Below are 64,426 nucleotides of genomic sequence, written 5' to 3' on the forward strand. Positions count from 1 at the left end.
CAGGCTGGCCTCAAACTCACTAGGTAGGCAGAAATGACCTTGAACCCATGATCCCCCTGCCTCCATATCCCAAATCCTGGGATTATAGACAGGGCCCAAGACACCTGTCACCATTGTCAAGTTCTCATTTTTCTATTTTTTTTAAAGATTAAAAAATGTTATTTTTATTTTATGTGTATGAATGTATTACCTGCATGTATGTAAGTGCACCCATGTTGTTCAGTGCCTGTGAAGGTCAGAAGAGGGCGCCAGATCCCCTGGAACTAGAATTGGGATGGTTGTTAGCTGCCATATGGGTGCTGGGAACTGAGCCCAGGTCCTTTGTAAGAGCAGACAGTGCCCTTAACTGCTGAGCCATCTCTCCAGCCCGTTACTTTATATGTATGTGTGTGTGGTGAGTGTATATATGTGTATCACATGCATGCAGTGCCCACAGAGGCCAGAAAGGGATATCAGATCCCCTGTAGCTGGAGTTACAAATTGTTGTCAGGCTCCTGACATGGGTGTTGCTTGGAACTGAACCTGGTTCCTCCAAAAGTGTGCTTAACCACTGAGCCACCTCTTTAGTCTCTGTTCTTTATTTTTATTATACTTATTGTGTATCACAGTGCACATTGGAGGTCAGAGGACAGCTTGCAGGAATAGGTTCTCTCCTTCCACCATGTGGGTTCTGGGGTTGAACCTAGGTTGTCAGATTTGGCGGCAAGTTCCTTTTCTTGCTGAGCCATCTTGCAGACACAAGACTACATTTTTATTAAATAAAAACATTCAAACTGAGTGTGGTGGCACATGCTTATAATCCCAGTGCTTGGGAGATGGCGTAGGAGGATCAAGAGTTCAAAGTCATCCTCAGCAACGTATGTTGTGAGTTTGAGGCCATCCTGGACGACATGAGACCCTGGCTCAAAAAAAGAAGATTCACACACAGACAAGCTCCACAAAAAGTATAAAGCAACACACATTGTGAAACACAAAAACATATGCAACATGTACTGAACAGAGCTAAGTGTTCAAGTCCTGATGAGCTGAGTTCAAATCCTGACTCTCTGATACACTGGCTGTGTCCCTCAGTATCCTCATTTGCAATGTGGAACATTAGACTGTAGTAATGCTCACTGGGAACTGCTTATCCAGCACTGACATGCAGCCACTTTGCCATAAACATTAGCTATTGCTATGGATCACATGTGTCCAAACTCACATGTGCTCTTCTGCCCCTGCGCACTGTCCTCCCAGTCCTCCTCTGGCCTAGCTCAGTTGGAAATGCCCTCATGGCTGATAGTCCTAGCCAGAGCCAGCAGGAAAAATCAGCTGCTTCCCTGCATCCCCTGAGCTAATCTCGGCTAGGCTGTGTGGTAAGGGGGCTCTTCAAGTTCCATCAGAGGCTTCCTGGAGGAGGCCTCCACCCAAGCTGGGTAAGAGAGCCAGGTACAAGCAAGAGGGCTCTGCCCGGTGTCTTGGCTCCCTCCAAGGCTCCTTACAACACCTCCACCCCTCTGCTGCAGCATCCCCCCTCCCTTCCCCACAGTAGAAACTTTCCTCTCCTCCTGCCAGAGTGTAAATTGCCCCCAGGAATGTGCTGTATCCCACCAGTCCCCTAGCAGTGGCCAGCAACTGCCCTGGGGTCAGGCCTGGCCCTACATCAAAGACTCAGGAGCCATAACAGCGGTAACAGCATGTCTCCGTGTCTCCGTGCCTGCTGCCACCCTCCCCTCCCACTAGTGTTGACTTCCAAGGAACGGCACATGGTAGCACTTAAGACACAGGATGCTTTCCCTACACCCCCACCTCCCACCAGCCACAATGAACTACTTGTTAGGAGACTATTTTAATTTTACTTAATGCGATTTCAACTCCTAAGGCCCCAGCTGCGACCACTTCTTGGACCTGGATGCCCAACACTAACGCAGGGGAGGCCAACCTCCCAGGAGAAGGTCCAGCTTGTATATGAAAACCACTGATGCTGGGGGTCTGGGTCAGGAAGGAGACTGTTACATTAGGGCATGGGGCTGGGGCCCTGGACTCTACTCAGGAAGTAAGGGGGGCTGGTTAGGAAAGGGCTCTGAGCTAGCTTGTACGACTCAGGAGGCCAGCCTGGTTTGGACTGTGTACTGGAAGACATCCTTGGCCAATGGCTTCTTCATCCAATGCCTTGACAGGCAGGTGCTAAGCCCAGTGGCCATGTAAGCTTTGCTTTCAAGTCTCGTGGGGTAACTAGAGGAGAGGGCTACTTCCTGGCTCTGGCTAGCCTCTAAGATTTGCTCCATCAGGTGCATCATCTAGCACATTCTGAAAACCAAGAGTCCAACAGTCACTTCCTAAGGTAGTGATCTGGAGACCCCTGGTGGCTAAATGCTGCAGAGTAAGCCTTTTCCAGCACTGCCCAGAGAGCCCTGGGCCCAAAGGCCATCAGCATGGATTTCTTTAGCCCCAGAACTCAGCCTCAAGCTAGGCTCTGGGAACCCCTCCAGGCTAGTCAGAATTTCTCATGTGAACCCTACAATACTGCCTCATCTTGCTGGAAGAAAATGTACAGTCCCCTCAGGGAGGGTGGTGATTGGCTGAGCGGTACACCCCATTAACTACAGGGGTGAGCACAGAGTATGGGGGTGCAGGAAGTCAGATCGGTAGGGCAGCCCCTTTTCTTCCTTTAGCACCCCTGGAATGCACATCACACAATTGTGGGGCTATAGATGGGAGAAACTACTAAGGAGGCCTTGTTTCCACAGCTTACCAACCCCAAAATGTTGTTCAAGTTATTTCTGAGAAAGGAGATATCCAAAACCTCATGTCATAAAAATGGCAGCTAGAAAGTAGGTGGAGGAGAGAGAGGTTCCCCTTTCAAGAACGTCCACACACTGCATAAAGTTCCAACACTGCATAAAGTCCCTAGCTCAGTTCCAACATTCAGTCCATTTCTTTCATTCATCCATTCAAAGCTTGTGTGACTCACCCAGCCTTATGCTGAATTCTAGCAATCCAATTTACTAAAACAAAGGCCTGCCATGAAGCCCCAGATTATATCTGAAAAGAGAGGGAGAGGCTCCAAAAAGGATAGGATCCTAGGATAAGTCTCCCTCTACTTGGGAATATAAAGGTGACATTCCTCCTCACTGGCCTAACCCAGCTGAGACAAGTCTCGTGCAAACAGCCTCCCTACTGGGGCCTCAGAACCCAGGTTCTATCCTCCTACAAACAAGGCACACTTCCAGCACAACACACTTGTAATTGGGTCCTCTTCTCAGGTCTGTCAGTCAACTTAGGAAAGTTCTATAGCCCAGTTTCCCAACAACCTGACCAAATTGAAGGCCCTAGGCTGTCCCAAAGGGCTGTGCTACCAATATGGCCTGAAATAACCTCTTCTTCCTCCCTTAAAATCTACCAGGGGGTGGGGGGCGGGAGGTGGAGGGGTGGCTGGAGAGATGGCTCAGTGGTTAAGAGCACTGGATGCTCTTGCAGAGGACCTGAGTTAGGTTCCCAGCACCCACATAGCAGCTAACAACTACCCATAACTCCAGTTTCAGGGGACTTGATACCTTCTTCTGGCTTCCTCAGGCATTGCATGCCTGTGGTACACTTACACAGATACAGGCAAAACATTCATACATACAAAATTTAAATAAATAAATTTTAAGCTATGTGGGGCTGGTAAGATGGCTCAGAGGCTAGATAACTGATGTCATGTCTGACAACCTGAGTTTGATGCCTGGGACTCTCATGGTAGGAGAGACTGACTCTCCATTTGTCCTGCTCCACACTTGGGCCATAACATGCACATATACACAATACACACTTACATGTGCACACACACACACAAAATAAATAGTAGGCCTGGTGAGGCAGGCCTATATCCAGCTACTCAGGAGATTGAAGCAGGAGGATCACAAGTTCAATGCCTGTGCAAGCTTCCAAGCAAGTGCAAAGCCAGCTTGAGTAACTTAAACGTCTCAAATAAGGTTTTTATTTTTTAATTAGCATTGCTTTAAAAAATAGTAATAGCCAGGTGTGGTGGCGCACACCTTTAATCCCAGCACTTGGGAGGCAGAGGCAGGCGGATGTCTGTGAGTTCAAGGCCAGCCTGGTCTACATAGTGAGTTCCAGGACAGCTGAGGCTACAGGGAGAACCTGTCTCAAAAAGACCAATAATAACAATAATAATAGTAACATGGGCTGGAGAGATGGCTCAGCAGTTAAGAGCACTGAATGCTTTTGCAGAGGACCCAGGTTCACTTCCCAGCCCTCAAATGGCAACTAACAACCATCTGTTAACTCCAGTTCCAGGGATTTCAATGCTGTCTTCTGAGCTCCTCGGGCATTGCACAACACAGGAGTACTTACGTACATGTAGCAATACACTCATATACATAAAATAAAAATAATATAAAAAATAAAGTATATATTTTTAAAATAACATGATTACACTGAAAAACTTTGTACAGGTTGGAGATTTGAAAGGAGAATGAACGTCTCACTCACATTACAGCCACAGTGAGAAGTTTCACATTATTGTTGAAGCTTGGTAGTACAGCTTTGTCGGTACGTAATACTCGAAAACTACACTAGACATATAGAATTGCGAATTTACATTCTAAAATACTTTAGTTTGAGAGATTCATCAGTTTAGTATTAAAGTACTTTAAAAAAAATTTTTTTAACTTCCCAGACTGATTTTTTATCTTCAACAGCTCAATTTGGAGCTTTCCATTTTCTGTAGGGCACAGGTGAAGGTGCGCTGGGGCTGTAGGAGAGTAATAGAGAAATGATGGACAACCTCTTGGTGCCTGGGAATGGGAAAGGTCCAACATCAAGGCCTAGATGCCAGGACCATGTGTGCAGTCAAGTGCATCAAGGGAGGTGGGCAGTCCATTCTAGAGAATCAGTTCTCCCAAGACTAGACCCTGCAAACGACAGAAGCCTCCCTGAGATAAGCCCAACACAGAGGCAAAGCCATTGCCACGCACAACCTGGGACCTCCAGGGCGGGGGCTGTGTCGAGTGCAGCCACATACTGACACACAGCACCAAAAGAAAAGCTATTCCAAGCCACAGGCTGGGAGAGGGAACGGCAGGCCTGCTCCCTTCTCTAAGTACTAACCAGGCTTCAGAATATCCCAATCAAGAACACGGGCTCAGGGGCTGGAGAAGTGGCTCAGCTGTTATGAGCACTGGCTTCTCTTGCAAAGGACCTGGGTTTGGTTCCAGGGGATTCAACGTCCTCTTCTGGCCTCTGCAGGCACCGCATAACACAGGTACACTTATGTACATGTAGGCAAAACTCATACCACCTACAGAGTTGAATACAGCATCTGCCATGTGTGCTCAGTTAAGCCCCAGCACCAGGGCTTCCAGTCTTTGCCAGTCAAACTTGCCATCCATGCTGAGCAGAAAGAAAACATGACATGATTGGGATTTCACCAAGAATGTGTCTTTATTGAAGAATCTGTAAGAAAAAAGGATGGACCTTTTGTAAAAAGAGGAGACATTGCCCAGGACATCCCAGGGAGGAATGAGACCTGAGTGGCTTCCCAGAAGTCAGTGTTTCTGGCACGACCAGCTCCCGTGTCCTGGCAAGCACTCCAGTGTGTCACACTTCAGCCGGCAATTCCTACCCACCCCTTCCCAACCCCCTCCTCCCCTCCACAACCCTAGACTCCCTATAGCCATTTGCCAATGGCTTTATGAAGGCTCAGGAATAGATGTGCCAGGCTTGTCTCTTAATGGGGTCAAAGTGGATTTTGTTTTGGAAAATTCACAGGAATGTAAAATAGTTTGAGCTCTTTTAGTCCAACCAAGGGCAAGTACATCCAGCCCCTCTGAAGGGAAAGGGAGGAAAGAATTTCCCATCTGAAGTGCACACTTGTAGGGTAAATGGACTCTACAGTCTGCTCTTTATTAGCATGGAGAATGGAAATAAGGTTAGAAGAATATATAACATCGGTGTGAAGAGTCACTGAGTTCCAGAGCTGGGGCACTCGTTCCAGCAGGAGCCCCTCCTGGCTACCCAACAGTCCTGGGATGGTCATTCTTCTCCAGCTGGGAGATTGTCTTCAATCCGCCTAATGAACCTCATCCGGATTTCTGTCACTCCATCTCCTTTCAGAGTGTCCTGGACAAATTTGGCCTCCACAGCCATCTGGACCTGGGAAACAGAAAGGGTAGATGTCTAAGCACAGCCTCTGGGAACCACCCAGGGTGGGGGCTAGATCAGACAGCCATAACAGTCAAAACGGAAGGACGGGGGGACGGGGGGGATGTGAAAATGACTAAAATTCACTATATATTCACTATAAAAATTATGTGACTGTATGAAACTACCAAAAAAAATTTTAAAAAAGGAACTGGATTCCCATAGGGACAGGACTACCAGCTCCAAAGTTCTAATGCAGAAGACAGTGGCCTCAAGCTGGGAACATGGCATCCCACACCTGTAATCTTAGCACTTGAGTGGCAAAGGCTGAAGGCAAGTTCAGAGCCAACCTGGTCTACATAGTGAGTTCCAAGCTGTCATCAAGTAAACGGATCCGGGAACAGGTTGCTCTCTACTGCTGAGAGCAGTACTCCTCAGCTTTCACTGGGTGGAGACATCTGACTTGGCTCCTATCTCAGCAGCACTATCATCTCAGACAGGTAAGTAAGCCAAAACCCCTTTTCACTTCTTTATTAAGTTAAGCATTAACTAAAGCCCTACAGGGTTCAGATGCTCCAGAGGGTAAAGAGCTGTACTCACCATCTCCAAGGCTCCCCGTAACACCCCACACAAGAGATTGGAATAAATAAGGGATGAGTGGTTGTCAGGAAGCTCCACAAAGTCCACCAAGGGGTTGTTTTCCAAGATGAGGGAGAACTCATCACCAGCTGGGCTCCAATTTGTGATGCTTGGAGTAATGCCCAAGTACATCTTGAATGCCACCTGTCAGGGAACACACAGCAGCACTATGGGAAAGGTTGATGGGGACTGTAGAATTGGGAAGGTGACAGGAAAAAGAAGTTGCTCAGGATAAAACTGTAGCCTCCAAAAGCTTCAGAGATTCAGGGGGAAAGGGGAGTACCTATGCAGGATTCCATATGCCTCTCTTTCAAGGTATTATACAATTACCCTAACTCTATATGCCTATATTTCTCAATGGAAAGGCAGTTGCCGTGACCTGGAATCTAAATAGAGGCTGTAACCCTTGTCTCTGCCCTTGGGCTGTGGTATCTGAACCCATCTTCTTGAAAGTGAATACAGGTCACTGGGTAGAATTACCCTCAAGATGCCATTCCAAATCCCAACAAAGTTCTCTCCACTCTCAACCTTTTTAGGATTTGGGCATGGCTAGCATGCTTACAACTGAAAGAACAATCTTTTAGGTAACTAATATCAGAGCTATAGGTGTCACACCACTTATTAACACTAATATACAGCACAAATGTCAACACTAGTAAACACATGCACAATGCTATGTATTACGTAAGTGTGTTTATCTGCATGCTCATGTCTGTTGTTCTTTTACCCTGTGAGCTAGCTCTCTTTTATTTAAGGTTTATTGAAATTTTATCATTATCATTTTATAATTATATTGTAATTATGTGTGTATGTTTGTGTGTGGGTATGTACATGGTATATACACGTGAGTGCAGGTGCTCACAGAGGCCAGAGATGTCAGATCCCCTGAAACTGGAATTACAAGCAGTTGTGAATAGCCTGATGTGGGTGCTGGGAACCAAAACCAGGTCCTTTTTAAGTGCTGAGCTGATGGCTCTTAACTGCTGAGTCATCTCTTCAGGCCCCATTTTGTGTTTTGTTTTTTTGTTTTTTGGGTTTTGGGGGGGTTTTTTGGTCTTTTTGAGACAGGGTCTCCCCTGGATCCCCAGCTGGCCTGGAACTCGTTATGTAGACCAGGCTGGCCTTGGACTCACAGAGATCCACCTGCTTCTGCCTCCTGAGTGCTGGGATTAAAGGCATGTACCCCCATTCCCAGCTTTTTTTTTAAAAAAATATTTTTTTTTTTTTGTTTAATTTTTTTTTTTTTTTTTTTGTCTTTTTGAGACAGGGTCTCCCTATAGCCCAGCTGTCCTGAAACTCACTATGCAGACCAGGCTGGCTTTGAACTCACAGAGATCCGCCTGCCTCTGCCTCCCAAGTACTGGGATCAAAGGCATGCACTACCAAGCCCGGCTTATTTTTATTTTATGTGTATGAGTATTATGCCTATATATAGGTAAGGTAGGTGCACCTGTGTCGTGCAGTGCCTGCAGAGGTCAGAAGAGGGCATCAGCTCCCTAGAACTGGAGTTACAGGTGGTTGTTAGCCACCATGTGGGTGCTGGGAATTAAACCTGGGTCATCTATAAGAACAGTCAGTGCTCTTAACTGCTGAGACATCTCTCCAGCCCATTTTGGTTTTGGTTTTAGTTTTTTGGGGGTCTTTTTTAAGCAGGGCTTCCTGGAGCCCCAGCTGGCCTGGAACTCACAGAGATCCACCTGCCTCTGCCTCCCAAGTGTTGGACTACAGGCATGCATCACTACACCTGGCTATGTTTTGGGGTTTTTTTTTTTTTTTTTGAGACAAGCTCTTACTGTATCGCCCTGACTGGCCTGGAGTTTGCTACGTAGACCAGGCTGGCCTTGAACTTATTGCCTCTACTTTCAAGTGCTGGGTTTAAAGATGTGCACTACCACATCCAGCTAAAATGTGTACCCTTTCTAAAATTATTTTTAATTTTTATTTTTTGAATATGAGCATTTTGCCTGCATGGATGTAAGTGCACCATACAGGTAATGCCTGCAGAGCCCCCAGAACTGGAGTTATGGACAGTTGTTAGCCACCATGTGAGTACTGAGGACTGAACTTGGATCCTCTGCAAAAGCAGGCAGTGCTCTTAACTGCTAAGCCATCTCTCCAGCCCCTAAAATGTCTACTCTTAAATCCATGCATTATTCTTACATCTTCCCAGTGGAGGAAATGGAATTTTAATTTCAGTGAAACTGACTGACTGACTGACTTTGTTTGAGATAAGATCTCACTATGTAGCCCTGGCCTGGAACTCACTATAGAGACCAGGTTGGCCTCAAATTTTCTCTGATTCTACGCCAGCAGCCCAAGTGCTGAGACTTCAGGCTTGTGTCAACACACTCAGCTACAAAGGGGCTTTAATGCATAAGGATGACCCCAACCACTCCTTTTACAACATATTATTCCCAAACTACCAGAAAGGTTTCTTTGGCCCAAACAGCTGCCTAATCAGTCTTTTGGAAGATTAAGGGAGACAGAAAGAGAATAGGCAGTGCCTCTCAAAGGCAAACCTACAGCAGGGCCAAGTGGCCCAGGCAACAACCTTAGCAATGACATCTGCAGTTTCCCGAAAATCATGACATCTTCCAACATTTGAGCGTGCCAAAAAATCTTCAATCAGTCGGACTCCAATGTTATAGCCCCTGGGAAAGAAATTAGAGAACAGTCCATTAAGTGGTCAAATGTGTTATATCTGAACATAAGGCTAGTGTCGGAAAGGAAAAAATTAAAACATCCCCATAAACAAGTTCAGTGTGCTGGCTGGGCACACCTTTAATCCCAGCATTCAGGAGGCAGAGGCAGGTGGATCTCTGTGAGTTCAAGGCCAGCTGATCTACATAGTGAGTTCCAGGGCAGCTGGGGCTACAGGGAGACCCTGTCTCAAAAAGACAAAAAAAAGATAACATGTACAACAAGATACCTAATACAGCTGGATGTGATTGTGCATGCCTTTAAGCCCAGGACCTAGGAGGCAGAGACAGGCAGATCTCTGTGTGTTGAAGGCTAGCCTGGTCTACACAGTGAGTTCCAGGGCAGCTGGGACTACAGGGAGACCCTGTCTCAAAAGACCAAAAAAAAGACAGAAGATCCACTGGGCATGGTAGTACAAGCCTGTAATCCCAGCATTCACACTGAAGAGGGGGAGAGGGAGATCTTTGGGAGTTAAGGCAAGCCAGGGTAACATAAGCAGTCCTGTTTCAGACAGAGAGAGGGGGAAAGAAGAAAGAGAAGGGATAAAGAGGGAGTGGGGAGGGGCGAGGGGAAAAGAGAGAAAGGAAGAGACAGACAGACAGACAGACAGACAACTTATTCAAGGCTTCACAAGTCGACAGAGACTCAGAGTGCTGGGGAGCACGTTCCTTCTGCCTGCAAGGGTACGCACTTACATTTTGTCCAGTTGTTTATTTACATCTTCATCATTTTCATAGTCCTTACACAGCTGGGTGACAAGCGCTCCGTAGGTCAGGGTGAAGAGTTCAGAGCTCTACAAGAGATTCAAAAGGCAATCAGGACCAAGCAGCACAAAAGGAAAGGTTCAATGAGTTTGGATCAGCCTTGCCGCAACCGTTGGGATTCAAGGAAAGGCCATGTAGCTCCCTGTGCTGGAGACCAGCCCTGGACTGGCTGGATAATGTGGCACTCTAAAGTCAGCACGACAGGTTTACAACCACACTCACTGCAAACTGGCTGTAAAGGTTTCTTATGCACTGGGCAGTCATTATTCTAACACACCAAAGGAGGCTTTTGCCAACCCAGTCTCTACCATAGCTGCCAAGCCTATGCTTAGGTCATATGAATCTTCTGTGGGAGATTCACTAGAATTTGTGAAAGGCAGACCCAAGATAGAGATTTCTAAACCAGCCTCTGCATGTTGGCAGATGTGAACACTGGCTTCCACACACCTTAGAGTGATGCAGAGTTAAGCTGTACTCCCAAGGCTCACCAAAATGGGGGCGGGGGGGATGGTCCTTTTGACACACAACTAAAATGTTTCTAGAAAAGTGGGTAAAAAATAAAAAGATTAAAAATTTTTATTACATTTGTGTGCACACTTGTGGAAGTCAGAGGACAACTTGCAGGAGTAAGTTCTTTCCTTCTACCTTTACCCACTGAGCCATCTCATTGATCTAGAATGCAATTTTGTATATACTTGGCACACAAGACTGACCTAAAATGGTTTCTATTACAACCTCAGTTAAAATCACAGAAATCGTTTCAGATAAAGAATCCTACTTAGAGAAACACTGCCAGACAAGGGAAACCTTCCTTTGAGTTGTTGGCCAGGGTAGTCCAAGAGACTCCCAAAATTACACAGGCTATTGCCACAGCCCTTGATTGCCTCCCAAAACTTGATAAGACCCTATTGCTGAAGACAGATCATACTTTGGACATAGGATCTGGAGCAATGGAGCGGGAACTGACCTGGAAGCCCCTTCCCCTGAAGGCTAGCTCTCATAGCTTTGGAGAGTACTACGCAAACTGGTAAGGGAGAATATCAACCAATGGCCCAACCTGTTTCAAGGCCTAAAATCCACATCAATGACCAGCACAGCAAACAACATTGGTGCAGTAGTGGCACTTTTATCTTGGGGGTAATCCACAGCTGCCTAATTGGACTTAAAGCCAATCCTCAATGGGAGGAAACTCATGTCTGGTACTATAAACCTAGCCAAATACACATATCTGGAGAGGTCATAGATCTTAGAGAAAACCCCAAGGCTCTCATATCCCTAGACAAATGTAATTTCTTACTGTGTGCAAAATATGGATCCTTAAATTTACAGACAAGTATCCCAGTCACCACCCATCAAATAACTTGTTTTCAACAGGCAGATTATTACAAAGTTACACCACTGGTCACACAGAGGATTCTCTGTCAATTGCCCAAGCCTAAGTGGCACATTTAGGATGCAACCTCTACACAGAACATAGAACAAGGGATGAAGAGAACACTAGTGCATCTTTCAAGTCTCCTCAATGAAGCTCCCTCATGCAACAGGGGGTAAGAAACACAAAAGGACACAAATGGCCAAAATGTAGCGAATAAGAGTCAGCAGAGTGTGGGTCTTTGGACAAGACTCCTATATTGAGGTCTACCTACCCAGGGCTCAAGGACCAACTTGGAAGAGGGGGCAAAACATTGTAAGTGCCAGGGAGGAGGTGCATGACCATACAGAAACAGTCCTACAGGTGCCTGGGACCACCCTTCTCATACAAACCTACAGCAATGGTGTCAGCATGCACAAGACCCGTGCAAACTTAGGCAGACAAAACCCAGCACAGAACTGTGGAAGTGAACACTAAGCCCAATCTTAGTTGAAGAATTTTTGGCAGCTGCTTACTGCTGGGTGAGGAAGAGCTGATCTTCTTGAAGGGAGAGACCAGATAGGTGACTAAACCCCAGTGGATGAACTTGCACTAAGGGACATCTTGGGACACTAACTTTACATGACAGGCCTTAATACAAATGACAGAATGTATGAACTCCCATGGGAGGCTATGGGAGGTGCCAAAGGGGAAGGGGAAAAGGGATATAAACATGATTTTATGTATGAAATACACAAAAATTGAATAAAAAGTTTATACAGAAAAGAATCCTGCTTAGGCCAGTTGTGGTGGCTCGATCTAGTAGGATATGCTGAAGAGATAGAGGCAGGAGGATCACAAGGTTCCTGCTTGGCAGGACAAGGTGCTGGAGAGATGGCTTAACTGTTAAAAGCATGTACTCTTCTTGCAGAGGACCCAAATTCAGCTCCCAGAACTCACCTCAGACAGTTCACAACTGCCTGCAATTCCAAAGAGTCACCATCTCAGGCTTTCACAGGCATCTACACTGATGTGCATGTACCCACACGCACAGAGACACACAGACACATAATTTAAAATAATAAAAATAAACCTTTGATGGTTTAGTGGGTAAAGACACTTGCTGATAAGCATGATGACCTGAGTTTGATCCCCAGGATCTACTTGGAAGGAGAGAACTGAATCCTGCAAGCAGTCCTCTGACCAACCCATACATGCCATGGTACTCTCATGCACACATTAAATAAATACACGTAAAAACTTTTCTTTTCTTTCTTTTTTTTTTTTTTTTTTTGGTCTTTTTGAGACAGGGTCTCCCTATAGCCCTAGCTGTCCTGGATTCACTATGGAGACCAGGCTGGCCTTGAACTTACAGAGATCCGCCTGCCTCTGCCTCCCCTCTGCTGGGATTAAAGTCGTTCACCACCACGCCAAAAACTTTTCTTTAAAAGAAAAACACGGGGCTGGAGAGACGGCTCAATGGTTAAGAACACTGGTTGTTCTTGCAGAAGACCCGGGTTCGAATCCCAGAACCCACATGGCAGCTAACAACTGTCCGTAACTCCAGTTCCAGGGGGTCCGACAGCCTCTTCTGACCTCCTCAGGCATTGCACGACATGGGTGCACTTACTTACATGCAGGCAATACATGCATACACATAACATAATAATAATATTTTTTTAATTAAAAAAAAACAAAACACATATGATTTCAGTGTGGCTAGTGAGGTCTACCTAGCTTGACTTTAAGTTCAGACTGGGCTGATGATGCAGAGTTCAGTGGCACAGTGCTTGCCTAGCATGCACAAGGCCTTCAGTTTTGATCTCTAGGACCACACACACACACATACACAAAGAATCCTGTTCGCTACCTACCAAGAAATGAGAGCAGTTTGGGAGAATGGCAAACACAGGACTGCAGGCAGTGGACAAGACATTATCAGAGTTAAAGTGAGAACCATGTTGGTGTTTTTGTGGGGATGGGGATTGAACCCAGGGCTTTGTATATGCCAGGCAAGTGCTCTGCTACTGAGCTACATCCCTAGCCCTGAAAAACATGTTAACAGATGCTGGGCCTGGCGGCCCATGCCTTTAATCCCAGGAGGCAGAGGCAGGTGGATCTCTATGAGTTCAAGGTCAGCCTGGTCTACATAGTGAGATCCAAAAAAACAAAAAAACAAAAAAACAAAAAAAAAAACAAAAAAGAAATACGTTAACAGCAGCACATTTAGACCAATGGATTCAATGGATTCCTTTCCTTTAGAAATGGGGATGGAAAGAAAAAAAATTCCACCAACCATTCCCTTCTGAATGGAGGCTTGTCAAACCTGGAGGAGAGCACTCTGTGACTTCAAGTCTTCTGGGAAAGAAAGTCCAAGATGCATTAAAAGCCCAGGATCTTACAATTCAGTGCTCCTCACATCACATACTGGGTGTTGGGGTCACTGCAAGAATAACTCTAATACTTTCTCCTTAGATACAACTTTCTTGGGGCTACTGAAATGGTTCAGTGGTTAAGAGCACTCACTGCTCTTGCAGAGGACCCGGGTTCAACTCCTAGCACCTAGCACCTAGTTCCTAGTTCTCACATGGCAGCTAACAACCGTCTATAACTCTAGTTCTGGGGGATGCCCTCTTCTGATCTCCATGAGCATTACACGACATGGGTGCACTTACATACATGTAGGCAATACACTCATACACAAAAAATAAATACTTCTAAAAAATTCTACTTTTGTCATCTCATTTTGCATCCCATAAAACTCAGCAAAGCAGGAGCCGGGTGTGGTGGCGCATGCCTGCAGTCCCAGCACTTGGGAGGCAGAGGCAGGCGGATCTCTGTGAGTTCAAGGCCAGCCTGGTCTACATAGTGAGTTCCAGGACAGCTGGGGCTACAGGGAGACCCTGCTTCAAAAAGACAAAAAAAAAAAAACAAAAAAAACAAAACAAACAAACAAACAAACAAAAAAAACCCTCAGCAAAGCAGAAAGGTCCTCATTAGACGACAAAGACTATGGAGATTAAATAATCTGCTAAGGTTAAACAGCTAATTACTGGTGAAAGTAATTTGGGGGGACAAAACCAAATGTTTCCTAGTCAATGTTCAGTCTATCCTCTTTCCCACAATTGCAATATTAATAACATCCTCCCTCAAAAAAAAATCAATTTCTTTATCAGAAAGCTCTTTGAAGTCAACTAAAACAGTCAGCTCAGGGCATCTCCAAGAGACCTTTTACCAAGCATGGCAATTGCAGAGAAGCTATTACAGAGGCGAATGAGTTTTTAGTAAAGTCAAGGGCTTGGCACAAGAATGGCTTGGGCATGAATGGATGGAGACAATCCAGCAGTTACCAGTCCGGAGAGTTGGCACCACTGCATTAAATCAGGAGAGTTTTCCTTCCATTATTAATGAGCCCTTGGATAGAGACTCCAAGAACCTCTGCCCACCATGTGCCAAGTAACATGCAAATCACAACATCATCAAGTCTCTTACATATGCAGCTCCCCCAGTTCACCAGTGAAAAAGTTAGGGTCCTAGACAGATCTGCTCCTGGCCAGTCAATACACTTGGAATCTGGAGATTAGCATGCAGTCTGTCCATGAACCAGGTTATTTAGGACAATAGGCAGCACAAACCTCTAATTCAAAGGTCTTCTAGTTTTTAAATAGAAGTGGGGCTATGATAAAGCAAAATAAAAATCATTCACTCAACATTTACTGTGTACTAGAGACTATCAAATAGGACAGAGACAGATAATACAGTCAAATAAATAAAATACACATGGTTTTCCACATGGCGAAAGTGCTCTGGAGAAAAAGAACTAAAGGAAACTGAGGGCATTTCTGTTCATGCATGTATGCGTACTTGGAGTGCTAATGTAAAATAGGGCAGTCAGGGAAGGCCTCACTAAGGGATACTCGTGTGAAGACCTGAATGTACATGAAGACTAGGAACCCCACCAATAAGGCCAGCTGACAGTGCCACCTGTGTTCTAGGCCACTGTCATATTGCTAGCTTTGCATGCGTTTTCAAATAATCCTCAGAACAGCCCTATAATATTAATATGTGTACTATTACTACATTCTTTATTAAAAAAAAAAAAAAAAAAAAAAAAGGAAGATGAGCCAGGCGTAGTGGCACACACCTTTGATCCCAGTAGTTGGGAGGTAGAGGCAAGCGGATCTCTGTGAGTTCAAAGCCAGCCTAGTCTACATAGTGAGTTCCAGGACAGCTGGGGCTACAGGGAAACCCTGTCTCAAAAAGACCAAAAAAAAAAAAAAAATTAAAATAAAAAAATATTTAAGAAGAAAGATGATGGATGATGAAACTGGTGCTCAAAACCATCAAGAAATTTGCGAAGCTGAGGATGTAGCTCATGGCAGGGCATTGCCTAGCATGTATCTAGGCCCTGAGTTTGATCCCCAGCACCAGGAAGGAAGGGAGGAAGGGAGTAGGGTGAGGCAAATATCCAAGGTCACATAGCAAATAAGCAATATAATCAGGATTGAGTGCCAAGCCAGTCAGTACAATACCGTTTGGGTACATTTTTGTCTCACACAGAGTACATGCTTATTAAGGTCAGGAGCTAGGACTTCATTCCTGAATCTTCCACAGCCCCTAAAAGAACTTTGTACATTGGGGCTGAGGTAAAGTGTGCTGGATAGATGGAATGTTTCTGTTAGCAGACTAAAACCAGAGACTTGATTACCTGAGCATGTTAATCATTCAGGTCTTAAAAGGCTTACATGAGGGGCTGGAGACATGGCTCAGCTGTTAAGAACACTGACTGTTCTTTCAGAAGACCCAGGTTCAAATCCCAGCACCCACATGGCAGCTAACAACTGTCCATAACTCCAGTTCCAGGGGATCCAACAGCCTCTTCTGTCCTCCACGGGCATTGCCCGACACGGGTGCACTTACCTACATGCAAGCATAACACTCATACACATAAAATAAAAATAATATTATTTTTTTAGAAAAAAAAAAGGCTTACAGGAAACACAGTAATTACCTGCACAAGGCTAGACTGGCTGGAAAGAGAGCCACTGAAGGAGAAGACTCCCCAAAGGGGGCGGGGAGGAATGGGGGATGTCAGAACCAACTACTGAGACCAGATGGCTCAGCCTGTAAAGGTGTTTGCTGTCAAGCCTGATGACCTGAGTTAGATACCCAGAACAAAATTGGTAATGGGAGAGAACTGACTCCTACAGTTGGTTACCTCCACACAAGTCACACTAGAGCTGCAGCACACAAGACACACACACTCCCACGAAACAAATAAATCTATGTAAGCTGCACCTGGTGGCACACACCTTTAGTCCCAGCACTCAAGAGTCAGAGGCAGGCAGATCTCTGTGAATCCAAGGTCAGCCTGGTCTACAAAATGAGTTCCAGGCCAGCTGGGGCTACAGGGAGACTCTGTCTCAAAAAGACCTAAATAAATAAATAAATTTATGTAAAAACAGAAAGAAAAAAAGTAGGTAGTAGCTAGGTATGGTGGCACGTGCCTGTATCCTCAGCACTGGGGAGATTGAGGCAGGAAAATTAGAAGTTAGAAGCAGGCCTGTGCTACACAGTAAATGCTTAAACACATACCTACACGCAGAGTGGCCACAGAGGATCATGTCGCCAAGCCCTGCATTGGCACCAGTAGGAAATGAGTAAGAAGAAGCATTCAGACCCTCATTCTGATCATTCAAGCAATATGTGGGCTGTCTAGTGCCAGGCACTGTTCTAGACACTAGGACTAGGGGAACAAACAAAACTAACTCCCACCCTCCTTGAGTTTACACTGACAAGGGAGAGACTGAAAATAAACAAGTAAATATATAATTCATAATGAAATATTAAAATGAAACAGACCGTGCTATAAAAAAATCAGCATAGAGGAAGGGACAGATAAATAGTCAGGTGCCTGGGAAGGCTTCTCTGAGGTTGTAAGATCTGAGCATGTATGAGCAGCCGGCTAGGTGAGATCTAGGGGAAGGCAGGTTCAAACAGAGACAGCAGTTGTCAAAGCTTTGAGGGCTGGAGCTGCTGGCCTCCCTAATTACCTCACTTCAGGAAGTTAACACAGAAAGGGGTGGCTGCAGGTACATGCCAACACAATATTAAACATCTCAATACTGGGGCTGCAGAGATGGCTCAGCAGTTAAAAGAACTGGCTGATCTTACAGAGAACTCAGGTTTGCTTCCCAGCATCCACATGGCAGCTAACAACCATCTGTAAGTACAGTTTCAGGGGATCTGACTCCCTCTTCTGGTCTCTGAGGGCACATGGGTACATTTAAATACATGCAAGCAATACACTCATACACATAAAATAAAAATTAAAAAAAAATTTTAAGCACTTGGGAGGCAGAGGCAGGCAAATCTTTGTGAGTTTGAGGACAACCTGGTCTACATGTAAGTTCCAGGCCAGCTGGGGCTATAGGGAGACCCTGTCTCAGAAAGAAAAAAAAAGGGGGGGGGGGTTCAATACTGATTCTAAGAGAAAAAAATATATACAACATTGAGAGCAAGATACCAAAATTAAGGAATATCTCTGCTCATATCAGCTAAAGAAATACCATCCCTATCTCACCTAATCTTAGGTGGGCATCACTGTCCTCGCCTCAAAGACAAGGAAACTAAGAATCAGTTGAGAATGCCAATCAGTATGCGTGCATTTCCTCTACATGACACAGCTTTCTAGCACAACACTCTCTTCTAAACTATTGTTACTTCTTCCAGGGATTTTTCCCTTCTCTTCTTTTCTGTCTCTGTCTCTCTCTGTCTCTCTGTCTCTCTCTGTCTCTCTGTCTCTCTCTCTGTCTCTCTCTCTCTCTCTCTCTCTCTCTCTCTCTCTCTCTCTGTGTGTGTGTGTGTTTTGCTGGAGATCAAGCCCAGGGCCTTGTGCATATAAAACATGCCAACAAGCACATAACTGTTCAGCTACACCCTCAGTCCCTGCCCCAAAATTAATTTTTAATTAAAATTTATTGGGGCTGGAGAGAAGGCTCAGCAGTTAAGAATATTGGCTGCTCTTGCAGAGAACCGGGGTTTGAATCCCAGCACCCACATGGCGGTTAACAACTGTTCATAACTCAACAACTGTTTCTAACTCCAGTTCCAGGGGCTCTGACACCCTCTTTTGACCTCTACAGGCGCTGCATGACATGGGTGCACTTACATTCATGCAGGCAATACATGCATACACATAAAATAAAAATGCCACATGGGTGCCGGGATTCAAACCTGGGTCTTCTGAAAGAACAGTGTTCTTAACTACTGAGCCATCTCTCCACCCCACATGGGTATACTTATATATATGCAGGCAAAACACTCATACCAATAAAATAAAAATAAATAAAATGTTTGAAAAATACAAAAGATAATAAGTATTGGTGGGGATATGGGGAGAGGGGACCCAATCACTGCACAGTCAGAAAGATCCACCTGCCTCTGCCTCCCAAGTGCTGGGATTAAAGGCATGCACCACCACGCCCGGCTAAAATTTATTTTTATGCGTTTGAAAATTTATTTATTTTTATGAGCATTTTGCTCATGTACTACATTTGTACAGTATGTGCAGTATCTGCAGGGGCCAGAAAAGGGTGTCAGATCTCCTGGAACAGTAGTTACAGACAACTGTAAGCCACCATGTGGGTGCTGGGAACTGAACCCAGCTCCTCTGCAATAGCAGAAACTGCTGAGCCATCTCTCCAGTCCCCAAACAGAATTCTCAACCTGACAGAGTATCTTAAGAGGCCCACAAATCTCTGGAAAATGGAAAGAAATATATGTATATATTTGCAGGTTTTTGTTTTGTTTTTGTAGTGCTGGAGATCAAACCCAGTTTCAGTCACTATATATGTGTTTATTTAATATTTGTGCAGAGATGATCACTTGCTATCATCAGTTTCTTAAAAAAGGTCTGAGAGAGAGAAAAGGTTAAGAGCTATTCTAGAATATCAGGGCTTCCCTGCAGCCCATTTTTGGTGGCTGGGGCTGTTCCTGGTATAAGATACAAAGGTGTGAAGGAAGTTTAATCATCCTGTTTAGAGAGTATCAGCATAGAGTTCCTGATCTGTCTAGCATGCAACCTCAGATACTGGGGTTGTCTTTTGGTACAGAGAACTGAACTCAGAGCTTCCTGTATATGCACTCTGCCAGTGAGCTAATCCCCAACCTGATGTTCAGTTTGTGTGTGTGTGTGTGTGTGTGTGTGTGTGTGTGTGTGAGAGAGAGAGAGAGAGAGAGAGAGAGAGAGAGAGAGAGAGAGTGAGTTTTGAGACAGGGTCTCACATAGCCCAGGCTGGCCTCCATCTCACTATACGCTGAGCACGGCCCTTCCTCTACCATCCCAATGCCAAAATTACAGGCATGAGCCACCAAGCCTGATTTATATGGTGCTGGGAATTAAACCCAGGGTTTGGTGCATGCTAGGAAATACTCTACCAACTGAGCTACAGTTCTAAATTCCAAAACAAAGACAAGGCATGAACAGTCCTGAAAAAGTTAGACTATGCCAAAGCAAAGAAACATCTACTAGGCTTCTCTTAGCTTGTAGAAAACTGGTATCCACCTAACTCTCCAGACCAAGACCAACTTTGAGGGCTTATATGCTATCTCACTACTCCCAGGACAGGAAGAGAACCACCCCAATTCACCCCCACTTCTTCCCACCATTAGAGTGGTGAGACTGGTAACTTTGGCCTATCCCTTAATCCACTGGATGGAAAATTCCTTTCTGCCAACACCACTATCTGAGCTAGTCTCATAATGCCCCAAACAGTGAGGGATCATAAGCACAGTAGTCTGAAGCATTCGCTCTCATTGGATAGACATGAGTTCAAATTCTCTCATTCTAGGTGTAAATTTGGGTATCACATAACCTTCCTGGGCTGTAAAAGGGCCTATTATCCACCCACCTAGTAGGGTTACCTTGTGAATCAAATGAAATAATGTACGTAAAGTACTTGGTCTAAGTACCAAGCACACAGTAAGAGACCTGTAAGTGGTAGTTACTGTTACTGATTACCGTCGCTTTTGTTGGTCCACTTAGGAAAACCCGGGCATGGGGGCGGGGGTGAGACACCTCAGGGGTCCTCCAACCTGCCCAAGCTAGACATCTAGAATGACCCGCCAGGCGACCTCCCCATCAGAGCAGGACCCTGTGCCAAACGCCAGCACCAGGCCCCTTCCCCAAGGCGCTGCAATTCCGCCTCGCCCGCCGGGTCACGCGCTCCAAGTTACCATTTTCTTGCTCTCGGTGCCACGGTTCGCCTGCCTCGACATGGTGCCAGTTGCCCCACGCCGCCTCACCTCCTCGCAGTCCTGTTCCGCGACCCCGCTAGAAGCGGATTCAACCCAGCCGCGGCCCCTCAGCCTCCGGGACTGACGGCCCCGCCTCACCGCGCCTGCGCGTCTCGGCGCGATTCTCCACGGGACTTGTAGTTTGGCCCACAAAGGTCGGACTACAGCACCCGACAGCCCCACCGGAAGCCCCGCCCATTGCTCAGCGGAACTACGGCTCCTGGAATTCCGCGAGCGCGGCCTGCTTGCCGGGGCATTCTGGTCGCTAGGTGGCGTCCGCACCTTGCGGTAGTCCTGCGTCATCCACACTGTGTCCTCTCCTCCCCCACGCCTGGCTCCGTGATGCTCTGCAAATTCCTCTCTCTCCCAGATTGGTCTTGGAAAGTCCCTCCTTTGAACTAGTTTCTGCTGCAGTTCAGCTCCAGAAGCTCCCAGGATGTCCCGGAAAACTAGCCATGGCTCATATATAAATCTAAATTCACTGTCAAAAGTTTAAATGACCACCTACTATAAGTCAGGCTAGTGGCTTTCTCTTAAAACTGTCATCTGTTCCCAAACCCCAAAAACAGCCAGCCCCTGCCTCCTACCACCTGTGGCCTAGTGATCCAGTCTTTTAAAGTCCAAGTCACTTGTCGCTTTCTTATCCTCCCTTCCCTAGAAGAGTTACACTGCCTAGTTCCCAGAAAGGAAATAGCCCCAGTTGTGGTGGCAGTCAGTGCTGAGTTCTAATCCCAGCCTTGCCATCTGAGGCCAGGTATTGGAGTACTCTCCATTGCTACAAAGATTGATGGGACATGCATTCACAGATACTGAACACAGAAAAGACATCAAGTAAATGTGATTCCCTCCCAGCTACCCTCTCAAAACATAGCTCAATAAAAGAGGAATGCACTGGTTGAACCCTCTTCATCCATCCCCAAAGGAAAATCCAATAATCACTGACCACAGTCCTTTGGGTTTGGCTCCAGAGATACTCCTTAGTGGTCAACCCTAAGGGTACTGTGCTGGGGATTAAGGACCTCTCAAGCCTGCTTGCCTAACTCTGCAGCAGCTGTACTCAAGCCCTGCCCTTCACCATGACAACCAATCTGTCCAGACAATTGAGCCAGCCAGGCTGGGGCTAAGTCTCTCCCTAAGGGTGTAGGACTAATAATTATTATACCCTTCTCCCTGTGACACAGACATTCTGGGGCATCCCTAAAGGCAGAGATCCCTGACCTCCCTCCTGTGTCAAACCCCCTGGGAGGGGACCAAAGGTTGACAGCTCTGGAAAGGAACTTGAGGCTGCGGAAGAGTCAGGAAAGCAGGGGTCTGTAGCCTTGGGAGGCCAACACAGCTAGACAAGAGCCTCCTACATTCCCAGGAGAGAGGACAGCTGAGGTGAAAGCTGCAGTTGGCCAGCCTGTCTGTTGGTCTGGGCTCCTCCCTGCCGGCTGCCTTGGCTGCCCACAGAAACCTGAGTCACAGTCATGGCCAGCCACTGGACCCCACCCAGCCTGCTGTCAGGCAGGGCGGTTCTGGAGAAACTGGAGGTGGAGCCTCTCCCTGCCTGTCTCTGGCCTCTGATTCTCCCTCTCCGCCTGTGATTCCTGTTCTTGGTGCTGCTTTCTTTTTCAGACTTTTCGGACTCATCTTCTCAGAGTCATCAGTTCTGCATTAAGGGTGGGGGTGGTCCATGTATTGATCTATAGAGTCTCATCCTTGCTCATGGTGAAATTTAAAAGCTCCTTGGGGGTTATGGCTCCATAGTAGTGTGCATGCTTTGTATGGGCAAGGCTCTGGGTTTGCTCCCCAGCACCAAAACACAAAACTACATACACAGTAGGTCCCAAGTTCTCAGTACTGTTTCCACCATTCTCAAACCCCAACCCCTCCCCAGCACCTCTCCAGGGAGTAGAACATTCAGGGAACCAGATGCCCCTTCCCTACACTCATCTCCTGCACCTTAGAAAAGAAAGCCAAAAGATTTATAAGAAACTTAAGTTCTCAGCTACATAATGAGCTCAAGACTAGCTTGGCTTACATGAGACCCTGTCAAAAAAAAAAAAAAAAAAAAAAGGAAGGGGGGAATATGCCTTAATCTCAGCCCTGGGAAGGTAGAGGCAGGCAGATCTCTGTGAAATCAAGGCCAGCCTGGTCTACATAGTGAGTTCCAGGTCAGCTGGGGCTACAGAGAGACCCTGCCTCAAAAAGACCAAACAAAAAAATTCCAAACAAAATGAAAGAAGGGAGGGAGGGAGGGAGGGAAGAGAAAAGGAGGTAGCAGGGTAGACTTTCCATCCCTATCAGGGGCTCTAGACTCCCTTCTAGGCACTCAAAGATTTGAACCTATGTAGTCCTGAATTAGAGTTCCTCCAGCCTCCAAACCTCTGTCCTTCCTCCTCCCTGAGAGTTGGAGGGAGAGAGGCAGCTGGACACCACTACCCTGAAGGACATTCCTCAGCCCCAGCCTTAAGCACTGGGCCCTTGAGGCTAAGACTCCTCTGGAGCCAGTTTAGTTGGTTAGAGTCCCTTCTGGGTGCTGTGTGGTGGGGGTGGGGTGGGAGTGAGACTCTGGTGGCTGTTCTTTCCACTGCCCCCTATGAGGCTCCTCCCACTTCCTACTTTGTGGGTGCGTTGGCTACATCCAGGGCCTCTGTGCTGAGATTCATATCTCTGAGTCAAACCTTTCAGTGATTTCCTTCCCTGGTCCATAGGTTCATCCTAGGCTCTGCCCTGCCAATCTAGGAGATTGTTTTGCTCCTGCTTTCCTCCTAGGAGAATTCACAAGCAGACAAAATTTGTGATCCTTATTCAGGGACTTGCCCCAACTCCAGCCTAGCCCTGTGGTGATAGTAACACTTCACTAAGGCCCATTTCCTCACTGAATCAGGGCAGGACATCCTCTTGGGACTTCAGTCCCTGATATTACACATAACCTCCACTTGCACATAACATTCGCGGGGCATATGGAGCCCCCAAGAACAGTTACCTAACCCGAATTTAAAGACACCAGTCTTTGTGAGTTTTTGTTTGGTTTTGGTTTTTTGTTGTTTCTTTGACAGGGTCTCCCTAGCGACAACCTCCCTGGAAGTCACAATGTGGACCAGGGTGGCCTCGATCTCGCAGAAATCCACCTGCCTCTGCCTCTCAAGAGCTGGGATTAAAGGTGTGCGCCACCATTCCCAGCAGGTCTTTTGTGTTTTTTAAGACTTCATTGTCAGTTCTCAGTTGCTGGCCTGGGATCTGTCTGGGATTCTTATCAGTTACAGGGAGCAAAGAGAGGTGCCTACCCCATCTGTCTACTCCAGCTGCATTACTGGGCAGTGACATTGCCCCAGTTCCTCCCAAGGCATCCCCTGTGAGCCTATGTGTCAGAACCTTCCAGCTGGGGCTGGCCAGGAAACCTGCCTCTCCAGTTGCCTAACTCCCAGATACCTTGCTGAGTAAAGAGGCAAGAGCTCCTCAACTTTGGTACCATGAACATTCTATCCCTGATGCTATTTGGTTGTGAGAGGTGAGACTGTGTATTGTAATATGCTAAGCCAGATTCCTGGCTTCCATTTACCTGAAGTTGTGGCAATCAAAATGCCATTAAACTGACAAATATTCCTCAGGGTGTATGTATGGGCACACAACTGCCTTTGGTGTAGAACCAGTGATGTAGTCTAACACCACACATTGAGCTGCCTAGGTTCAGATAACTCCCCAAAGTCAATCATGGATAATTAGACATAACTGAAGATTTCCAGTTGTAATATCATCCCCTTAATCTTCAACAGCTGCCCAGGATCTGTATCTGCAAGGCAATGACATTTAAGTCCTCCTATTTAGGCCATCCTGGCCTATCTTTTCATCTTCAGCTACCATTTCCCTCTCCTCTATTCTGAGTTCTAGCCAATGTGGGAACCTCACCATTGTACTTGGCCATCTTTAGCCTTGAAATAACCTCAAAGTGGGGGAAGAACCATCCCAGAGGGCTGGCCCCTTGTGGAGTTTTGTTCTTGAATTATTCAATTTAATCACTGGAGGGCTCTGTGTGGGTCTTCAACCAGTTCTGGAAGATGGAAGGAGACCTTTAGACATCTGACCTCGCAAAGGACAGTCATAGATCCAAAACATTCATATGGTCATCTCATCCTGCAGATGTGATGACAAACAACAAATATGGAGGGTCATCCTAACCCTCTTTCACATCTGAATTCCCTTCATCATCAAAACCATCATCATCATCATCATTATTCAGCACTCCCTATATACTGGGCTCTGTGTTAAGTACTTCATCTGCATTGCCTTATTAAACTTCACAAACCAAATACCTTATGGTGCTTTTATTTTTTCTGTCTTTTGTTGTTGTTGTTAAAACAGGGCTCATGTATCCCAGGCTGCCCTCAAACTTGCCCTACAGCCAAGTATGACTTTTAACTTTAAAAAAAGTGTGTGTGTGTGTGTGTGTGTGTGTGTGTGTGTGTACAGGGCTATATGCATGTGACTGCAGGTGCCCTCAGAGGCCAGAGGAGACAGATCCCCTGGAGCTGGAGTTATAGGCAGTTGTGAGCCACTTGATATGGATGCTGGGAATCAAACCAGGGTCCTCTGGAAGAGCAGTGCACACTCTTAACTGCTAGACCATCTCTCCAGCACAACATTGAATCTTTTTTAAAAATATTATTTTTCACCGGGTGTGGTGGCACATACCTTTAATCCCAGCACTTTGGAGGCAGAGGCAGGCGGATCTCTGGATCTCTGAGTTCAAGGCCAGCCTGGTCTACACAGTGAGTTCTAGGCCAGCTGGGGCTACAGGGAGACCCTGTCTCAAAAACACCAATATATAGATATATATAGATATATATTATTTTTATGTGTACCAATGTATTGCCTACAGGTGGTAGGTGCACCAATGTCATGCAACACCCACAGAGGTCAGAAGAGGGCATCGGACCCTCTAGAACTAGAGTTAAGGATGGTTGTTAGTTGCCATGTGGGTGCTGGGAATTGAACCCAGAACTTCTGCAAGAGCAGTCAATGCTCTTAACTGCTGAGTCATCTTTCCAGTCCCAACTTTGATGCTTTTAAGGGATGTTAATGTATTATATTACTTTTTCTTTTATTATTTTAATTTTTTATTTGTATGAGTGTTTTGTCTGCATGTATGTAATTGTACTATGTGTGTAGCATGCCCTTGGAGGCTAAAAGAAGGCATCAGACCCTCTGGAACTGGAATTCTAGATGGTTGTTAACCACCATACATGGGTGCTGGAAACCGAACACAGTCCTCGGGAAGAACAAGAAGTGCTCTTGACCCCTGAGCCATTTCTGCAGCCCCATTTATTATAATCTTATTTGTATGGATAATGTACATACACACAGGAATGTGGAAGTCAGAGGACATCTGACAGGAATTGGTTCTCTCCTACCATGTGGGTCCCAGGGATCAAACTCAGGTCATCAAGCTTGGCAGCAAGAACCCTTCCACAAGTCATCTTTCAGACCCAGATCTTGAACTTCTGATCCTTCTGCCTCCACCTCCCAAATGCAGGATTACAGGCCTGTGCCATCACACTCAGTTTCTGTGGTGCTGGGTATCAAACCCAGGGCTTTATGCATGCTAGGTAGACAGTTTATCAACTGAGCTAAATTACCACTACTACTATTAGTAGTAGTAGTAGTATTTTACATTATAGGTAAGCTAATTGGGTTTCAGGAAAGTTGTCAGGAGTTTAAGATTACCAGTTCTAGCTGCAGGCCTTCTAGCACTGTCCTTTTCTAATGTCACTCTCTCTCCCCAGCTCCCCTAACAACACAGTCCTGTAGCTGGCTTGCCTAAAACCTCTACCATCTTGTTCCCCACCCTTCCCCCCTTCAAATGGCTGCTCTATGGAGCTGCTCAAAGGAGGAGGGTCAGGCAGAAAGGGGACAGGGAGAAAGTGTCTCACTGGCCCTAATCTCTGGACAATTGGAGAACTAGAGAACTGACCTACAGGTCAGGACAAAGGGCAGGGCCAGGGTAGGCAGAGCCCATCTGCCCCTCCTTCCCTCCAGTCTGGTTCTCACTGATGCAGCACCTCCACCATCGATCCACCTTCCTAGCAAGCTCCCCCACGGTGCCCCGGGCCTTACTTGGCTTGAGGCCCTCACTCAGCTTCCCGAACTAGGGGGTAAGAGAGCCCATACTAGAGCGCTGGGAAGCAGGGATAACTTGGGGGAAGGAGGGACTCAGGATAAGCTTACCACCCCTTATCGACATGCCATAGGGGAAGAAAATCCTTCTGGGGAGATGCTGGGCGGGGGGTGTCTTTTGATGGGGTGGAGGAGATTCAGGGCTAGGACCACCCAGTTTGGAGCTGGGAGGGCCCCAGCAGATTAGAGACTTGAGTAAAGCAGCCTTGAAGGGCTGTAATTACCCCAGAGAGGCAAAGAAGACACCAACCCTAGTGTGCAAGAGGAAAGGCGCCTTTCCAGCCACAACCAGAAAAGAGAAAGCATAGCCCTTTTGGGGGGGGGGGTCTCCTTGCGACTTCAGGCATCGTAATGTCCCCAGGGAAGATCTGATCCAGGTCAGGGAGGGAATGTCGACTTGAAGCGGCCTGCTCAGCCCCACGCGGGAGCCTCCAGGATCCAGAGTGGGAATGGGGGCTCCCATCTCTGCATCCCAGCCGCGGGTGAGTCACCCGAGAGCTCCCTACATAGACTGCTCGCGCGCGGCGCGTACCAACGCACAGCCGCAGGGGGAGGCCGCGCGGCCGGCATCTCCGCGGAGCCTCGACGTCCCCTCTGCCGCGGCCGCAGAAGGGGAGTCGCGAGGTTCTGTGCACCGCACCGCAGGGCGGAGTCGGGGGCTCGAGCCCGGCACGCGGAGGCTGGGTGTCCCGGCGCGGCGGGGCGGTCCTCCCCCACGCACTTGGTACGGGCGAAGAGGCCAGGCCCAGCCCAGGCGGTACAATAGGGTTGGGCCGCGACCGGGACGGGGCCGGCGCCGAGCAAGGGAGTAGGATCGAGGCCGGGGAGGACAGGCATCGGGCGGCCGTCACCTCGGAGCTTCGTCAGACACCAGCCTCGATTCCCCTCCGCTATCGCTGCCGCCTCTGCGTCGTTGCCCGCCGGGCGGGCCGGGCGGGATGCGCCGGGGGATCCGGGTCCTGGCCTCGGGCCGCCGCCGACGTCGCCGCTGAGACTCCCCCCACCCGCTACCCCCAAAACCTCCAGTGACGCCGCAGCCATGGAGAGCTGCCCGCGTGCGGAGCCCGGGCCGGGCGCATCCCCAGGTATGTCGGGAGCGGTGCTAGGGGCGAGGCGGGAGGGTGGCCGAGCGGCTGCTGGGCGGCCGGGGAGGAGGCCGGCTGCTGGGCGGGGACCCCCTCCCCCGCCGCGCCCTCTGACCACTTAGAAGTTTAAAAATAAAGGCTGCGCCGGCGGCCGGAGCTCGGGGCCACGGGCGCATCTTCTGACAGCTGCCCCCTCCCCCACCTCGGCGCCGCGACGCCTAGGGCTGCAGGATCCGCGGGGACCCGGCTCCGGAGTGTTGGGGTGACCCTTCTGCTGCAGCCCAAGGCCCTCCCCGGTTCCCCGCCCCCACTCCTCTTCCCGATCCACCCCAGCCCCTGAAGATCCGCTTTTACTGAGCTGGGGCTGCTGTCCCTTTCTCCATCCCCGCTTGGCACGTGCGACCCTAGTCTGAATGTGTGCGTGCTGGGGGCCCAGATTCTCGGGTCTGGAGCCCTGCATACCGAAGCCATGCCCTAGTACCCCCACGCCCAGGCCCTAGCCCAGACTTCTCCCCCACCCCATCCGTCCAGCTGCCGCGCAAAGGGCCTGTTGCTGTCGCGGGCCGGCCGGGAGGGGAGGAGAGGAGAGGGAGACGAGGGGGAGGTCTCTAGCTGTGGCTGCCAAGTAACCCGCCGGATAAAGGCGAGGGGGAGGGGGAGGCGGCATTGTTTGGGGCGAGGGCGGGAGCTGGGGAGTGGGCCGCCTTCCCTGCAGCCTGGCCTACTCTAGAGCCCACCCTGTCGGATTTGGGAAGGAGGGACTGACAGAAGTAGAGCTGCTTGTCCTGCCCGCACTCCTCCGCCTCTCTGGGCTGGAGTCTGACTGTAGAATGTGGTGAAGGCTCCAGGCCCGTATTCGCAACCTGCCACATCATTCCCCAGACTGAGGTTTTGATACTGCCTCCCATACTCTGTCTCTCATTCTTCTCCTCCGGCCCCGGACCACCAAAGCTCTCCTCCCCACCCTTCACCCCACCAACCACCAGTGCCCTGGACTTCTGCAAATCCCATTCGATCTGGGAGCAGCTGATGAGGGGGTGGGGACAGGATTCTGGTTGGGCCTGGTGTTGGAGGGAGGACTCTTCTTCCTGGAAGGGGAGGGAAGAGCATGATTACCAAGGACCCACGTCCTGTTCTCACTGACTCAGGGGGGAGGTGGCCCCGTCCGCACACCCCCACGAGGTCCCCAGCCTAATCCTGTCACCTCCTTGCACCCCTGGGGTGTGGGCCCAGGATGAAACAGTGACTGTGGGTGCTGAAAGCACCCAGGAGGTGGGGCCACTTGGCTGTGAGTGGATGGGCTCCTCCCCATGTCAGGGTGGGTGCTTGGAGAGTACTGGGAACCCAGAGGACACGGAGAGAAATGGAGGGTTTCTGGCTGTTTGAAGGCTGTGCTGCAAACAAGGGTGGTTGAGTCTGTCTTGGCTCTGCTGAACTTGAGAGGGGACACCCAGGAAGCCTGGGCCTGGCCCATCCATCTGCTTACTGGCTCTCTGCACCTGAGAGTCTCAGGCACTGGGGTGTGCACAGGAGCCAGAATGAGATCGGTGACATAGTCTGAGTAGTAGTAGCTGGTTTATAATTAGGGCGCTTGGGTAGGTGGCCCAGTCTGGGGACAGGGAGGGATGCTTGGCTATACTGAGGGCCTAGGAGGGGGTGAGAGCCACATGCAGGGCCGAGTCTAATAGAGTTACAGGAGCTGCTGGGTCAGGATCATGGTTGCTCCTACACATAGAGAATTTGAAGGTGACTGCAGTAATGGCTTCCTGGTTGTAAATGACATGCCCAAAGCACAGCCTGGGAGAGTTTGAAACAATGGTCTAGGTCTCTGAGTGTGGGTGACATGACCTTACTCCCTTTGGGTGCCCTTTGTGCAGCACTACACTGAGTAGTAATCAACAGCAGACAGCATGGGGTAGGGGGTAAGGGTGGTACTCACTTTTTAGAGTCAAGAGACTTGGATGGAAATCCCAGGCAGTTTTTTCCTGGCTACTTCACTAGAGCAAGTAATCACCTCCTGGAGCCACAGATTCTGCCCCAGTAAAACAGGGTTCATGGTATAAGACTTGTGGGATTGATGTCAGGGTTAGAGACGATGAACCTAAAGGAACCTGGCACGCAGGTACCAGGCACCCTCAATAAAGTGTGATTACCATTTTTGTGGTTAGGCTCATTAGAACTGGTGCCAGCAAGGAGGTATGAACTATCGGGGGGGAGCAGGGCCGGGAATTGGGAAGCAGTTTAGAGTATAATCTCGGGAATCAGTTTAGAACCTACCACTGGGTGACCTAGGGTTAGTTGCTTAACCTAAGTCTCAAGTTTGCCCATCTATAAAATGAGAATAATGCTAGAAATTACCTCACAGAAACAATAGGATCTTTAAATGAGATGATTGCATGCACTCATAGCCCCTGGCACAGAGTTAGTGTTCAGTAATTGCCAGTGTACATTTGTATTTTTTGATATCATTTCTAATTGCTTTAAAAGACTGAGAATCAGAGATGTAACCCCTTAGAACTTTGGGCAGTAAATAAGACAGAAAGCCTGGGAAGGGACTTCCAGACAGGTGTTAGGCAGCAGGGGTCAGGGGGTCTATCTGAAGGTGGGCTACTGTACCTGATACAGGGCAGGGGTAGGAGGAGAGAAAGCAAAAGGTGAGTGTGACAGTGGTCTCACACAGTCATGACAGCAGGGTGTTAGCTATGATGATGGTGGTGAAGGAAGCCCGTGTATTCAGTGCAGGAGTGTTTGCCTGCCAGTGTAGGGATGCAGGGCGGTGCATGGGCTCTGGTGGTGGAAGGCCCCACAGAGGAGGAGGAAGCACTGGAGTGGACCTGAAGGGATGAGAAGTTGGTGAGACTGGCCCAGTGGCTGGCCAGTGAGACACCCCCCCCAACACACACACACACAGTGGACCCAGCAATGAGGCCTTTAATGAGCTACTAATGTTCAGTCATGCATATGCAAATGAGGAGGAAGGGCAGTAGGCCAGCTTAGCCCTCCCCCACCCACACCCCCAGGATGGGCACCTGCTGGTGGTGGGGCAGAGGTGAAGAAAGGAGCGAGAAGCTGAAGGCAGGGCCCCAGACTGGAGTGGTGGCACTGGAGAGCTGTTAAGGCTCAGGTCTGACTGAACTTGAAATCATGTCCTTGGGTCCTGGCTGGGCCTCTGGGCCAGGGAGAGAGTCAAAGAGCAAAGCCTAGATAATGCAGCTTTGTTGGTTGGTAGTAGCTTTGCCTGGCACCCTGGGGCACAGCCTCCAGTGCTTCCTCCATCACCTCTCAGCTGTAGCCCCGCCTGAAAGGAATGGGGGATCCTGGGGTAGGGAACACAGTATTGCTGCTTCTCCCCACTTGTCAGATGTGGGTCTGGGGAAGGAAGTGATTCCTTGGCTACCCAAACTGTCTCCCAGTTGTTGTTATCTCCCCCTCTTATTAAGAACCTTCACTGTGCCAGGCTGTTAGTCATGTGTACTGTCTCATTTGTTCCTCATGACAGTCCCCAGAGTAGAGACTTGTGTGCTTCCATTTTATAGATGAGGCCCTGAGAGATGAGTTTACTTGCCTAAAGCCACAGCCAGGGACTGGCAGAGGCAGGATTTGAACTCTACCAAATCTCTGTACCAAGCCAGCCAGTTACAGAGTCTGACCCACTTCTATTCCATAATTCATTTCTGTGGGCATCTTGATCCTGGGGAACTCCTAATCATTTCTCTTGTGGGCACTAGTAGAGGCAGCTAGGCCTTGGGTTCCCTGCGAATCCTACGAAGTTGGAGACAAAACAGACTGACCTCAGGTGGTCAGTTAGTCTACCTAGTAGGCCATCCCCCAAGCCTTGGCCTAGAGCTGGGCCTCTACCCTCAGTGTTTGGACTTCAGGCTGACCTGCCCTGCTGGGGCTGAGGGAGGGACATGGTAGAGCCTGAGCTTTGAGATGGGGTCATTTCCTGCCGCCTAAAATAACAGGAAGTGGGTGCTCCTGATTGGAGGCTGGGAACAATGGCCACCAGCCTGGTCAGGGAGCTCCTTCAGATCTTCTGACACACTAAGGCTTTAGACTTTACCATCTCCAGAAGCCTGAACCTCCTACCTTCCTTTACTGGGAGATCTTTCCCAGTGCACTGCTTAGAACTGCTTAACCCCTCCAGGTCAGAAGTAATACTGCCCTTAAGAAACCCCTGTCCTGGCCCAGCAATCAGGCATCCCTCAGGCTTTGTCCTTACCCATCCCCCATTCTCCCAGCACAGATCTCTCCAATAGAGGAAACCCAGGAGGCTGTCCCCCATCTGATAGCAGAATGAAGGTAGATGGAGACAGTTACCCTAAATCTGCACAAACCCCACTTTACCCTTTACCAGCTCTGTGGCTTAATTGTCAATCTCTCAGAATCAGTTTCCTGATTTGAAAATGGGGTAATAATCTATCCGCCTCATAGGATTGTGGCAAAGATTCAGTGAATAATGACTTTATAATGCCTACCTGGGCCTGACACAGGCCTTAACTGTGGCTGTTATTAATCGGACTTCCCCTGGCCCTAGGTAAAGGAATGCCCTGAATGGGGAGAGCAAACAGGGATGAGGCGGAAAACTACATGGAGGGTATTGGATCGCATCACTCTGTGCTTATGCTTCAGAGGTGGTGCCCAGCTCAGTGTGTGTGTGGGGGTCTGTCTGTCTGTCTGTCCCAGGATATGTGCCGTAGACTTCTGAATCCCAATAAATTCTATTTCCAGTGTGTAAGAGTGAGACACAAAACAATGTCTTGCCTATCATCATTGTGTGAGCCCTTGTCTATGTTGAATTTTTTTTTTTTTTTGAGACAAGGTCTCCCTGTAGCCCCAGCTGGCCTGGGCTAGAACTCACAGAGATCCTCCTGCCTCTCTGCTCCCTGAGTACTAGGATTAAAGATGCCACCACATCCAACTCTGTTGACTTCTTGTTCTCACTCTCGCTCTGGCTCTCTGATTTGTGGACCTGTTAATCTCCTGTGTCTTTGCTCTCTGCCTCTTGTCTTCATCTGTCTGGTTTAATGTTGACAGCCACTGAAAGAGCCTCAGAGCTCCTGGTGGAGGTGCTTATCCACCTGTTTGTCCTGTCTCCTTTGTCTGCGTCATCCTTCTGCCTCCCTCTGCCTCGCCTCCCACCAGCCTGCCCTGTCCACATGCTGCTCCCCTCAGCTCTTACCTGGACACGCCCTTGCTGTCTTTGGAGATGGGCCTCTCTTGCACTCCTGCTCTGGGACCTCACTTCCTGCCTCTGTTGGCCAGCCTGGGCAGAAGCCTACCTTCCCTGCATTCCTGTGCTCTTAGCTCAGGGCCTGCCAGCCCCACCTGCACCCTTTGCTTTTGTGGGGGAACCTGGGGAAGCCACCGAATCACTTCCTTCTTTAGGGAACATGCAGGAGCCTGAGGGAAAGATGATGTCATATCTGCCAGAAACAGCATGACACAGCATTTTGTCATCAGGCAACACTGGGTTCAAGTCCTGCCTCTGACACTGACATGAACAATCCACTTAACCTAAGTAGCAATTATTTTACCTGTGAAGGGGGTGGGGAGGATCTGTGGTACTTTCCCTATAAGGGCAGTCATGTGAAGTGAGTCAGGAGAAAGTGGCCAGTCTATAATAGGACAGAAGCTAGTTTTTTTCCTTCTTGGGCTTAGGACCTTACAGGACACAGGACTTGATACAGTCGTGACATTTAGAATTTAGACATTTATGCTCTGAAGCACCCTGGAGGTCTGGCTATGTACTCTCTTTTTTGCTTTGTTTTTTGAGCTAGGATCTCATGTAGCCCAGGCTGGCTTTGAACACCTGATTTTCCTGCCTTCACCTCCCAAGCGCTAGGATTCTAGATGTGTGCCACTGTGTCTGGCTTGACAGTGTACAGTCTAGGGGAGCTTTCCATGTCCGTCCGTCCATCCATCCATCCATCCATCCATCCATCCACTGAACAGACATAGAGGTTCTACTCTGTGCCAGGCATGTCCTGTATGAGGTACAGAAAAGACTAAGACCCAGTCTCCCTTTAAATGAGCAGTCACAGATGGGGGTAGGGATGGCAGGCAGACAGAAAAGCAAGACTGAATTATCAGTGTTGTGAAGGACTATTTATTTGACCTAGCGAGAGTTGTTGGAATAGGAAGAGAGCAAAACCTTCCTTAAAGTCCTGCCAGCTCCAGAGGGTGGAGTGGGGCAGTAGCACCCCAAACTTGTGACATATGACAGGCCCTCTGAGGGACTTGACCCCAATCTCTATAGACCCCAGATATGGCCGTTCTTGAGGCTCTTAGAAAGACAGGACCTTTTGACACCATCATGTAACCAGCTCCTGCACCTTTGCCCTGCAAATGCTCTTTGTGCCAAGAAATAAATACAAACTATTGCTTATCCAGTTCTTAGCAAGTGCTTCTGGTGGATACCAACATAGCAGAGGAGAACTGGCAGTGGCTGAAACCGCACATTCTGGCATAGTCCAAAAGTCAGATAAAATTAACTGAAGGATCGTATTCAATGTAAGGTGAACAATCAGAAAGGGATCAACCATACCATATAGACAGTCATCCAGGGAATTAATTTGGCTTAATACAAGTTTCAGATAACACTGTTCTGATGACTTTTGTTAGGGTTGGCATAATTCTGAGGGAATATTGGTATTCAGAGTAAATAGTCTGCCAGGTCACGAGAAGAATTCCAAGCGTCCTGTTTTGCCTCTTGAGACGTTGTTCTTGTTTAGCTACTGGAATAAAACTCAGTATTACTTTTGTTAACTTCTACCTGGTGCCTTTGCCCAGCAAGCTGCCCAAACTATTGAGACGGAGCTGCTTTCCTTTCCTGCCAGCGCTTATACTTTTCCTGTGTTACACAGAAGAGCTTTCTACGAGAGGGAAAATTTTCCTTCATATGCTTTAGACTAGGGTGGCCTCATGGTGTGGCACTTTACTGTCACAGTGGTTTCTGCTGTCTTGGCAGCCTTGGCATTGCGGTAGCTGCTGTGATGCAGCAGTGAGCAAAGTAGAGAGGGTTCAGCCCTTGTGGAGCTTCCTCAACGTCGAGGAGCAAAGAACCACACAGCGATGCCTGAAAATCCAGCAGTGGCAGCGCTCTGAACAAAAGCTGGTGAAGCCACAACCGCATGTAATGAAGGAATCTGTGCTGATCAGAGAAGCCAGGGAATGCCTCCCAGGGGAAATGATGACTAAACTAAAGGATGAGGAGAAACTGACTAAGAAAAAGAGAAAGAGCAGGAGGAGCTTGCATAGTTACCAGAATTTAAAGAAAGGTTGGTGGGTTAGAGTTCCGAGAGCAAGCAGGGGTAAGGGGAAGGGGAGAGATTTAAGATGTGTGGTAGAGAGGGATAGGGCCTTCAGACTGTGCGGACTTGTAGACAGAGTTCAAGCATCTTACCTTTATCCTCAGAGCAGGAGGGAGCCATTGCGGTTTCAAGTGTTCAGTGGAGAATAAAGTAGGAATGAGTATGGCAGAGCAGAGTTCTGAAGTCCTCCAGGTAAGAGACATGGCAATGCTATCTGCCAAAGTGGGGTTCCTTCATTTCTTCATTCCCCAAATATTTATGGGGCATTTATATGCCAGGCTCTGTTCAAACTAGAGACAAAACAAGGTAGACAAAAAATTGTGCACCATGGAGATTACAATCTAGTAGTGGGAGACATTGTTAAAGTGGGTTCATGAACTAAATGTGGTGGTGCTTACCTATAAATCATCCTAGTTATTCAGGAGGCTAAGGCCAGAGGATGGCTGGAGCTCCGGAGGTTGAGGCCAGCCTAGGGGACATATCAGACTCTGTCTAAAAAAGAAAATGGGCTTTCAGCCATCAGTAGGCCTAGAATATCCCACCCTGCCAAGGACATCAGTTCCTGCTGGCTTCTTCAGCCCTGCTCTACCTTCAAGCCTCTGAATAAAATATTTTTTTTTCCTCAAAACAACAGACAAATATAAATGAAGAAAATAATCATGGTGTTCCAGGCCTGTAATCCCAGCTACTCAGTAGGCTATGGCAGGAGGATCAAAATTTCAAGGCCTGTCTGGGCAGTAGGGTGAGTCCAGAGTCAGGCTGGGCAACTTAGTGAGGCCCTTTCTCAAACAGTGAAAAAAGCTAAAACAAACATATAAATAAATAAAAACCAAGGCTATAGTTTAGAACATAAGAGGCCATGAGTTCAATCCCTAGTACTACAGAATGAATAAATAAACAACAACAAAAAAATAAGGTTAATGCTTATGGAGAAAGAATGGGAAAGGAAAATAAAAAGTTGGAAGGAGAGAGAGACCAATTACAGTTTGTAGTTTTAAATTTTATTGTGTGCGTGTGTGAATGCTGGTGTGCAGGCCATCACATGCCATGAGATCCAGGGATAACACTCAGGCTCTCAGGCTTATGCAGCAAGCTCCTGCCCACTGAGCCATGTTGCTGGCCCTTCAGTTTGTAGTTTTAAATCAGGAGTTAAGGAAAGCTTTGCTGAGAAGTAGAGACCTGTAGGAGGTGGGGGAATGAGGCCAGCTGAATCAGGGGCAAAGATCTCCCATACAAGTGCACAGCCTGAGGTGGGGCGGGGGGGCGCATAAGGGACAGTGGATGTAGGGACTGAGCTCAGGGAGAGGGGGAGACGGGGAGAGGGAAATGAAGTCCAAGAGGCAACAGGCTGGAGAGAGAAGGAGGTTCTTACAGAACCTTGCAGACCATTGTGGCCACTTTTGGTTTTTCTCTACATGACATCAGGTATGTTCAAATGATTTCATCAAAGGAGTGATCTGACTTACTTTTTTTTTTTAGTATTTATTATTTTTATTTTATGTGTACAAGTGTATTGCCTACATGTATGTGAGTGCACCCATGTCGTGCAGTGCTGTGGAGGTCAGAAGAGGGCTTCGGATTCCCCTGGAACTGGAGTTAAGGATGGTTCGCAGCCACCATGTGGATGCTGGGAATTGAACCCAGGTCCTCTGCAAGAGTAGTCAGTGCTCTTAACCGCTGAGCCATCTCTCCAGCCCCTGACTTACTTTTTAACAGAATCACTCAGGCTGCTGTGTTGAGAAACAATTGGGGTGGGGAGCACGGCTGGGTCAAGATGATAGAAGTGGAGGTAGTGAAGTGATTGGATTTAGAGTATGTTTTAATTTGGAGCAACTGTGAGATATCCAGAGTGTCAAGTAGGGAGTTATAGGAGTGAAACTGGTCCTCCAGGGAGAGGTCTGGACTGCTGAGACAAATTTGGTTGCTGTCAGCACAGGGATGGTTTTTAAACCGTGAGTCTGGATGAGATCACCACAGAGAGTGTGGGGACAGAGAAGAGGTAAGCTTCTGACAGCCCTGGGGCACAAAGCAGCATGGAGAGAGGTTAGGAAGTCAGGGAGGGGCCAGCAGAGAAGACACAAGTCCCAGCCAGCAAAGCAGAAGGGAAGTGTGTTGTCTGTAAAGCTGAGTGAACAAGTGCTTCAAGAGGCACCACAGGGTCAGCTGTGTTGAATATGACTGACAGGTCGAGTAAGAACAAGACAGATAACCAGCTACTGCATGTAGGAGGTCATGGTGACCTTGAGAAGAACAGGATCATCGAGCAGTAGGGTGAAGGCCTGACTTAGAAAGGTCTGGCAGAGGTGGGAAGTAGATGGATTCTTCAGAACATGTGCTGCTTAAGGAGGCCAAAGATGATGTCCTTGATCACCATTGTATCAACAACTCAGTGAGGAAATAAAAGCTCTGACAGGTTCAGAGTTCCCACATAGAGCTGGGATCCCCACCCAGCCTGTCCACTTGCAGCCGAAGATCTCACTTGACTGTATCTGATGTCTGGTGCCTCACTCCTCCCAGGCTCTCTTCATCCGCCTAGTTGAGTTCTACTTAAGAGACTCAGGCCTGGTGGGTGTGATTTGCCTGGGTGTAGACAAACACCTGCCCACCAGTTTTCCTTGCAATACCTGTTAGTACACACAGGTGCTTGGGGAAGGGCAGTAGACAAGCCTCAGCCTTTAAGATGAGACTTACACACTCAGGTTTTGGCCTAAGATAGTCTTGGGTTCAAATACTGTCCATGAAATACTAGGTTTATGATCCTGAGCAAATCCTTTGATGGGAGGGGCTTTGCTTGTCTCAACTGTGTAATGGGTTAAGAATCTGTATCCCCCAGTAAATAGCAACCACTCTCACTAGTGGCACCACCAGTTTTGTTGCCCAATGGAGTTAGTTAAGGAATTTGCACTGTACAGTGACCAGGCCGCCATCTCCAGCTGGTATGGAGAGTTGGATCACCTGTTACTGAACCTGGGCCTGGCAGGCCTAAAGGGTCATTGGGAAAGACAGGGCCTCAGCTTGGGCCCACAGCCCAGGAAGCTAGAAGAGAAGGAATTGAGGGAAGAATGGGAATCTTTGGGAGTGTATTTGCCCAATCCCTTATACTGCCCTACACAGATGTTAGAGGTCTGTGGAAAAGGGCCTGGGCTTTGCTGATGATACTGGGTTCAAGTCCAGGCTGTGTTGCTCTATCTAAGCTGGATGTAGTGGCACACACTTGGAATCCCAGCACTCAAGGAAAGGAAACAAGAGGATCCTAACTTCTCACGAGGCCAGCCTCAACCATAGTTAGAGCCTGTCTGAAATGGAAAAAAAAAAAAAAAAAGACTAGAGCACTCCTTCTATCCTCTCTGCTTCACATTCTCCATTGTTATGAGATGGTCAATGTCTCCTTTGTAGACAGGGCCAGAACTAGGATATGTAAAATGCTTTGCACATAGGAAGCTCTGGATAAAAATATAGCATCAATGACTGGAATACCTGCTGCTTGCCACAGTGCTGGGAGGTAGGTTGTATCTGTACTTTACAGGCGAGCAGCTGGAGCACAGACCAAGTCTGCAGCTGTCCAAGGTCACAGTTAGTGGGGAAGCCAGGATCCACCCTTGCATCATCTGGCTTTGAGCCCAAACCATCAGATTCCTACTGCTCAGAAGGTATCTAGCGGCCCAAAGACAATTCCTCAGGAATGTCTCCTCCCTGCACACATCTTGTCCCAGGGATGGGGTGCTGACACATCCCGAGAGAACCAGAGTTCCAAGAACAGAGGACTTAATATGGCAGCGGCCCCCAGGAAGAGGGAGGAGTGCTTCTCATGCCACTGCTTGTTCCCGTGTCAGTGCTGTGTCCCCACGAATCCGCTCAGTGGCCAGAAGTTAGCTGCAGATGGCGGAAGGGCTCAACCTGAAAAGGAGATCTGGAGAGGTCACAAGGTCTACAGGGAAACAGAAGTAAAATATCCAAGCACTTTCCTGAAATCCCTATTGAGTGGGGTTCATTGTGCCTATATTACACATGGGAAAACTGAGGCTCAGAGTTTGAACAGTTTGCTTCTCTGTCTTAAGTTGGCAAAATTAGAACTGGGCCCTTAACTAAAACCTGTCTTTCACCCATCCTTTGGTATAACATGCACACACGTATGCATACATACGCATTTGTATTTAACAGATTGTCTCTTTTTCTTAAGACAGGCTGGCCTAGAATTCACTGTGTAGCCCAGGTTGACCTTACATTTGCAGCAATCCTCTTGCCTCAGCCTCACGAATGCTGGGATTACATGTGTGTAACACCATGCCTGGCTGAATGTTCATGTCGTGTGTGTGTGTGTGTGTGTGTGTGTGTGTAAGAGAGAGAGAAAGAGGTGGGGAGGCTCTCACTATATAGCCCAAAACTCATGTAGTCAAGGCTGGCCTTGAACTCACTCTGATCCTCCTGCCTTAGCTTCCCTAGGGTTGGAATCAAAAGTGTGTGCCACCACACTCAGCAATATTCCTGTCTTTAAAGAATAAATCTGAGGGTGAGCGGGGGGGAAAGATTATGAAGCACACATACCTATATGTCTGGCTGTCCACTCCATTGAGGACTTTAGCAACATGCACATCCCACAGGTACCATGCTTATGTCTTTCCTCTTGACTGGCCCCATGTGCCCAGCACTGTTATACTCTGAACCAGACCTTAGATTGGACCCTGTGGGCAAAGGCAGAGCATAAAGGTGAGAGAGGGGCTGTTAGGGTGGCTCAGCCACTAAAGGCACCTGCCGCCAAACCTAACAACCTGAGTTCCATCCCCAGGACCCACATAGTGGAAGGAGAGAGCCACCCCTCCCTAATTGTCTTCTGACCTTCACATGTGTACCATAGCATGCATACACATAAATGAATAAGTGTAATTAAAAAAAAAAAAAAAAAAGACGGACTAGAGAGGTGGCTCAGTGGTTAAGAGCACTAGCTGTTCTTGCAGAGGACCCAGGTTAACTGTATCTGCTGTGCCCTGCTGGACAAGGTACTAGCTCTCAGCTGCCATTTGTCTGCCCTGCTGGAGGTTTGCTCTCCAGAGGCAGGAATCCTAGCTATCCTCTTACCATTATGTCATTAATATCTCAAACATATTGGGCTTGTATGGAGAGATTGTTATATGAACTGATAGTGTACGTGGACAGGCTAACCCTTTCTCCTCTTGTGTTGATCTTTCAGCTGTGGTAGCCAGGATCCCCCCAGAGCCAAGACCTTCTCCAGAAGGTGACCCTTCCCCACCACCACCACCACTACCGATGTCAGCCTTGGTTCCCGACACTCCGCCCGATACCCCTCCTGCCATGAAGAATGCCACCAGCCCTAAGCAGCTCTCACTGGAACCAGAGAGTCCCATCGGGCAAGTCGAGCCTAGGCCAGCCCCCCAACAAGAAGAATCCCCATCCTTAAAGAGCAGGGGACCCACCCCACCAGCCACAGGCCCACGGGATGCTAGACCTCCTCGAAGGAGCAGCCAGCCATCCCCAACGGCAACACCAGCCTCTGACAGCCCTCCCACAAAGCAAGGTATGTGTAATGTCCCCAGTGTTGGGCTGGGGGTGGTGCCACATAGTGTCTTTACCCTGGAGGAGATGAGGGTAGGACTGAGGCTGAGGCTGGAGGGAAAGCCTCAGTCTGGCTGTTCCTTGAGGAGACTTCTTGAAGACAAAATCTCACTGTTTAGACCAGGCTGGCTCAAACTCAGAGATCACCTGCCTTTGCCTCCCTCCCAATGCTGATTAAAGGTGTGCACCACCACACCTGGCCCTGGGGAGACCTTTGACCATCTGTGCATCTTCTCTCTGCTCAGCAGATGTAAAGAAGGCAGGGGAGAGGCACAAACTTGCCAAAGAGCGACGAGAAGAACGGGCCAAGTACCTGGGTGAGTGAGTAGCATTATCTTTATCAACATCATCGCCAGCAGCCTCCTATGACTAAATAGTGCAGACTCTTCTAGAATAGTGTGTGTGTGCTGTGCTAAGAGTACCACATGAGCTATTTTAATCCTCGTAGCATGTTTTGAGGAGGAAATAGGTTGGGAGAGCTGACATCACGTGCCGAAGAGCTTTGTGGGTAGCTAAGATTACGCCAAAACCCTGCATCTCACCCCAGATTCAGACGCCATACCACTACATGTCAATTTGTCCAGTATGCCCCAAATCATGAGAAGGGGCGGTATCTCACAACAAAGAACTCATTTGTCCTTAGGCCTGAGATATGTGAGTCAATTGGGAAATAGGCCTGACTAGGCCTGTCTTCAGGAAGCCCTGGAACGTCAAGAGTGGAGGCTCCACAGAGGCAGGCAGAGAAGGGGTAACAGGGCTGAGGTAGCAAAGAGACTGCTGGGAGGTGCTCCAGGCACGGGCCTACCTCAGGTCATGCCCTCTCATCCCCCCTTAGCGGCCAAGAAGGCAGTGTGGCTGGAGAAGGAGGAGAAGGCCAAGGCCCTCCGGGAAAAGCAGCTCCAAGAACGCCGGCGGCGGCTGGAGGAACAGCGGCTTAAAGCTGAGCAGCGCCGCGCAGCCCTGGAGGAGCGGCAGCGACAGAAGCTTGAGAAAAACAAGGTGCGTCTGTGATACTGACTGGGTTCACATAGATCCGCATATCTGCATATGTATGTGCCCACACATCTGTGTGTTTGTGAACTGCATACATACATACATCCAGACTCACACCTCCATGTGCTCTGTGGCAGTCCCATCTGTGTTCACATCTGCAACTGTGTCCATATGACAGTGTCTGCAGGTGCATTTGCTCCCACATGTGCCACAATATACAGTTTCTGTGACTGGCCCAAGTGTCTGTGAATGTCCCTAGTTCCATCACGTGGGTAGAGCCAGCTTGAGCACTGATGAGGTGAAGGACACGACGGGCCTGACCCTGTCTAGCGGCCTTGGCCTAAAGGGAAAACAAAACCCTAAAGGGAAAATAAAACCTCAAGATTTTGACCCTTAGTGCTGGAGAGATATGACCCTGCCTAGGACCTCAGGCAGGGGGAGTCCCACCCATCCTTAGAGAAGCAGCTAATACACCCAGGAAGTGACTCAAGCCCAGTGAAAAGCTCTCCAAGATCAGTAGAAAGGGATCTATCCCACATAGGCCTGAATCACAGCAGAGAATCAGTAACTTCGGTTACCTGTAGTGAGTCAGGAAGAGTTTAGGAGGGGGCTGTGGCAGGGGGAGGACAATTTACCAGGTATGGTGCCTGATTCTGAGTCCACCTCTTCCTTCTCCCCACCTACCCCCAGGAGCGCTATGAAGCAGCCATCCAGCGGTCAGTGAAGAAGACATGGGCTGAAATCCGACAGCAGCGCTGGTCTTGGGCAGGGGCCCTGCACCACAGCTCTCCAGGACATAAGACCAGTGAGTGGGCTGGAAGGGCGGGTGGGTGGGCAGGGCTGGGGAGTGATAAGGTGGAAAAGTGAACATTTTATATATAAGGTGCTCACCATTCCCTGCAGCAGATATGTCTTGCTTCATGTGACTTGTATCTTCTGGAATGGTCTGTAAACCAAATCATTCCTCCCCCAAGGACTTGTACAACCAAATCAGAGATGGATTCTCTGGACTCAATTTGCTCTTCAAACCTCTATCATTTTAGGAGTAGCCTTCTTTTTGCCTGTCAATTACTATTAGTTGATGATATATAAAAAGAGGACTTTAATGCCTTGCAGACCCTGGATATTTAAAGAAAATTGTCGCCCCTGTCTTGGAAGGTAGATTTTTGTCTTGAGCTCTCTTTACATAGGCACATCATGGAGTTTTGGTCTGATTCTTTGCTGGCATGGATGTACCACTATATTTGGATGTCTGTGTAATGACAAGGTTCCTTTTTCTAGCTGTGTATCTCCTGGTGTATGTGTTCATAGATCTGTGTTGTGTAGCTTACTATGTGATCAAGTGTTTGTGCTTTGTGTACCTCAGTGAGGGCTCCTAAGTCAGACGGGTTCGAGCTCTGGCACTTGTGGTATGACCTTTAACTTTTTACATCTCACTGCCTTCATCTGTAAAATGGAGATAATAGCACTACTTGCCTCCGAGGGTGTAGATAGATGTTTGGAGGATCAAGTGAGGTAACGAGTGTGTGGTGTCCAGCACAGTGCCTGGCCCGTGGTAAGCTATCATAAATATCATGGTTAGGTTGCTTCAATATGTTTGTGCTTGTGTGCATCTTGTGTTTCTGTCTGTGCATGTCTGCACACACGTGCATGCAATAGTATATGCCTGTGTTTGCATGTCTTTGTATGTCTGGATGAATATGTGGGTATGTGGATTTGTGCAAGTGACTATGAACTGTTTGGGTTGGTCTTAGGTTTAGAAATGTCTTTGCATTGTCCCAGTATGTAGGTGTTATATCCACAGTGCCTTGGCTGGGCACTGTTAGCAAGTGCCAATGCAGGGTAGTTGTGGGGAGGGGTTGTAGCACCCAGCCCTAGGCAATGGCTTCCTTCCATCTGGCCAGGAAGGCTATAGTTTCTCTAGTTTTCCACCATCTTTCCCTCTGTTCCTCCTCCGTCGGCTCCCCCAATCCGGGTTGTTTCTGATCACCTCCCTCTTCCCATCCTCTCCCAGGGCCAAATCGGCCTCCTCTTCCCCATCCTAGCCTGCCCACTCCTCCCTTTCCCACCCTGCCCTCGGAGCATCCTGCATGGAAGGCCTCAGTGCCCCCCCTGGCTCCCGTCTGGCCCGGCCCTAATGCCGTCCGTATCTTTTCCCCTCCAGGTGGGAGCAGGTGCTCCGTGTCGGCAGTAAACCTGCCCAAACACGTGGACTCTATAATCAACAAGCGGCTCTCAAAGTCCTCTGCCACGCTCTGGAACTCCCCCAGTAGAAGTAAGAGAAGGCTCAGCCTTCCCCCTCCAGAGCCCCTTGTAGTCCCACAAGCCTCCTTCAGAGCTCAGCAAGAACACCCATCCCTGGAGCCCTCACATACCTCAGGTCCCCATCCCCACTCTACCCCACCCGGGGCTCTGTGCCCTTTTGGGGGAGCCGGCATTTGGGTCTGGACCTTGAGAACATAATTGTGCCCTGCAGGAGAGAACAGAGACAGAGGACAATGGCCCAGAGGGCAGAAAGCCTGGCAAGGGCATTAAGCAAGTTGGGGGTAGGGGCTGGGGGTGGTAATGGGCAAGCAGCCTTATCTCAACCACAGCCAGCTGGCCTGGGCCAAACCTTGACAGGTGGCCTTGCCCCCATGTGTCAGATGGGCCTGGGTACTGGAGTGAAGTGTTCTGGTTCCATCCTAGAGGGCCATGCAACCCTGCACTCTCTGCCTTCAGATCCCCTGTCATGGCCTTAGTTTGGTTCAAAGTTGGGACCAACCAGGGTGACAACCTCTGCGTTCCCACCATACCCTGGTGCTTACATATATGAAAGAGCTATGGTTGGAGTTATTTATAAGTTTCTCTAGCTTTTATTTGGTTGCTCTGTTGCCTAGCAACCAAATCAGCTGCTGCACCAACCCCACCTGACTGAAGCGCAAAAATAACCCAGCAGCTGAAGGGACAGAGCATGGTGGCCTAGGCAGCCTCACTCGCATAGGACTCCTAAAGGCTGGGCTGGAGGAGCTCAAGGACCCTCACTGTCCCAAATCCTGGGAACATGCCTCTCCTGGGCCAGCACTATGACAACAGGAGAGGCAGGCCTTACTTGGGACCTGGGAGAGGGCAGTTAGGTCTTCCTCCAATCCTGTCATGGCTCCTTCCTTTGCTCACCTTCCTTGCGAACCCTCACTGGTAGGAGGAGCTTTTATTTTTTTGGTCTTTTTGAGACAGGATTCATACAGGCTTCTCCCAGAAGCCCCAGTCAGCCTGGAACTCACTATGTAGATCAGGCTGGCCTTGAACTCTCAAGAGATCCACCTGCCTCTGCCTCCAGAGTGCTGGGCCAGCTAGGAGGAGCTTTTAAAGTGTTGCAGGTAGTTCGGGATTTTTTTCTCCCTTAGTATCAGGAATTGAACCTAGGGCTTCTTGCAGGATAGCCAAGCACTCAAACACTGAGATATTCCCTGCCCCCTGGTCAATGTGTTCTTACCGGTGTCTGCAAATGGAGGCTCAGATCTCGGAGAAATAAGTGTGACCCCGCGTGACTTCTGGGGGACAGTCCTGAGAATCCTTGGGCTCACCATAGGGTCAATACCTGGTTTCCACCTGTACCTCTGCCTGCCTTGACCTGCTCTGCCTGGTGCTCTCCCCGCAGATCGCAGCCTGCAGCTGAGCGCCTGGGAGAGCAGCATTGTGGATCGTCTGATGACGCCCACCCTCTCCTTCCTGGCTCGGAGTCGCAGTGCGGTCACACTGCCCCGCAATGGCCGGGACCAGGGTAGGGGCAGCGGCCCTGGGAGACGCCCCACGAGGGGCCGGGCAGGGGCCAGCCTAGCGCCTGGGCCGCACTCCGACCGCACTCATCCCTCCGCAGCCGTGCCCGTGTGCCCGCGCTCGGCCTCCGCCAGCCCCCTGACGCCTTGCAGCGCCCCTCGCAGCGCGCACCGCTGCACCCCCCCCTCCGGGGAGCGTGCGGAGCGGCGCAAGCCGAGCGCCGGCGGTAGCCCGGCTTTGGCGCGCCGCCGGCCCGAAGTCTCGCCGGTGAGTGGCTGCAGCAGCGCAGGTGGGGTTAGGTGCCTCGGGCAGGAGCGCGGGCGCCATTGACTTATGCTCTTCCTCGATCCCACCCCTTGCCTGTAGGTGCAGAAGAAAGAGAAGAAGGACAAGGAGCGGGAGAACGAGAAGGAGAAGAGTGCCCTAGCCCGCGAGCGCAGCCTCAAGAAGCGCCAGTCTCTGCCCCCGTCCGTGCGACCGCGCCTCTCCACCAGTGCCGCCTCGGAGCTCAGGTGGGCGGGGCTCCGCACCTCACCTGCCATTTACAGACCCTACTGGGTACTGAGTCTAGGATGAAAGATCCTTGAGGGCAGCTGCTCCTTTCCCCCCGCTTGTTTTGTATTTTGAGAGTCTCACTATATACACCGACCAGGCCTGAGTTTCTCTCTCTGGTGCCCAGTACTGAGGCTGGAACCCAAGGCTTCCTGCATGCTAGGCAAGCCCCCTGTATAGTCAGTCTGCTTTGTATTTTTTATTTTAAGACAGTCTAAGTTGTTCAGCCTTGAACCTGTGATCCTCCTGAATCAGTTTCCCAAAGTAGCAAGGATGAAACAGACCTGTACCACATACCTTCCTTCTCTTTGAGCCTTGGGCGTGGTATCTGTGTGCTTTGTTGTTTTGCTTTTTATGCTGTGGTTTGTTCTTTGAGAGTGTCAGTATGAAACTGGCCTGGAACTCATTATGTAGAACAGGCTGGCCTTAACTCAGATAGCCTCCTATCTCTACCTCCTGAGTGCTGGAACTAAAGGCGGGTGCCACCATGCCTTTTGTTGTTGTTGTTGTTGTTACAATCTTTATTTGGTATGGGTGTGGGTATGCATGTGGAGGTGAGAGAACAACTCTTGGGAATCAGATCTCTTCTTCCACCATGAATTCTGAGGCTTGAACTAAGGTCATCAAGGTTGGCTGCAGGTGCCTTTACCTATTGAGTTATTTTCTTGTTCCAACTCCCCCTTTTTTTGAGGCAGGAGATCATGCCTCCCAGGCTTGATAATTATATAGACAAGGATGAACCTTGAACTTCTGATCCTTCTGCCTCTCCCTCCCAGGTGCTGCAATTACAGGCCTCAGCCACATCTAGTTTATGGGGTGCTGGGGATGGATGGAACCCAGAGCTTTGTGTGTGCTAGGCAAGCACTCTACCAACTGAACTACATCTCCAGCCTTTGTTTTTATTATTTTTGAGGCAGGGACTCCCTATGGAGCCCAAGATGGTCTTGAACTCACTTTGTAGCCCAGGCTGGCCACAAAATCCTGGAAATATTCCTGTCTCAGCCTCCCCAGTACTGGGATTACAGGTGTGCACTACATGCCCTGAACTTTTCACTTTTTCTTTCTTTCCTTCGTCTTTCCTCTTTTTTCTTTTATTTTTCAATTATGGAAGTCTCTCCCTCCCCCAGCTCCTAAACTAATAATACCTGATAAACAACTCAATACATACTTGATCACTGAATGAGTAAATAACTTGCCAGGTGGTATTCTGGGTGCTGAGGACATGTTGGTTAGCTAAACCAGGCCTAGTTTTTGCTCTTATTAAGTGTACATGCTAAATTATAAAAGCAAAAATAAATGACAAAAAGAAAAAAAAAGAGAAATCCAAAAAGTTTACATGCTATTGGGGAGGACGGTATTAATAAAAAATAATTTAAAAACTCTGAGAAATGAATATGTAGTTGCAAACTGACAAATATTCACTACGAGGAAATGATGTTATTTGCGAGTGACTAGATGAGAATGCTGACCCAGCCTGCCAGGTAACCCTTGGAGGCCTGTGGAATGGCTCAGTAAGTAAAGATGCTCTCTGTGCAAACATGATGACCTTAGTTTGATCCCTGGAATCCATGTAAAGGTGGAAGGAGAGAACCAACTTCATACAGCTGTCATCTGACTTCCACAGCCCCACCCCCTTCAACCCCATCATACACACACAATAACAAAGTGGTTTTTTTTTTTTTTTCTTTAACTAGTTAGACCCTGTCTCAAAAAAAGAGGGAACCCTTCCATGGAAGAAGTGACATGTGGTGGGGGAAGGAGTTGCCTGCCCCAGTGCCCTGCCCTCATATTCTAACCCTTTTCTTCTCTCTTAGCTCCAAGTCCAAGGCCCGGCCATCCTCTCCCTCCACAACCTGGCACAGACCTGCTTCCCCCTGCCTCAGCCCAGGGCCAGGCCATGCCCTGCCGCCAAAGCCACCATCCCCCCGAGGCACCACTGCATCACCCAAGGGGAGGGTTCGGAGGAAGGAGGAGATGAAGGAGAGCCCCAGCCCGGCAGGGTCTGAGGACAAGAACCGGAGCAAGAGCAGAACCAGTGAGGAGAAGGAGCCAGCGGTCCCAGCCTCACCAGCACCCTCCCCAGTGCCCTCACCCACCCCAGCCCAGCCTCAGAAGGAGCAGCCCACAACAGATACCCCTGCAGGTGCACAAGAAGAAAGGGTGGGCAGAGAGACCAGCTTTGTGTTGGGGAGGCGCACAGGGATGTGGACCAGCAGAGATGATTGGATACTGCTGTTGAGGGACAGAATGAGAGATCTCCGGCCTATAGCAGGGCCAGGACTCAGTGATGGTAGAAATTGAGTGAGTGGATCACTGAGGTCCAGGGTCCACAGGGTGGACAGGAGTTACGGAGGTGCATGTACTTTGTGTGCTGACCCTGATCTGGGATCTTCCTGCAGACGCTCCTGTCCTGACCGCACCCCCTGCCGCTGCTCCCCCGGTGACCCCCAGCAAACCCATGGCGGGCACCACAGACCGGGAAGAAGCCACCAGGCTCCTGTCTGAAAAGCGGCGCCAGGCCCGGGAACAGCGGGAGCGAGAGGAACAGGAGCGGAAACTGCAGGCCGAAAGGGACAAGTGAGTGTGCCGGGGGGGTTGGGGGGGGAACCGAGGGGGCCCCAGCAGCGGCTGAAGAAGCACAGACCAACCTTGAGTTTCCTGGGTCTCCAGGCGAATGCGGGAGGAACAGCTGGCACGGGAGGCCGAGGCGCGGGCTGAACGGGAGGCCGAGGCTCGCAGGCGGGAGGAGCAGGAGGCTCGGGAGAAGGCGCAGGCGGAGCAGGAGGAGCAGGAGCGGCTGCAGAAGCAGGTGCCTGGGCGGGTGGGCAGGTCTTGGCCGGCCGGGGGCGTGTCTAGCGGAGGGACGGCTGAAGCTCGGAGCCCCGAGCTCACGGAGGTCTTTGCAGAAAGAGGAGGCTGAAGCTCGGTCGCGGGAAGAAGCCGAGCGCCAGCGTTTGGAGAGGGAAAAGCATTTCCAGCGCGAGGAGCAGGAGCGACAGGAGCGCAGAAAGGTAGACAGGACGAAAGGCGGGGCTTGTGGGGGCGGAGCGGGGGCGGGGCCGCAGTCCAGTTCTCCAGACTGAAGGTGCAGAACCCGTGGGCCCAGCCTGGGTTTGTAGAAAACAGGACAAGGGGCTGGCGCAGGTTCTGGGTCCTGGCCTGGAAAGGGCCAGTGTGGCCTGCGAGGGCGCAGAGCTCTGGGCCAGCTACTGGGAGGTTGAGGATTAGGCCCAAGCTTGGACCTAACTAATGTGGGGGCCTCCAAACAGCGGCTGGAGGAGATAATGAAGAGGACTCGGAAGTCTGAAATTGCTGAAACCAAGGTCAGGATTCTCGGGTTGGGACTGGGAGTCAGGTTAAGGAAAGGAGGATGCAGAAAAGCCTCCAGAGCCAAGGAAGAAGCGGGTGGGGGTGGAGTGGATCTGTCTGGGCTGAGAGGAGAAGAGTTCAGTACAGGGGTAGAGTGAGTCCGTAGCTGGACTGGTCTTCCTCTTCCTCTTCACAGCAGAAGCAAGATGGAAAGGAGGCCACAGCCAACAATTCCAGCCCAGGTACAGCCTCTACTCCCTTCAGCTCCTTCCCCTTGGACACCCCTGACTCCAGTCCCACCCATAACTGATGGCCATTCCTTCCTGGTGATAGACCCTGTGAAAGCTGTAGGTACTCTGCCCTCTGGACTGCAGAAGGAGGTTGTGCAGAAAGAGGAGCTGGCCTCCCAGGAACCGCAGTGGAGGTAAAAGCTTCTGACCCCAGGGACCCTGAGCCAGGCAGGCAGCTGCAGACTGGAACTGTGGACTGCCTTGTCTTCCTGGGAGATGAGGTGCTAACTCTGGGCTCCTGCATCCATAGCCTGCCAAACAAGGAGATGCCAGGGTCCCTGGTGAATGGCCTGCAGCCTCTCCCAGCACACCAGGAGAATGGCTTCTCCCCAAAGGGAACCTCTGGGGACAAGAGTCTGGGCCGAACACCAGACACACTCCTCCCCTTTGCAGAGGCAGAAGCCTTCCTCAAGAAAGCCGTGGTGCAGCCCCCACAGGTCACAGGTAGAGACTGTAGGGACCCTGGCTCTTGGGCTTAGCTAAATCCCACTCATCTGTACCTTGGATTCCCCAGCCCTGACTTTTGCCCCTCTTTTTTCCCTCAGAAGTCCTTTAAATGATTGCCTTGGACCCAGGCACAGCTATGAAGATTTCTCTGTATCATCTCCCAGGTGTCTGGAAGAGAAAGAGACAGAACAAAAATGGAAGTGGCCTGGGTTCCAGGGGGTGGGTCTTCTCTGATGTTTTTAATCTGCACCTTATAGACTTATGTGTCTTTGGCTGGAGCCAGGCACTGCCCCTCAGTGCATTCGTGTGCTCACACGCGCGAACACACATCTCCCCCATACACACATACACTCATAGCCTCTCTGGCCTCCCCCACTCTGGGGAAGGACCATGTAGTATTTGCCTTGGTTTGGTGGGGTACAGTGGATGTGAATACTGTAAATAGCTTGTGCTCAGATGCCTCTGTGTGGAGGGGGCAGGTGCAGGAGGCAGACCCTCCTCCCAAGGCTCCCTGGGATGATCTTCCTCTATTTAACTGTAACTGAGGGGGACCCCAGGTCTGGGAATAGGGGGCACCTTGGGCCATAGGATACTGGTTGCTTTGGGGATAATGCCCCCTGCCCTCACCTGGAATCAGTGTTATTGCATCTGATCAAACTTCTCCAGAAATAAAGTGAGAATAATTCTGCCAATCCTGTGTGTCCTTGGAGCTGGGGGTGAAGGTGGGAACAGGTGACCTGAGTTCTAAGAACTTAAGGGCTTAGGGCTAGGAGATCTCTAACCCCACCTGGTGGTACTGGTCCTGGACTTCCTGCTCTGTGGTCTTCCAGTTTAGTCATGAATTCATTCATTTATTCCTTCAACAACTATTACCACACCTACCTATACAGGCACGGAGTGAATGCACACTTGGATGTAGTAGTAGGCAAAGATGTAAGCCTCTGTACTTGTGGAGTTTCTATTCAAGCTGTGAGCATCATAGATACTGGGCTGTTGCCCATTCCTCATTCTAGATGGAACCCTGATCTCTCCAGGTAACCAGGTTTCTCCCAGCACCGCCCTGTGCTTCAACAGAGATGGATCCTAGCCTGAGGGCAGCAAATCACAATTTCGATGGGCCAAAAAGCCGTGGTCCACAATTCCTCATGAGTGGTTGGCTTAGGCATGTGCATATGACACAGCAGATTGAAGAGAAGCTTCCTGGCAGCTTCAGGGAAAGGCTACTTCACTTTTTAAAAGAAACACTGTGTGGCAGATAGCCCCTAAGATTACCTCCCAAAATCACCTAGTTGTCATACTTTTCTATGATCTGATCCCTATTATGCCAGAGTTGGGCAAAAAGGATGGTGTCACTCAGATCAAGCCTCTGTCTTGTTCTTTGATCACTTGTGTCGGAGGAAGGCAGTGGCTGGGTTATGAACACCCTTATAAGAGGCCCATGTACACAGAAACAAGCCTGCCAGTAGCTGTGCCAGTGGGCTTGGAAGCAGATTCTCCAGTCCCAGTTGAGCCTTCAGGTGACTTCAGGGTGGCTGACAGTGTGACCATCACCTCATGGGACACTCAGAGCTGGAACAAATCAGTTTAGCCACTCCTGAGATTTTAATTTTCAGTTACTGTAGATAATGCTTTAAATTGCTAGGTTTTGTGCTTATCTGTCACACTGTAATAGTGGATTGATGCACATAAATGAGGAGAAAAAAAACCTATATGATGTGAAGTCCCACTGTGTGCTGCATTGTCCGTCCTGCTAACCAACTTGAGAACAAAGCCAACATCCAGGAGGACAGAGCATCGAAATGTGAAGGACCTAGGTCTTTGAATGCTTGGTCTGCTTTTTTGTTTTTTGTAGTACTGGAGATTAGACCTAGGGCCCCATGTGTGCTACTCAAGTGCTCTACCACTGAGCTACAGACCCATAAATCTTAGCTCCTTGAGAACATACTGAATTAACCAACCCTAAAATGAGCTGAATTAACCAACCATGAAACAGGCCTATCTTGGGCCAATGAAACGGTTCAGTGGGTAAAGGTGCTTGCCACACAAGCCTGAGAGAGAGAACTGACTCTACAAAGTTGTCCTCTGATCTTTACATGCCCACACTCAAATATCATGCACAGTCACACACAGTAATAAATAGAAGAAAAAAATTTTTTGAAAAAGCAAAACCTATCTTCAGACTACTTCTCTTCTTGCTTAAGTCAGGGCAAGTTGGAATTTCTGTTATATGTGGCCCAAAGCTTCTAACTCATCTGGAAACGAATACAATAAACAAATACAACAATGCATTTCCCTGTTGAGACACAAAGAAATGAGAGCTGGACATGTTGGCATAGCCTATAATCCTAGCACTTAGGAAGCTGTGGAAAGAGGATTGAAAGTTCAATGTTGCCATGGCCTGCCTAGCAAGACTCTGTCTCAGGAGAAGGGAGAGTCAAAGAAATGAACTTGGTGAAAGGATGTGCTGTAATGGGTAGACATAATCATGGAAAATGTTCTGTAAAAAAGCAATATTTAGCCAAGGGTGGTGACGCACACCTTTAATCCCAGCACTTGGGAGACAGAGGCAGGCAGATCTCTGACTTCCAGGTCAGCCTGGTCTACCTAGCAAGTTCCAGGTCAGCTGGGGTTAACAAGGAGACCCTGTCTCCCCGGGGGCGGGGGCAATTTAAGGGCTGATGAGATAGCTCAGTAGATAAAAGCACTTGCCTCCCAAGCCTGACAACCTCAGTTCAACTCCAAGGCTGATAACCTCAGTTCAATCCCTAGAACCCACATAGTGAAAGGAGAGAACTGACTCCCACAATTTGTACTCTAACGACACAAACACCATGGCATGCATGCTCCCTAACACCCAAATAAGAAGCAACCTTGAAACGTGACCTGAAAAATGTAGGAAGGGTAGTGAATAGAAGCAAGGAGAGTCACAGCTGGGAGTCAGCATGTGAGAGGCTGGAAACCTGCAGGAGCTAAATTGCTGGGGTACTATGAACAGTGCTCTAGAGGGGCTGGAAAGGACAGGGGGCAAGTCACAGGCATGCATGAATGGGGATGCCAGGGAGGGGTGGACCACCTTGGGCCACAGTGGAATTTCTTTCACATACCCATCTCAGCGCCCCAACTCAGCCACCAGCTAGGAGTCACACTGAGGTAGAGGTGTCAGCATCTCCCTGAAAGGCAGTACCCTCTAAATACTCTTGGGAAAGCATTTACTTATTTGTTCAATCAATATGTGGAGCACCCGCTAAGTGCCAGAGGGATACAGTGGTAAGCAGAAACCAGGCCCAGAAGCTTCTGAGTTTCCTGAAGGGGAAGATGGGCATTAAACAACCACACAAACAAATGTGAAAACAGAGCACGTGGTCAACACTGATGGAGAACAGGGAGCAGCAGGGGTGGGAGCCAGGCTCTGGTGGGATAAGCTACCCCTAAGTAAACGTTCACCTGAGGCTTGGTAGGTCAGTAGGTGTTCACTGGGCAAGGCCAAGAGGGTAGAAAGGAGAGAGGAGCACTTTTCAGATGAGAAAGGGCCGTGTGGAAACGAGCTGTGTCCCATTATCCACAGGACTGGAAGCAAGTATGAAGGAGTCTGGGTTTTACTCCTGAAAACAGTACTCAGTGCCTGGCAGAACAGGCACTCACAATTTATTGAATTAAGAAAGGTTCATTGAGGTAGAGCTTAGCATGAGGGGAGCCACAGCAGACAAGGCCTTGTAAGGCTGTGGTCAGGAGCTTGGGTTTTATTCTCAGGGCCCAGGGGAGCCACTAAAGGCTGTTAAACAGTGGGTAGGGATGGTGGCATGTACAGATTCATCAGAGCATTCTGACTTCTGAGTAGGAAATGAATTGAGAAGGGCTCAATTATACACTAGAAGACCAGTCATTGCCAAGGTTCAGACAAGAAATGGTAGAGGCCTAGCCGTGGGAGAGAAAGAGGAAGAGAAAGAAGTGGCTACCAAATGTATGTCATCATTCAAGAAGCAGTTGCTGTAGGGCTGGGGAAATGGCTCAGTCAATAAAGCACTGCAACATGAGGCCCTGAATTTGGATCCCCAGCACTCTCTTAAAAAGTTTGGCATAGGTTTGCAATCTCAGTGCTGTGACCACAGAGCCAAGAGCATCCCTGGGATTCCTTGGCTAGTCAGCCTACCCTGATTAGTGAGATTCAGGCCAATAAGAGACCCTGTCTCAAAGGAGGTAGACAGCTTTCCTGAGGATGATAAACCAAGGTTGTCTTGTGGCATGTGCACACACACACACACATACACCACACACCTTTGGAAAAGAAAAAAGAGATGACCAGAAAGATGGTTCAGTGGGTAAAAGCACTTGCTGCCAATCCTGATGACCTAAATTAAGTCCCCAGAATCCAAATGGTGAAAAAAGAAAATCTATCCCCAGAAGTTGTCTCCTGATCTCCACCCAAATAAATAAATAGACATAATGAAACATTTTAAAAGTGGGCTGGAGAGATGGCTCAGGGGTTAAGAGCACTGGCTGCTCTTGCAGAGGACCTGGGATCAATTCCTAGCACCCACATGATGGCTAACAACTGTCTGTAACTCCGATTCCAGGGGAATCTGACACCCTCTTCTGACCTCTGAGGGCACTGCACAACATGGGTGCACTTACACACATGTAGGCAATACACTCATACACATAAAATTTTTAAAAAATTAAAATAAACAGCTATTGAACATTATGTGTCAAATACAGATATGACTTACCTTTTTCACTTTAATAATTTTTTAGGGAGGCAAAAAGATGGCTCAAAGATTAAGAGTATCAGTTCAGTTCCCAGCACCCACATTGGGAAGCTCAAAACCTCCTGTAACTCCAACTCCAGGGGGAGTCTGATACCTCTGGCATCCATGGGCACCTGTACTAATGTGCACATACCCACACACAGGCACACATATACATAATCCAAAAATAACAAAATTAAAATAATTTTTCTTGTTGCTGGAGATTTTTTAGTGTGTGTGTGTGTGTGTTTGTGTGTGTGTGTCAGATCCATAAGCACATCTGCCACAATACACGTGTAGACGTGAGGAAGTCAGGGGACAACTTCTGGGAGTCATTTCTCTCCTTCCACCTTTGTAAGGGTTCCAGGAATTAAATTTAGTTGTGGCAAGCACTTTACCCACTGAGCCATCTTGCTGGCCCTAGGGAATTTTATTTTTTTTTGTCTTTTTGAGACAGGGTCTCCCTGTGGCCTCAGCTGACCTAGAGCTTGCTATGTAGACCAGGCTGGCCTTGATCTCATAGAGATCCACCCGCTTCTGCTTCCCGAGTGCTAGGATTAAAGGCACATGCCACTGAGCTTGGAGATTTTTTTTTTTAAGTGGGCAAAACTTGATGTGGTTCTTACCCTAATGGAGCTCTATTGATGACTAAATGGTGTCACAAACAAATATATAATTACAGCTATGACAAACTGTAAATAGCTAAGTATATGGCTTTAGGAAAATGAGTAATAAAGAATCCAACCCAGTTCAGGAAACCAAGGAAGGCATCACTAAAAAGGCAGTTTTGGAATTAAGATCTGGAGGAGTAGTCAGGGTAAAGGTGTAGGATTCCAGGTGGAGAAAACAGCATGTGCAAAGGCCCTGTGATGAGCACAGCCAGTGTTGATGGAGCCTTAAGAATGAAGGGAACATGGTGCAGAGAAGCAGGAAGGCCCAGACCAAGCAGGAAACGTGCCACTTCAGAGTCTGGTATTTATCACATGGGCTTGTGCAAAACCAGAAATCCCATAATCCTAGCATTCCGGAGTCTGAGGCAGGATCATGAATTCGAGGCCAGCCTTGGTTACTTACTATATACTTTTTTAAAAAACAGGTGGAAAAGCGCATTGGACATGCAGAATAAGAAAGGAGGAGGGGTCACAGACTATTCCAAATTTTCCAGAGCCAACAACCCCACAGACACTGGCTTTCACCGAGAAGGAACTGTGAAGAGAGTTAAGGCAGACAGGATGTAAAAGTGCCCCGGCATCCCATGAAGAATAATTCACTGTGAGGTCCCACACTCTCACTGCTTCCACAGCCAGGGAGTGGGAACAGTAGGGAAGAGGGCCAATAGGAGCTCAGTCTCAGGAGCCGCAGGGAGACCCCCCTGGCACTGCTGGGCTTTTCCGGGAAGTGCTGGGGGCAAGGGCGATCTTCGGAAGAACTGGCTAGGGCTGCAGGGAGGCCGGTGTCCAGGTCTGATTTCCTGGTTTCCTTGCCAGAGACTTAGGAATGTCCGGTCTGTTCCAGGCCCAGAGCTTTTCGGAGAACGGAGGTGGAGGCAGGGTCCCACTCTTTTAGAGAGTCCTTCTTTCCCAACCGGCCAGCCTAGGCAGGGCCAGAAAGAGGCAACAAAATGTCCTTGGCCCCTCCTCCCTCCTTCCAGTGTATACCCCTCCAATCCCACCAACCCCCTCTAAAAGAACATTCACTGCAACTCAGCAGCCGGTCTTCTTACGAACTGGCATCTGGCTCCCCCTGGTGGTCAAACGAGCACATAACGATGGAAGAACCGGGAGACGTGGCCTGCTTCCTGTGCCGATAGCAAGAAATCTGGGCTGCCTTCTGGCTTGGCCTATGACTCATTCGAGTTTTAGACTATTTCCTTGATCTTGTCAGCTTCAATTTCCTCACCTGCAAATTAGGGCTCATGATGGAGTGAAGCCATCTTTAAATTGGCACATAGAAATCACGTTATTTGGGCCAGATTTGGTGGCATACACCTTTATTTAATCCCAGCATTTGGGAGGCAGAGGCAGACTGATTTCTGTTAAGTTTGAGGTCACCCTGATCCACATAGGGAGTTCCCTGTCTCAAAAATAAAGGTGGGGGGAGAAGGAATACTGGTAGTTAAACTGGGCATTGGGGCACACATGTGCAATCTCAAAACTTGGAATGTACAAGCAGGGAGACAAAACTCAAGGTCATCCTCTGCTACCCTAGTGACTTTACGGCCAGCCTGAACTACAAGACCATGACATCTTCAACAACCCTTCTGGCCTCTTCCCAAGACTACTCCATTTTGGGGACAGCTGTGCTAGACATGTCCTGATTGGCCACCAACAGGACCAGGTCATTGCCTTCAGCTGCTGTCTAGAAATGAAAAGAAACACATAGTTATTCTAGAATGTGACAGGTCAGTGACAGAACCTGGCACAGATTCAGGGGAGAGACTGCAGGGGGAGACCTCCCATTGTAGCCTAGAGGGTCCTTTAAACTAAGGGCTGAAGACTTGAATCAACTCCCAGGGGTCTGCTTTAGTCACTCAGTTCTAGTCCACAGTTGCCAGGAGAGATTAGATCCCATATTGCTAGCAGGCACCTCCCAAGGATAAGATGATGGGCAGAGTCAGCTCCAGGTATGGGCAACAAAATTACATCATTTGTGAGAATTTAATAATTCACACACATAAAATAAAAATAGTAAACGAAACTTTTTAAATAATTAAGGTGAAGAATAAAGATACCCAAAATTGGGCCGGGTATGGTGGCACACGCCTTTAATCCCAGCACTTGGGAGGCAGAGGCAGGCAGATCTTTGTGAGTTTGAGGCCAGCCTGGTCTACATAGTGAGTTCCAGGACAGCTGGGGCTACAAGGAGACCCTGTCTCAAAAAGACAAAAAAAAAAAAATTCAAATAAAGGACTGGAGGGATGGTTCAGTGGTTAAGAGCACTGAATGCTCTTGCAGAGGACCCAGGTTTGATTCCCAGCACCCACATGGCAGCTAACAAGGCTAACAACCATCTGTAACTCCAGTTCCAGGGGATCTGACGCCCTCTTCTGAGCTCTTTGGACATTGCATGACCTGGGTGCACCTACCTACATGCAAACAATACACTCACATTAAATAAAAATATTAAATAGGGGCTGGAGAGATGGCTCAGTGGTTAAGAGCACTGACTGCTCTTGCAGAGGACCCAGGTTCGATTCCCAGCACCCACATGGCGGCTATGAACCATCCTTAACTCCAGTTCCAGGGAAATCTGAAGCCCTCTTCTGACCTCTGCGGAGGCATTGCACAACACAGGTGAATTCACATACATGCAGGCAATATACTCATACACATAAAATAAAAATAATTAATGAAATATTTTTTAAAAAACAAAACTTTAAAAAAATAATAATAAATAAAGCTGGGTGTGGTGGCACATGCCTTTAGCCCCAGCACTCGGGAGGCAGAGGCAGGTGGATCTCTGTGAGTTTGAGGCCAGCCTGGTGGACATAACAAGTTCCAGGCCAGTTGGGGCTACAGGGAACCCCATCTCAAAAATGCCAAAAATCAATCAATCAATCAATCAATCAATCAATCAATCAATCAATAATTTGTTAAAAAGAATTCAAATAAAAGTGACTAAAAGTTTTGCATTGTCTTTTTTAATTTAATTTAATTTTTTAATTTTATTATGTGCATGAGTGTATTGTCTGCATGTATGTGAGTGCACCGTGTCGCAATGCCACTGCGGAGGTCAGAAGAGGGCTTCGGATTCCCCTGGAACTGGAGTTAAGGACAGTTCATAGCCGCCATGTGGGTGCTGGGAATCGAACCCAGGTCCTCTGCAAGAGCAGTCAGTGCTCTTAACCACTGAGCCATCTTTCCAGCCCCCTGTTTTTATTGTTTAAAACCAGAATGTTGCCCAGGCCCCCAGTGGGGCACGTTTTTAATCCCAGCACTCAGGAGGCAGAGACAGGCGGGTCTCTGTGAGTTCAAAGCCAGCCTCATCTACATAGTGGGTTCCAGGACAGTTGGGACTACAGGAGACCCTGTCTCAAAAAGGCCAAAAAAAAAAAAAAAAAGTTAAACAATGTCAGTGGTGGCACATACCTTTAGTCCCAGCACTTGGGAGGCAGAGGCAGGCAGATCATTGTGAGTTCAAGGTCAATTTGGCCTACATGAGTTCCAGGGCAGCTAGGGCTACAAGGAGACCCTGTCTCAGAAAGAAAAATTCTTCGTTTGGAGCTGAGGATGTGGCTCAATTGATAGAGTGCTTGCTTAGTACACATGAAACCCTGGGTTTGATCCCCAGCACCACATAAACTGAGTGTGCTGCACGCTTGCAGTCTCAATACTCAGGGGGTGCAGGCAAGAGGATCAGAAGTTCAAGGCCATCCTTCACTACATAGCCAGCCTGGCTACATGGGACCTTGTCTCAAAAAAGAAAATTAAAATACTTACCTTTGAAAAGAATGTGCTTTTTGTGTTTTTAATATTTTATTTTACTTTTGGGGGATCTTTTTTTGTTTTGGGGGATCTTTTTTGAGACAGGGTCTCCCTGTAGTCCCAGCTGGCCTGGAACTTACCATGTAGACCAGGCTGGCCTCGAACTCACAGAGATCCACCTGCCTCTGCCTCCCAAGTGCTGGGACTAAAGGCGTGTGCCACCATGCCCGACCTTAATATTTTATTATTGTTATTAATTATGTATATATGTGTGTGGGTTTGTGCACATGTGTTCAATACTGGAGTTACAGGCAGCTGTGAGTAGCCTGATATGGGTGCTGGGAATCGAACTCAGGTCCTCCAGAAAAGCAGTATGCACTCTTAACCATTGTGCCATCTCTCCAGACCCTGAAAAGATTGTTTTATTTCTCTGAGTTCTAAATAGTGGCTCTAGCACTTCATAAAGGTGTGTGTGTGTGTGTGTGTGTGTGTGTGTGTGTGTGTGTGTGTCAGGGGTGCTGGAGGGTCAAATCCAGGGCCTCAGATGTGTTAGACAATTATTCTATCACTAAGCTACTTTCCCAACCCCAAATGTTGAGTTTGGTTTTTGAGACAGGGTCTCCCTGTAGTCCCAGCTAGCCTGGAACTTGCTATGTAGATCAGGCTGGCCTCCATCTCACAGAGATCCACCCACCTCTGCCTCCAGTGCTGGGATTAAAGGCATGTGCTACCACACCCAGCACAAATGTTAAGTTTTAATAAGAGATATGTAAACTTCAAATCAGCCTAAAGCTGGGAATGATGGCACCTGCACCTGTAACACTTAGGCTGAGGGAAGAGGATTGGAAGTTTCAGACTACCTTCTCCTCAAAAGAAGCAAACAAAAAAATAGAACAAATATATTACTTATCTTTAAAAAAATTTTTTTCAAATTTTATTTATTATTTTTATTTTATGTGTATGCATGTATTGCTTGAATGTAGGTAAGTGCACCCATGTCGTGCAATGCCCTTGGAGGTCAGAAGAGGCTGTCGGATCCCCTGGGACTGGAGTTACGGACAGTTGTTAGCTGCCATGTGAGTGCTGGGATTCAAGCGGTTAAGAGCACTGACTGCAGAGGACCCGGTTTCAATTCCCAGCACCCACATGGCGGCTACAAACTGTCCTTAACTCCAGTTCCAGGGGAATCCGAAGCCCTCTTCTGACCTCTGCAGCATTGCATGACACAGGTGCACTCACATACATGCAGTCAATACATTCATACACATAAAATAAAAATAATAAATAAAATATTTTTAAAAATAATAAAAGTGATTTCTCAGTAATTTGGAATCATTCACGTTCTCTTTGAGCTCAGTTGATGTTTCTACCTCCATGACAAAACCTGTTTCTGAAATAGACATTCCAGAATAAACAGTGACAGTACGCTGATTGTAAAGATGTGGGGGGAAAACAATGTATTTTCATTCTAAAATTCTCTGTGATGCTTGTTCTAATTTAAAACTTACATATGTTATTAAAAATCAATAGTAAAGCTGGGAATGATGGCACACGCCTTTAATTCCAACACTTGGGAGGCAAAAGCAGGCAGATCTCTGTGAAATCGAGGCCAGCCTGGTCCCACAGCAAGTTCCAGGCGAGCTGTGGCTACATGGAGTCTCAAAAAAATTATGATGCTTGTTATAGTGGTTCCCAGCACTCAGACAGGAGAATTGTGTGTTCAAGACCAGCCTGGACCACATAGCTAGATCCTATCACAAAATACAGAGAGGAGAGGTGGGGGAGAGGAAAATGATAAAAGGAAGTTGCCGGGCTGGGATGTAGCTTAGTGGTAGAGTATTTGCCTAGCATAAGGCCCAGGGTACCACTTAGTATGCAAAAGAAAAAATATACATAACATAAATTTTACCATTAAAATTTTTAAATTTAGTTTTATTTTATGTGTATGAATGTTTTTCCTGCATGTATGTAAGTGCACCAGTGTTGTACAAAGCCTACAGAGGCCAGAAGAGGCACAAGAGTTACAGACAACTGTTAGCTACCATGTGGGTACTGGGAATTGAACCTGGGTCCTTTGGAAGAGCAGCTAATACTATTAACTGCCATCTCTCCAGGCCCTCCATTTTATTTATTTATTTATTATCTATCTGTCTATCTATCTATCTATCTATCTATCTATCTATCTATCTGTCTGTCTGTCTATCTATCTATGTATATATCTTTGTATCTATCTACCATCTCTCTATCATCTATATCATCAGTCATCCATTTATGTATCATGTAGGCATCTGACATCACTTGCTATGTAAACTCAGGAAGATCTGCCTGCTTCTGCCTCTGCCTCCCAGTGCTGGGATTAAAGGCATACACCACCACGCCAGGCAAATTTTACCATTTAAAAAAACATTTTCTAAGTTTCTTTATGTATGTATGTGTGTGTGTGTGTGTGTGTGCGTGTGCATGCATGCGTGTACACAACCACATATGTCTGCCATAAAGTGTGTGTGGCGGTTGGAAGACAACAACTTGCAGGAATCAGGTTTCTCCTTCCACCAAGTGGGTCCTGGGGATCAAATTTAGGTTGTCAAGCTTCGCAGCAGGTGCCTTTTCCCACTGAGTCATCTTGCAGGCCCACCATTTTAATCTTTCTTTTCTTTTTAAGACTAAGTATTGCAGCTGGGTGTGGTGGCACATGTCAAAATATTACTACACTATAGACCAGTTTGACCTTAAACTCCCAATCCTCCTGCCTCTGCTTCCTAAGTACTGAGATTCCAAGTATAAGCCAACATAATCAGTTCATTTAAACTATTATTTTTATTTATGTGTATGTGTCTATGTATTTGAATATATGCCACATGTGAGCTAGTGCCTACAGAGGACACTGAATCCCCTGGAGCTGGAGTTACAAGTGGTTGTGAGTTACCTAGTGTGGGTACTGGGAACCAAACTTGTGTCTTCAGGAAGCACAGCAAGTGCTTTTTTTTTTTGTCTTTTTGAGACAGAGTCTCCCTGTAGCCCCAGCTGGCCTGGAATTCACTATGTAGACCAGGCCGGCCTTGAACTCACAAAGATCTGCCTGCCTCTGCCTCCCCAGTGCTGGGACTAAAAGTGTATGCCACCACAGCCAGCCTTTATTTTATTTTTAAATATTTTATTTGTTATTTTTATTTTATGTGTATGAGTGTATTGCCTACATGTAGGTAAGTGCACCTGTGTCATGCAATGCCCCAGGAGGTCAGAAGAGGGAAGTGGCGCCCCTGGAACTGGAGTTATTGATGGTTGTTAGCCACCAAATGGATGCTAAGATTTGAAAATGGGTCCTCTGCAAGAGCAGCCAGTGCTCTTAACCGCTGAACCATCTTCCCAGCACCATTGTTTGTTTGTTTTTTTATTAAAGTAGGTTACATAAGTATATAAGTTGTTTCGCCTCCCCCCTCTTTTTTTTCAGACATCAGACAGGATCTTGTGTAGCCCAGGCTGGTTTAAACTCACTGTTATAGCTGAGGATGACTTTTAACTTGGCTTATCCTGCCTCTGCTGCCTGGGTGCTCTGATTACAACATGTGCCACCATACTCAGCTTTTCATTTTAACTATTTTAAGTGTACAGTTCAGTGGTATCAAGTATATTCAGATTACTGTACAATCATCACCACCATCCAACTTTTTCACCTTTCCCAACTCACACTGTACCCATTAAACAATAGCTCTGAGGCCCAAGAGTGGTGGTGCGCACCTTTGATCCCAGCCCTTAGGAAGCAGAGGTGGGCAGGGTTCTGTGAGTTTAAGGCCAGCTTGGTCTATGCAGTGAGTTCCAGGCCAACTGGGGCTAGGAGACTCTGTCTCAAAAAAAACCCCAATAACTTGGCACCCCCTTCTTTCCAACCCCTGGCAACCACCATTTTACTTTCTCTGTATATAAATTTGACAACTAATTTGAAATTGGTGTGGCTTGGGATATAGCTCAGTTAGTAGTGTGCTTACCTAGCATGCTTGAAGTCCTGGGTTCAATCTCCAGCACCACATAAACTAAGTATATAGAGTCTTATGCCTGTCACCCCAGTACTTGGGATATAGAGGCAAAAGGATCAGAAGTTCAAGGTCATCCTTGGTACATAGTGAGTTAAAAGCCAGGCTGGACTACACATGATCCTATCTCAAAAAATTATACACACACACATATACACATGCACACATGTAATTTTAAATCTAGGTTCCATATATAGGAGAAGCATGCAGCTAGGTGTGATAGCACATGCCTTTAATCCCAGTACTCAAGAGGCAGAGGCAGGTAGATTTCTGTAATTTCCAGACCAGCCTGGTCCAGATAGAGAGTTCCAGGCCATCCAGGGCTATAGCAAGACCTTGTATTGAAAAATATATGTAGGAGCCAGGCATGGTGGCGCACCCCTTTAATCCCAGCACTGGGGAGGCAGAAACAGGCGGATCTCGGTGAGATCAAGGTCAGCCTGGTCTACATGTCAAATCCCAGGCCAGCTGTGGCTACGGGGAGACCCCGTGTCAAAGATAAAAATTTAAATATATAGGGGCTGGAGAGATGGCTCCCTGGGTTCCAATCCCAGTACCCACATGGCAGCTGACAACTTTCCACAACTTCAGTCTCAGGGGATCCGACAGGCTCTTCTGAACTCCACGGGCACTGCACAACATGGGTGCACTTACCTGCATGCAGGCAATACATGCATACACATAAAATAAAAATAATAAGGGGGGCTGGAGAGATGGCTCAGCGGTTAAGAGCACTGACTGCTCTTGCAGAGGACCTGGGTTCAATTCCCAGCACTCACATGGTGGCCAATAACTGTCCATAACTCCAGTTCCAGGGGAATTTGACACCCTCTTCTGACCTCCATGGGCATTGCAGGATGTGGGTGCATTT

At 48.4% G+C, this 64,426-nt stretch overlaps 2 protein-coding genes across 15 annotated transcripts; one reads left to right on the forward strand and one right to left on the reverse strand.

Moving 5' to 3' along the window:
• Positions 1 to 5,402: 5,402 nt before the first annotated feature.
• Trappc3 (trafficking protein particle complex 3) lies at positions 5,403 to 20,990 on the reverse strand. The gene is made up of 5 exons (XM_008832128.2): positions 20,818 to 20,990; positions 10,161 to 10,258; positions 9,317 to 9,416; positions 6,727 to 6,909; positions 5,403 to 6,138 (listed from the first exon to the last, which is right to left on the reverse strand). Exons 1-5 carry the CDS (start codon positions 20,857 to 20,859, stop codon positions 6,019 to 6,021), a joined length of 543 nt encoding a protein of 180 aa, XP_008830350.1. The 5' UTR covers positions 20,860 to 20,990; the 3' UTR covers positions 5,403 to 6,018.
• A 6,809-nt stretch (positions 20,991 to 27,799) lies between these two features.
• Map7d1 (MAP7 domain containing 1) lies at positions 27,800 to 51,047 on the forward strand. Of its 14 annotated transcripts, none has more exons than XM_029563132.1 (18): positions 27,800 to 28,121; positions 40,623 to 40,967; positions 41,251 to 41,322; positions 41,841 to 42,004; positions 42,689 to 42,803; positions 44,163 to 44,273; positions 45,639 to 45,761; positions 45,858 to 46,024; positions 46,124 to 46,269; positions 48,124 to 48,452; positions 48,709 to 48,886; positions 48,980 to 49,118; positions 49,216 to 49,320; positions 49,579 to 49,632; positions 49,815 to 49,860; positions 49,952 to 50,042; positions 50,159 to 50,352; positions 50,454 to 51,047. In XM_029563132.1, exons 1-18 carry the CDS (start codon positions 28,076 to 28,078, stop codon positions 50,462 to 50,464), a joined length of 2,436 nt encoding a protein of 811 aa, XP_029418992.1. In that variant the 5' UTR covers positions 27,800 to 28,075; the 3' UTR covers positions 50,465 to 51,047. The 14 variants fall into 14 exon arrangements, with proteins under 14 accessions (XP_029418992.1, XP_017653389.1, XP_029418993.1 ...); XM_017797900.2 differs by having other exon boundaries at positions 49,818 to 49,860; XM_029563133.1 differs by having other exon boundaries at positions 41,254 to 41,322.
• The last annotated feature ends 13,379 nt before the right edge of the window (positions 51,048 to 64,426 follow it).

Source organism: Nannospalax galili, unplaced genomic scaffold (assembly GCF_000622305.1).
Source record: "Nannospalax galili isolate Female #2095 unplaced genomic scaffold, S.galili_v1.0 scaffold1055, whole genome shotgun sequence".
In the NCBI taxonomy this organism is placed as follows: Eukaryota; Metazoa; Chordata; class Mammalia; order Rodentia; family Spalacidae; genus Nannospalax; species Nannospalax galili.

Coding starts and splice junctions, on each gene's coding strand:
- Map7d1 (XM_008832131.2), top strand. CDS start 28,076: ATGGAGAGCTGCCCGCGTGCGGAGCCCGGGCCGGGCGCATCCCCAG. Junction 41,323..41,840: donor AGAACGGGCCAAGTACCTGG/GTGAGTGAGTAG, acceptor ATCCCCCCTTAG/CGGCCAAGAAGGCAGTGTGG. Junction 46,025..46,123: donor GCCGGCCCGAAGTCTCGCCG/GTGAGTGGCTGC, acceptor CCTTGCCTGTAG/GTGCAGAAGAAAGAGAAGAA.
- Trappc3 (XM_008832128.2), bottom strand. CDS start 20,859: ATGTCGAGGCAGGCGAACCGTGGCACCGAGAGCAAGAAAATG. Junction 10,259..20,817: donor GCACCGAGAGCAAGAAAATG/GTAACTTGGAGC, acceptor AATCTCTTGTAG/AGCTCTGAACTCTTCACCCT. Junction 6,139..6,726: donor TACGGGGAGCCTTGGAGATG/GTGAGTACAGCT, acceptor TCTGTTTCCCAG/GTCCAGATGGCTGTGGAGGC.